This window comes from Megascapheus bottae, chromosome 2, assembly GCF_031878675.1.
Source record: "Megascapheus bottae isolate mThoBot1 chromosome 2, mThoBot2.hap1, whole genome shotgun sequence".
NCBI classification, from domain to species: Eukaryota; Metazoa; Chordata; class Mammalia; order Rodentia; family Geomyidae; genus Megascapheus; species Megascapheus bottae.
Genome location: NC_143510.1, coordinates 60,718,058 through 60,790,146, shown reverse-complemented (window position 1 = coordinate 60,790,146; position 72,089 = coordinate 60,718,058). Strand labels below are relative to the sequence as shown.

The window sequence follows — 72,089 nt, the reverse complement described above, 5'->3', positions numbered from 1 at the left end:
GCTAGGAGGCATGAGAGAAGGAAGACATCTAAAGGATGACAAGCTGGTTTGCAGTCCATTTCTAGTGAAATGATGACCCATTCACCAAGAGAAGCAAGCAGCAAGCATGTTGGCATTTATATATGCAGATAGGGATGATGTGAAAATCAATCCTGGAGAAGAGAGGGCTGAGTAAAAATTCTACACCTGAGTGTGCTGAGTGTGGAATATATCCACCTGGATTAATGTTGGTGGCTTGAAGGAAGAAAATGAGAAGAGAGAGATTTGGACTGCAGTGTGTGTGTGTGTGTGTGTGTGTGTGTGTGTGTGTGTGTGTGTGTGTGTTGTGTTGTGTTTCGGGATATTTTAGTTTAAAGATCCTCAACACAGAAAAGATATACAAGAAGTGAGACAGGTCGAATGAGTTATGGGTAGGCAAAGAGGAGACCTGAGGACTGAGGCTGAGATCTCTTGGGAAGAAGAAGAGGATACAGAGAGGGGGACCAAAGAAGCATCCAGAGATATAGAGGGAAATGAGGAAAGAGTACAGGGATTAGATAAGGGAAGAGAGGAGTTTGAGGAAAATAGCTTTTTTTGAACACACACACACACACACACACACACACACAAGCAGACTCATATTTCAAATGAGAATACATACTTTACTATAGGGCTTTTCACTTATCACAAGCACTTTTCATATGCTTAGAAACACTTACAAAAATATTATTTTGCACGCTACCAAAATATTCTATGTACATAATCCTGGAAGGCACATGCTTGTAATGTCACCTGGTGCTTCCTTCTGTAAATTCCTCCAGTGAATTTAGCTTTAAGGCTTTTGATACATGTCATCAAGTTGCCTTTTAGAGAAGTTGTATCAATATTGTACACTCCATCATCAGTCCACTGAAATCAAGTATTTGGTGACCACACAACGAGGTATGTATGTCCATGTGTATGTATATATTATCTAGTTTCTCTCTACTGAGATGATTTGATTAATGTATGCTTCAGCATACAATTTCTGTATGCAGTCTAGGTGGTAAGCAAGTAATGCTGTTTGTGGAGAGCACAGGGGCCCACAATTTAACTGAAAGCTTAGCATCCCAGCTTGCATTCTGTTCCCTTCCATATGAGTCTCTCTTTTGTAGTCACCTTGGGTTCCATGAAGGACAGGACTGTGATGATGATGATGATGATGATGATGATGATGATGATGATGGGAGAATGGTAGCATTTTTATCATGGAAACTAGTTCTAAGGAAAGGAACATTAGAGCCTCTGCTGGACAGATCACCTGCCAGACAGATGTAACTCACAAGGTCACAAGGTTTCACCTGACCCATCTGAGGCAACCAGCAAATGGACCACTGGTGACTGCCCCTCAGGATCACCACAACACACCTGTGAGTGTGACTGCTAAATAATTCTGCACACCATTCCATCCCTGCTTGAAATTCCTCCTCTATTTAAACCTAAGGCAAACATCTGCAGGGGAAGGTGGACTGAAATGCACACCTTATTCTGTGTTATGTTAATTGAAACTCTTTCCTCTCACCTTTATCATTACTTGTCTCTTTATGTGTCCCATTGGGGTGAGTGTCAGGAAATAAGGGACTGAAGTTTGGGCTTGGTGGTCTAAACCTCTGTAACATCCTGATGCCTGTTGGGTGTATGAAAAATGTCACTCAAATCAGCCACTTGGGCAGGAGGCCTGGTGAAGAGAAAAGCCAGTTCTGAGCCTGTTTCTTGGGTGAGGGGTGGAGTAGATGTTTTGTCAGCAGCGCTGGAGATGGTGTGGTTCCCACAAGTCAACACCACCTCCCTCTCAGCCTGACTTCCTGTGAGCCCAGCCTGGGAAAGGGTGTGGTTACTGAAAGGCAGAAGTATCTCTCCCTAGCCTGCCACCAGAACCCAAATATGCTAAGTGGCAGAGTCTGGGTTGCCCTGTGAACCACAGCCTCTATTGTCTAACTCACTAAAAAAAAAAACAGGAGCCAGGGGACTCAGTCAGACAAACACACACACACACACACACACACACACACAGCCCCCTTTCTTGCCTGGGTGGAGCTATTCAGTTCCGACAGGGCTGGCCTCCCTGGGCATCTGTCCAGCTGAAGCGGAAGAAGCAGCACGTGTGTTGTGAAACTGCAACAAAGCAAAGCAGCTTTCTGTTGGGCTGCCACATTACAAAGGACAGTTGCACCATGCTATCAGGAAACCACAGATACTGAGGAGATAGGAATCTTAAGAATGTGTGGGACTAGAAGATAGACCCAAGAAAAGGACACTGTGGCAATCATGTGTGCAATATTTATTATTTCATAATTGTGCTGATTGGAACAATAAACCTTCATAATGCAACCCAAAGGAGGAAAGAAAGTACTGTAATATACTAGATACCCAGAATATTTTCTATAGTAGCCAAGAAAGAATTTCTAAGAAAGCACAATTACCATGGGCCCCATGCCTTGAATCCAAAGCAAACCATTCTATGAGAAGATAAAATTGAAATGGAAAAATTTCAATATCAAGAACACAGAAATAATAGTTTCTTTACTCTTTTTCCTTTTTGAGCCATGCTGGGCAAGCAGTTTACTAGTTGAGTAACTCCTTCAGTCCCTTTTGCTTTGGTTTATTTTACTTTTTTTCTTCTTTTTTGGTGCTGATCCTGGAGCTCAGGGCCTGAGATAGGATCTTGTTAGCTGTCTTGCTAAGGTGGTCTCTAACTATTGTCTACCTGTCTCAGTCTCTCACTTTAGCCATGCCTAACTTCTTGAAATGCTTTTTTTTCTTTTTGTAATTAAACAATAATCCATTTCCATTATAAATCACTCAATCTAGGGAGAAGTATGTAAGACCTAGTCTCCCATTCCCTCAAATATCATTTTTACTATTTGCTATGTACTGTTTAGAGCTTTTAGTATTCTATCACACATATTTATAGAAGTATAGTATATGATTTATGGTTATATTGAATGTTTTCCTTTTGTGTGTGTGTGCCAATCCTGGGACTTGAACTCAGATTTGGCACTATCCTTGGTCTTTCTCAGGGCTAGTGCTCTATCTTGAGCCACAGCACCACTTCTGGTTTTTTTCTGTGTGAAAGTGATACTGAGAAATCAAACCCAGGGCTTTGTGCATGCTAGGCAGGCATTTTACCACTAGGTCAAACTCCTGGCCCTGTTTTTCTTTTTCCTTTCCTTTCTTTCTGTTTTTTTTTTAAGACATAATCTTGTTATATAGCCAAGACTGACCTTGAACCTTTGATCCTCCTGCTTTAGCCTCTCAAGTATTAAGGCATATGCCAGCATGCCCAGTTATACCATGCTTGCTAAGCTGTTAGCACATAGGTTGTGCTCAATAATAAATACCTAATTATATAATTTAAAATGATACTATTCTCTACAAATGCTGCAACTTATTGAAAAGTTTATTTAAATGTAATTCTGTTTTCTTTTTCTCTTGGTAGATAGCAATGCTTTATCTGTGATTTATGAAGATAAGACAAAATCACAGAACAATAAAACTCAGACACTTTTAAAGCCCAAAATTACCAGATAGATTTATTCATTCAACTATTACTTTTTGCCTGTCAGTTATACATTAGGAACTGGCTGGGGTGCTGGGAGTAAAGGAAATTAGTCTTCACCCTCATAGTAAGGACATTTTGGTGTGTGTTGGGGGGTGAGAGGCAGACAATAAACAAGTATAATACACAGTGAGTTGGAGTTCATCAAAGGGCCTGATGGGGGACCTCACAAAGCTAGTTGGGTAGTTTGGAACTGCCACACTGAAAAAGTTGAGCCAGGTGCCAGTGGTTCGCACCTTAATCCTAGCTATTCAGAAGGCTGAGATCTGAGACTCATGGTTCAAAGCCTGCTCAGACAGGAAAGTCTGTGAGACGATCATACTCTCATCTCTAATTAAACACACACACACACACGCACACACACACACACACACAGCAACATTGGAATAACTGGAGGAGAGAGGGTAATACCACAAGAATAGCTGAGGAAGATCATCTCAGGAAGGACTAGAAGTTCAACAGCTCTGAGGAAAGAGGTCCCTTGCTCAAAAAAGGTAAAGAGGCTCCTGTGGCTGAGAGCAGCGGGACTAGAAGGGATGGTGGGTGACAATGTCTGGGCTTTGTGGGCTTTCATGCCCACAGGATGTCACAGGGAGAAAGGGGTTGGGAGAGAGCATCTCCTGACTTGATGTGTACTTTGACATAAGCACTCTGGTTCCTGTTGAGAACGGACCTTTGGTCCACTTCCTAAGTGCAGGAAGGAGTGGGGAGACCAGTGAGGAAGTTATAGCAACAATAGAAAGAAACAGGGATGAGATTTTTGGATAGGCTGTTGTAGTAAAGATGGTGGCTCTGTGGATTCTGGGTACATTTTCAAGGTAAGGACAGATGTGGGTTGCAGAGGTGAGGTTGACTTATCAGGATGAAACAGTTTGTGCAGTGTGCCTAACAAGATGACAAGGAGCAGGAGGTACATATCTGGTGGACTGCCTTTCCCCTCCCCTCTGTCTTCTCTATATTAGGTATATGATTATCCATGCTGTTATCCTGAGCAAACCCCAGGGGAATCCTGTACTTTCCAGAGTTCCTGGCCATGACAAACCAGGCATTGTATCAATACCTTATACGGAAAAATGTGAATGTTGTATTCTATTCCTAAGGTAAGTTTGTCTTTAACAAACTGCCTCACTGAAAAGTTGAGCTGGGTGCCAGGGTGATGCCTGTAATTAATTGTTCATTATGTACAATCAAGTCAAACAGCTGGAATTGTTTGGTGAACTTCTCAAATACACTAAGAATCTCTAAGGAATGTTTTAAGGTGATTCCAAGCATTTGCCTGGGGTGCTACCTCTACAGAAAGGAAACACGGATTTGTAGTTGGGTACATGCACTCTGTTCTCTGAGTCTTCTGGTGAGAAGGTTTGCACCAGACCAGATACTTTTCCCACCAGTTTGGGCTGTGCTATAGTGCAGGCCTTTTTTTTCCCTATTCCCCCCACAAATGGAAATAGGAATGTTTTCTTTCTTTCTACTAGATAACATTGCCATTCTTTGCCTATTATTTTTATTTTTTTGTGCAGGCACTGGGATTTGAACTCAGAGCTTAGGCACGGTCTCTTAGCATTTCCCCTCAAGGCTAGAACTCTGCCACTTGTGCCCCACTTGACTTGCCACTTTCTGATGATTAATTGGAAATAAAAGTCTCATGGACTTTCCTGCCTGGGATGGCTTTGAAGTCATGATCCTCAGATGTCAGCCCCTGAGTAGCTACGATTACAGGTGCGAACTACCAGTATCTGGTTTATCTTTGGCCTTTTAACTCTATGAAAGCTTTCCTTATATTCCTGAGCCTATTCACGACGTCTTGTGCCACTGTTCAAAACGATTATTCCTTCCACTTGGTTCTTCGGACATTTATTTTAGTGGGGAGTGTGGTACACACTGGGAAGGGTGGGGTTTGGAGTCAGAATAGAGCCTTGGAATCAAATAATGGAAATTTTAATGCAGGCCCTGCCATTATCTCTTTGTGGCTGTAGGCAACTTCCTTTATCTGTGAGTCTATAAAATGGAGTTTAAAGTAGGGACTGGCAGGATGATTAAATGAAGAGCATATGAGCAACACCTCGCCCAGTGCACAGACATTTGATAAACGTTATTTCCCATCTGCCTTCACCTCTGAATTTGTCGTGATCAATAGCCTACCTGGTATGCTTCTGCCTTTTGAATTGTTACATATTTCAGCTCTCTGAACAACAAATTCTTATACATCAGGAACCACCTCTTCTATTTCTTGACATCCCCTAAAACATCTATCATGGTCCTTAGAACATGAGAGATGATGAATATATGTTTGCTGATAGATGGATGGATTTCTTGACAAGGTTAAAGCTGAAGGACGTAGTGTTCTCCGGAGTCAAGCACATAGCAATAAGCCTCAGAGAGGAAAATGAGCCTCAGCATTTACAGGAGAAGGTTGTGGCTTTGGGCCTCTAGGAGACTTGCTGCTGATGGATGAGACAACAGGACCATTTGACTGCGTGGGCTGCAGTCCCTGCTTACCAGCTTGGAAATAGTTACCCAGTCAAATAGAGAGAGCCTGATAACCCCTCCACTACCAAACTCATTTAGTAAAGCATTTCAACAAGCCATCGCTGTGGTGCATAGATTGACTGATTGCACAGCTGTTACTGTGCACATACAAGGGAAATTAGGAATAAAATTGATGACTGGGGATCAATAATAGTACGATAGGGAAGCAAACAATTTAATTTTCCTTCCGAAGTAAAGAGGTAAGTGTAGAGATCTCATATGGTTACAATAGATGGATTTATGTCTAAGGAACAAACTGTCTAATTTCTTGGATTATGTGAACATTTTAATTTTCAGCTTTGATTTACTCTTTGAAAAAGCAACGCATGTGTGTGATAACTCAGTTCAAAATACCTTTTTAAAAAAAGTTTAGCCAATATCATCTTGGGTGTGCTTCTAGAATTAATCCTTTTTCTCTCCCTCTCTTTTTCCCCTATCCTACCCTCCTCTCCCTCACCTTCTTTATTTCCCTTTCTCTTCCTTTCCCTCTCCCTTTTCTCCTTCCTCTTTTCCTCCCTGTTTCTCTATATATGTACATCCCTAAGTGGGAAGTAGCATTAAAGGACCGGAAGTGTGGTGTAGTGGTAGAGTACTTGCCTAGCATGCACGAAGCCCTGGGTACGATTCCTGGGTACTACATACAGAAAAAGCTAGAAGTGGCTCTGTGGTTCAAGTGGCAGAGCACTAACCTTGAGAAAGCCCAAGGAGAGTGTTCAGGCCCTGAGTTCAAGCCCTAGGACTAGAAAAAAATGGTAAGAACTTTCTGTTCATGTCCTGTGCCCTTTTGGTTCATCTATGTACTTTGGGTGGCTAGGCTGGCCCATGCACTCTAAACTTGATTTGACTGATTCTATCTACTTTAGTCAGCAATTGACTAGATCTATTTTAGCTGTTTAAAAAAAATGATTTGCCCTAGCCTGATACATCTCTGCTATAATTTAACACAGGACACACAATTTGATATATCTGGTGAATAGAGCATTTCAATTCATTTAATATATTGGTACAGTAATTTAAAACCATTTATTCAGAATCTCTTTGAATATCTATATAGATTGGAGCAGCACTTTGGGAAATATGTATCACGTGAACTTAAATAAGAGTTGATTGATAAGTAATATATAGTATGTGAAAATATGTTAGAATACTTATACAAATTAATGATAGTTTTTACTTTTGGGAAATGCTATACTTTTTTGTTGTTGTTGTTTGTTGTGGGGCTTGAACTCTGGCCCTGGGGGCTGTCCCTAAGCTCTTTAGCTCATGGCGAGTGCTCCACTATTTGGATCCACAGCACCACTTCCATTTTTTTTCTGGTGGTTAATTGGAGATAAGAGTCTCATGAACTTTTGTGCCAGGGCTGGCTTTGAACCGCAGTCCTCAGATCTGAGCCTCCTGAGTAGCTAGGATGACAAGCATGAGCCACTGGCTCCTGGCTATATAATTTTTAAATTGCCTCTTTAAGTTCATAAGCCAGATGGTATAATGCTTGCCATGATTTTCTTGTTGACATTTCTACTACCACTTTTACCCCTATTTAGTTAGCTTGATATGCACCAATATTTCCTATGCATTACCTCTTTTAGTCTTATAGTGACATTATCAGATAGGTACTATTGTCACTTATGTATTACAGATGAGGAAAATGAGGTGCAGAAAAGCTGTTAACACCTTGCTCATGTTCTTTCACAAAGTTCATGACCCAGTAGACCAAGGACCAGTGTGACACTGAGTAGAATACCTTCTACTGGAGATGACAAAATCCATCGCCTTGCCTTGCCTTGCCTTTGCCTTGCCTTGCCTTTGCCTTGCCTTGCCTTGCCTTGCCTTCCTTCCTTGTTTTCCAGTCTTGGGGCTTGAACTCAGGGCCTAGGCTCTGTCCTAGAGCTCCTATTGCTCTAGGATGGCACTCTACCACTTGAACCATAGCACCACTTTAAGCCTTTTCTGTATATGTGGTACTGTTGAATTGAACCCAGGGCTTCATGCATGCTTGGCAAGTACTCTATCTCCACATTCTCAGCCCTCCATCTCATTTTTGTCCAGAACTGAAACATTCTCACAGTTCATCTTCCTATTTTCCAAACTTAGCTCCAAACAACTTTTTGTCCAATTAATAATTGAAATCTGCTTTCAAAAACCACGTTTTGTCAGCAATCTGCTTTTTTTAAATTTTTTTTATTGTAATTAGTAAAAGGGTTACATGATATTTGCCAGATAGAAGGTGCATTAATTCACATACATTGATACCCTTTCACATGTCTTGGTACCCATTTCCCTCCCCCCACAGCCCCCACCCGTCTTGGTTTTCCCCCCTTCCCTATCAAATCTCACTTTGTTATCTGATATATTGAATTTATTTGTATTTGGATATTTGAAATTTGATAGCAATCTGCTTTTTAAAAGATGGACTTTCAAGTCAGTTCAAAAAGGGCAGTCACCTAAATGGGCTACCTTATTAAAATGAGTGACCAGCTTGCTAAGGTACCTACTTTGAAAGGAATAATCTACTGTTTTGCTTTCAGATAGTCTGCTCTTATATTTGTTGTCACCTTTCACATCCTTAATTTATTTAAAGAAAAGGCATTTGAGGAACTTCTTGTTAGAGTTATATAGTTAGAAATACCCAAGTTCCTATATTTCTTCACATTTCCTCTCCAGAGCTTTATAATCCAGATAGCCCAGGCAAATCTGAAAGTTATGCAAAATGTGCCTTGCCCATTGCTTTATTTATTTTTTTCCTTTTTTTTTGCCCATCATGGGGCTTGAACTCTGGGCCTGGGCACTGTCCCTGAGCTCTTTAGCTCAATTCAAGGCTACTGTACTACCCTTGAGCCACAGCCCCGCTTTCTTTTCTCTAGAGGTTAATTGGAGATAAGTTTCTCAGGTTCTTTTGTGCCAGGGCTAGCTTTGAATCTTGATCCTCAGATCTCAGCCTCTTGAGTAGCTAGGGTTACAGGCATAAGCCACTGCACCTGGCACCACATTGCTTTTTTTCAGTGAGTGCTTCCTTTTAAATATGTGCTTCCATCTACTCTAGCCTCTCTTCATTCAAGAATATCAAGAGTTTCCTGAGCCTGGAGCTGGGTGGCCATATGGAAAGGCTTCCAGGCCTACCCTGTCCAAGCACTCCTCTCATGAGTTCCAAAATTATCCCTTTCTTGGCCATCTGACCAAAATCCTGCTTGTTTGTTTGTTTTTAAAACATAGGAAAACCAAAAGTACATTACTGTAGGAAAAGAGACAGTGAAGATAACCAAGCCATGCTAAGGCACAGGTAATTGATGTTTCAATATTGAGGTCTTGATGGCAGTACTGATGTTTAGAAAGAGAAGCTTATTAGGTTGGAAGGGGTTTATTCTTAATGGACTGGGTACCATTTTTATCCTTCCTCAACTATAGTAGATCCTTCATAGACTCTTTCTTGCCCTACCTCAACTAATGATAATCTCCCATCTGTAGCTGGACATTATTTTTCAACGTCACAAAAATGGCCCACTTATTTGGAAGTATTCTGGAAGAGTTTCTTTAGTTTGGTTGGCAAAATAGGTCATTAATTATAGGTGTTGATGTGGGGCAGTTTGGATTTAAGTGTACCCTGGGTATATGGATAAAAAGATCATTGGATATTTTTATTTTGAAGAGGATAGTTTGCCATGGCAGTGGGATTTTTGCTTGGTGGATTTTGTTGGTCTTTAACAGGAAAAACATGAAAAGTGTCCTTCATTTTATTGTCTCTAACAATGCTTTTGACTTAAAGAGTGTCTAAGGTTCCTTGACACCAACTTTTCTTCTAGCTCCAAAGTGAAATAGTATTTGGGGCATGCCATCTAGTGGCCATAACTTTTAGATTATTGCTCACAGAAAGTAAATCAAACTCAAGTAAATAAATCTATCTCCTTAAAGTCACACAGGAGGCCACTTAGGTCATCCTTTAGCTTTTATATTAAGAGAGTAAATCACCTTTTCTGTGGATTTGAGACAGAAAAGACAGGACAATAGTTCAAAGCTTGTTGGGCTCAGAAGCCTACAGGCTAGCTAGTGAACTTTGAATGCCTGTGACCTAACTAGCAGAGGTATGACCCTACTCCTGACAAGCCCAGCAACAAATGCTTGGAAGAGGACAAGGCTCCTTCTGAGTCTTAGCCCTGACTTAACATTTGTCCTCTTTCTGACCCCTTTCTTCCCTTCCCACCCTTCTTGGCTGATCTCTCTTCTGTCTACAAACTCCTGCTGTGTTTACTACTCTGGCAGATAATATGTTTTGTTATTATTGTATTGCTTTTTAATATTTATATTTACTTTTGGTTCCTAAGAGGATTCATGCTTTAATGCAAAACACAGAAACCAGAGAGAACACACACACACACACACACACACACACACACACACACGCCCCTTTTACAGGATCAAAAGCTAGGCAATGGTACTAATGATTAACAGTTTTGGTTTTCTCAAGGCTAGAGCTCTACCACTTGAGCCTCAGCACCACTTCTGGCTTTTTTCTAAGTATGTGGTACCAAGGAATCGAACCCAGGACTTTGTGCATGCTAGGCAAGCACTCTACCACTAGACCAAACTCCCAGCCCTGATTAACAGTTTTGGAAAAACACTTTTAGACCTTTTTCCTATTTTTATGACTTGAGTAATAGTTTAATATGATCTAAATGACTTTTTGTGTAGTAATAGATCATGGACATAGTCTCATGTCAATAAATGTTCTATGTCCTGATTTTAATCGGCTGTATCATAGGGTATAGTAGTAGTTTGGTTACTATTAAATCTAGGAAAGGGAGAATGGTAGGGAATCTTTTAAATACATATATATGAATATTTAACAAATATCATGTGCTGTGCTCTTGTACAAGGTAATGGTGACACTTACATGCAAGTTCACACTTATAAAGTCCTTATGCTATAAATATTGGTGATGACATTTTATGGGGAGAAAATTGAGGGTCTGGATGGTTCAATAGTTTTTCTAAGATCACTCAAGTTTATTGTATGAAAGGCCAAATAAAAACTTTGATTTCTTGATCTATAGCCACTAAGCTAGTCCTGAGCTCCTATTAAACACCAGATAGAAACATGGCTTTCCTGGCTCACCTTGTCCTCCAGATAGAAGCAGAGAGAACCCCGAAAGGAGGCTGGCATAAAAGCTTTTGGTGCCAAGGAGTGGTCTGTGAAACAGTGAAACAGAGCATGAGAAAGTCCCTCCTAAGTATGGAGTGACTGCTGGGTTTACATCATGACTCCAAGAATAATTCTTAAGATCTAATGTCATTTTATTTTATTTTATTTTTTTATTGTCAGGATAGTGTATAGAGGGGTTACAGTTATACTCATCAGGTAGTAGGTACATTTTTTCTTGCACATTGATTCCCTGTCATTTTATTTTATGTATGGAGAAAATTAAGGTTAGAGAAGCAGTGGGTCCCAGGTCACCCTGCTAGAAGGTGACAGTCAAGATTAAAGTCAGTTTGTCCATTTACAGAACCTCTTTCCCTGCACTGCAGACTTCCGCTTCATGGTCATTAATGTCCAGTCAAGGGTTTTAGAGTGATTTAGTCACGGGTTCCACCCCTTGTCTGGAGGGTGTGGTTGAAGGAGGGTTATGGAGAAGATGAATGCAAAGGGCTTGGTGAAGACTACTAGTGTGAATCAAAGCCAGGACCGAGGGAGTCTGCAAAGATGCCAGGGCCATGAAAGTAAAGATCCATGATCTTTGATGAAGAAGAGTTTAGAAAACAGTGCTGAACTGTGCAAGGGTTGGAAATTTTGTAAGCAAAGAAAAACATAAGGCAAAGGGAAAAAAAATGACAAAGGAAAAAGTAAAGACAAACCTTAGGAATGCTTTGTTTTATTCCAGTGCTCTAGTTTACAACTAAATATATATTGTCCCAAATGACTTACTCTCAACATTCGTGATAATCTATACCAATGAAATAGTCTTTCTGTCCATTATTTGACCAGTGTACACTGAAGAATGGAAGATACTCTTTCTGGCATTGTGTTGGTTCAGATTGCTCCCATTTTAATTTCTGCCATTTCTGAAATAAAATAGGAATATTTAGTTGTGTCTTGAAAAATAATGAATAAATACCAAGAAGTTAATATATGCTACTACCGTCCTGTTCTTAAGTCATCACACTTTGATGGTGACATTGTAGTCCTCACAGTAGAAATTGATGATAGGTACTTTCTCTTTTGGGGCCTCTATCCATCCTTCAGGAAGCTCCAGAGACTGCTAGCAAAGTGATTAGCTCTCTCTTCTCATTATATTTTAGGTTTTTCATTAGTTTGTCTTGTTATGAACTTGAATATGTCTCAGTATCTCTGTCAACAGTTTACCACTTTCTTTTATTCTCCTCTCTTCCCCAGAGCAGAAAATCAGGACCACATTAGCTTTCTATCCCCTTGTGAGTGCTCCTTTGTTCTTCCTCCCCTCCTTGAATTGTGGGAACAATCTTTGTTGCTTTAACAAACTATTTCTTATCTCCCCCCCTTAATGTCTGCATGGAGCAATTAAGCCAATTTAATGTTATCAACCTTGGGGTGAGGCTTCTTGGTCTGTGCTTCACTCATGAAGAAGTTGCTATAAATACCTTGTTTTAACTGTCATTTCTGAAGACAAGGGATATCAAATCAATAACTGTAGTTTCCTTTGTATAGAACATCAGGTGAAAATGATACCAAGTTGTTTCCATCAATAAACATTTGTCGATCAATTCAATTAGATTTTAAACGAATCTGACGTTCGTGTTCTCTTAAGGATGAGTTTCCTTATTGTAATACTAAAATTTGGATCAGTGAAACATATAACTTCCCTAGTGAGTATCTTAAATAAGTTTTTCTATGTTGCCAAGTAATGTTCAGTCACTGGCTAATGCAGTGAGATCTGATCTTACAGCGACAGGAAATGGAAAACAGTAGTTTGCCTTGAAGAGAGCATTCACACCTGAAAGGAGTTCTAAGAGCTGTGTGTGGTTGCTTTTTGAGTATTGCATTGCCTTTCCCATTTTCTTCCTTTCGTTTGAGTCCCTTAACCTGAAAAACTGGGGGAAAGGATGGCAATGTAAGGATTTTTATGGCCTCCAAATAACCCCCTTAAAAATATCTTCTCACTTCAGTTTTTCTTTCTTAGTGGGAGACAATGTATTTAAGTGTCTGCTAACTCCTTACTATGGAGTGGCTGTGAGTGTGTGAGAAGCACCAAGAATCTAGAGGAGTTCTGGTAAGCCTCCTGCAGAAGAGAAAGAACTGAAAGCTTGGCTGTGAAGCTCATGCCTTGTGGATAAATGCCTTTAAGCCCCAGTGAGAGACTGACTACCTCCCAAAGGACTAGATGGCCTTCCATCCAAGGGTCTGTGGGGGCTTTCAGGCGGCACTAAGTGTGCCATCTGTCACCTGCTGGCTGCCCTGGAGCTGGAAGCAGGAGCCTCGTATTTGTGTCGGTCTCTGGGTAAACTTCTATTTTTCTATGTACTTTCCCTCTCTCTACCAAAAGTCATCCCACTCACATTTGGATCTCCCCCTAAATGCCCAGCTAGAACAAGTCATTGTGTTTAGCTGTATTCCCACAGGTGTCCAATGACCAAGGTCAGGCTGGCTGAAGCCTTATTTAGTACTTGTGGATTTATAGACATAAAGGAACTAGAATGAGTTGAATTTCAGTTTAAAACAGTGTACAGTTTGCTCTGTGGTCACCTTCCCTTTTGGGAGAAGGGACAGGAAGGTGGCTTTGGTCTCTAGCTTCACAGTAGCCCAGTCTCCGTTAGCATTCCCTACCTTTTCTTCTACCTCTCTCGTTGAATGGACTATTTCAATACCCCAAGCCAAGTGAGTACTCTAGTCAGAACTATAATGCATTCATTACTTAGTCTCATGCAAAAAAATTATCTTACTGCTGTGTTAGGAACATTGTATTTTTGCAGATGGTACAACATAGTTCCATTATTATTATTCTTCCACTATTTTGTAGCTCTAGTGTGGAACTCATGGCTTTATAATGTGTCAATGGTGTTTTATCATTGCACAGGAATTGGCCAATTCTAAGGAGTTGGCCTCATCTTGGTGAAAATACTGGCTTGGGATCAAAGCATTATAAAAAAGAATTATGGAGATACTGACTCTTCAGTAGTCTTCAGAATTTCGATAGAGGCTACCTTTGTTTTTACTCCTGCAATAGGGGGGCCAATCTTCCTTCTCTTTGCTGTGTCTTGATTGCAAAGTGGCTGGACACATGGCTTCTGAGTATGTTGTTATGCTCAGAGTATTTGAATTTTTTTCCCCAGCAAGCAACATGATGTGGGTAGGTATAACTAGTAAGGAGGCTATAGGCCTAACAGTGACTTAAATCAGGGAGATGGCTTCCTTTCTGCTCTGCAAGGCTTCTTCACAGCTTTGACATGCTAGGGTATTCTGGGAGTCCCCAGAGGGAAGCATACATATTTCATCCATTCTAAGCAGGGCTTTCCTCTCATATTTTATCATCTCTGAAGCCAGAATGTTTTTCTTTTCTTTTTTTTGCCAGTCCTGAGCTTGAGCTCAGGGCCTGAGCACTGTCCTTGGGCTTTCTCAAGGCTAGAGCTCTACCACTTGAGCCTCAGCACCACTTCCAGCTTTTCTTTCTATGTATGTGGTACCGAGGAATCGAACCTGGGTCTTCGTGCATGCTAGGCAAGCACTCTACCAGTGGACCAAACTCCCGGCCGCCAGAATGTTTTTCATAGTCAGTGGTCACTTAGGGTGGCTGTAGTTTAGGCAGTGGTAGTGCTTTGGTGGTTGATGTTTGGTCATGTGGATATTTACTTGATCAAAGCTGTTTCTGTTGTTATTACATGACTCGAGTTTATTACATTTTTAGACAACATATGATGATACTTAATTGCTCTCTAAAATGTCCTTGTAATGGTTATGCCCTGGTTTGGCATTGAATTCCCAAAAGGAATAGAAATGGAGCAGTGGGTTGTGTGCATGATGGTAGAGCAGCAAAAGTTCATCATTGCAAGTTTAGCTACCTACATGTCTTAGTCTGTTCAGGCTACTGTAACAAAATACCATCAGTGGAGCAACAAGAAGGATGTTTCCAGTCTGGTAGATAGAAAGTCCAAAATGAGGGTCATGGAAGATTTGGTGATTGGAAAGGGAACAAGTTTCCTGTTCATAAACGCCTTCTTGCTGTGTCCTCATCTAACTGAAAGATGTGAGTGGTATCAGCTCTTATTTTAAGGCTTCGAATTGTATTAATCTTCCAAAGGCCCCATTACAAGCACCCCGAACCTTAAGAGAAGGTGAAGCCAGGCAGCGGTGGCTCAGGCCTGTAACCCTAGCTACTCAGGAGGCTGAGATCTGAGGATGGCCATTCAAAGCCAGCTCAGTCATGGAAGTCTGTGAGAGCCAATTAGTAAAGCCCTAGCCTTGCACCGAAGAGCTCAGGGATGATGCCCAGACCCAGAGTTCAAGCTCCATGACCAAACAGAGAGAGAGAGAGAGAGAGAGAGAGAGAGAGAGAGAGAGAGAGAGAGAGAGAGAGAGAGAGAGAGAGAGAGAGAGAGAGAGAGAGAGAGAGAGAGAGAGAGAGAGAGAGAGAGAGAGAGAGAGAGAGAGAGAAAGAGAGAAAGGGGGAGAGAAAGGAGGGGAGAGGGAGAAAGAGAGAATGTGAAAACTCAGGCCATAGCACATTTGTGTATTTTCTTTAAGCAATAGTCAGCTTATATACTCTTCTAGCTAGGGCAGATTACACAACATTTCTGGTAACAGTTCAGAAAAACATTTTTTCGGGAAATTTACAGGCCAGGTGAGTGTCACAATGCTCTGATAAACGGGACATTCTCAAATCATGTTGTTCTCGAACCACATTTTTCTCAAACCTCATTGTTATCTGCTGCGGGTGAACAATACAGGCTAGAGTTCATGATTAACCTCAAGAGTTCTTTCTTAGTTTATAGAGAAATACTAGCTTTGGCTCCCAGCACTTGATAGAACTTAAGAAGCTACGTTATGAAAAAATTGTCTACCATATGCCAAGAAGATAATGCAACTAAAGCAAAGAAAATGGCCAAATCCTCAGGATTACTATATTAAGGCCTACAGTTGATGGCTTTATAGATCTGACGAAATAGGTCAGCAGAAAGCTTTTGCAATTTTACTTGTTCACAGATGCTTGTTTCCATAGCAACATCCCTAAGAACCCGCATTCTGTAGTATATAATAAAGACAATATCTAGTACTCTACAGTTGGCCAACCACTCTATTTTACCTGTAGAAGCTAAATAGGTGTTTGTAACCATCTCATAAAGTAAGCACTGTTTCCTTTCCTATGTTGCAAGGAAGGAATCTGAGACATGTGGAGATTAAATGATTTTTTTCTAAGCTCATATAGATAGTTATAATAGAGCCAAGATGCCAATCTAGGCAGGTGGCTCCAGAGTGTGGGTCTTCATGATTGTAGCACATAGTTTGGGAAACAATGTTCCAGTCACAGATTGGAGAGGGAGTACTGTTCATGGACTTATGAATAAGAAAACTTCCTCTTCTTCTTCCTCTTCTTCCTCCTCCTCCTCCTCCTCCTCCTCCTCCTCCTCCTCCTCCTCCTCCTCCTCCTCCTCCTCCTCCCCTGCTCCTCTTCCATCCCTAGGTCTTGAACTCAGGGCCTGGGCACTGTCCCTGAGCTTTTATAGTCAAGGCTAGCGCTCTACCATTTGAGCCACAGCTCCACTTCTGGCTTTATGGTGGTAAATGGATATAAGAGTCTTCCAGGCTTATAGACATGTGCCACTTCATTGCTTGACATCCATTACTTCTTGAAACACAGCTGAGATCTCTAGTTGAATAACGATTTCCAAGTTCTTTGTTTATGTTGTGATTGCATTATAACCTTTTAGAGGCCAAAATGATTTGCATTCACTCTAGACTATGAAGATTAAGAAATGAAGTCACTTTCAGGAGAAGACTTACAATTACAATTTTAACCTTAATAAAATACCAGACACAAGCTCCGTATTTACCAATCTAGGCCGTATCTGAATGCTCTGGAAAGTTCCTTTATCTTGTTAATGGATAAGCAAAAAGTAAAGTATTGCTTTCTTTCACACAACTGGGGGACTACATACAGAAATTAGACTACCTTGTCCTGTCTTTTCCACTTTGAGACTATTTGTGAGATAAATTTCAGTGAGCCAGATGGACTTGCTGAGAGGTAACAATCTTCTAGCAAAACCCCCAGGGAAGAAGAAGGTAACAGAAGAATTTAAGCAGAAAAATGAACCTGAAAACAAAAGATGATGTCATTGCTTGAAGCCACCCAGCTTAGATCCCATTGACTCAAGTTTCCCAGGCAGGTGACCCAGGAAGATGATTCTGCCTACTCCATTTCCCTAAGTGTTTTTGAGGTCTAGCAACAGGGTTTCTCCACATGCTAATTGCTTTCTGAGATTTGTTGGGCCTTCCTGAGACATGCTGGGTTTTGTAAAATCTGCAAGTGAATACAACTAGCACTTTATGGTAAAAGAACAAAATTATCCTCTTCAGAAGACAAAATGCCATTCAGTTTCCATTTATCTGATCTGTGCCAATTGGGTAAGAAAGGAAGATGACTCAGTCTAGTCCACTGGGACCCAGAAGAGTCTTGATTACACCTTGGATCCTAGCTGTCTTATGGAATAAATGATGAGACATTCAAAGGTTCCAGAAAGACTGTAAATAAGTACATATTGTGTGGAAATTTAGCTTGAATGTTGGCTTTTATGAGAGAAAACGCACAGGTGCGATACTGGTGGAAAACAGGATCTTTTCTGTCTTTCATCCAAGATAAATAAAAGATAAGGATTCTACTTCACTTTGAATTTTAGTCACAAAGAAATTCAATAATGATGGCTATCTTTGGGTAGCTGGCTAAATGGAAGCTTTTGAAATAAAAACAAAGACAATTCCCTGGGTGAAGAGAAAGATAACACATGGAAAGTTCTAGTGCATTAAAGGAAGTTATCCTTGTGTACACTAGCCCTTCCATACATGTATATGACCTAGTGAATTGGTAATAGCATTTTGACAGGGTATATATATATATGTTTATAAATCAAGCTTCTGGGCTTAAGTATCAGCCACTCTCTTTGTTCTGGAAAGCTGCAAACTAGAACTTACTTGATAAGAAAGTGCTACGAAGAGTCCAGCTGTTAGCTATTATGTTTCTTTTGAACATACTGTGCAGGCCATGTATAGGTGTAGGATATCTGAGGAGATTAAAAACCATGGTTACATCAGCACACACCTGTCTCAGGGGAACTTCACTGGCTTTTCTCCCACAGTGCACGTTGCATCCTACAGCTTTTCTTGTTTCATCTGGAAGTCTTCCTTTGGAGTCTGTATTGCCTCAAGTCTCTTTTGACGGTTTGGATGATTGAAGCCAGGAAAGCAGAAGAGATGTTAGAGGCAAGACAATTAATAATCAACTCAAATTCTGGTCAACATATTTGATGCCTGAAATAATCTCTCATACAAATACTTTGCTGGAGGTAGAATAATATCTAGATAATTATTGTTTTAAAGTCATGTTAATTGTCTTTAATAAAATAAAATTTGAAGTTTCCTATCCATATGAAAATCAAATGAGCTTAGGAAAAACCATAATTGAATACTAATGAAGTAGGAAAAGTATTCATTATATGATGTTTCTTAGTTCCCATTTTATTTCTTTTTTTTTCCCCCAGTCCTGGGCTTGAGCTCAGGGCCTGAGCACTGTTCTTGGGTTTTCTCAAGGCTAGAACTCTCCCATTTGAGCCACAGCACCACTTCTGGCTTTTTAATATGTATGTGGTACCAAGGAATCAAACCCAGGTCTTCGTGCATGCTAGGCAAGCACACTTACCACTAGGTCAAACTCCCTGCCCCCCATTTTATTTCTTTTTTTTCTATTTCTTGGCCCCCATTTTATTTCTTTAAAAAAATCACTGCCATAAGCCAAGATAGCCATGTGAAAAAATTTTTAAACTGGATCTGTAAACTTCCAAGAGGCAATGAGGACAGATAACTGGAAGGGTGATCTCTCATCAGACAAGGTTTCTTGAGGTATTAGGCAACCGTTTTTCTCTCCTTCTCTAAAGAAAGGCCAAGAGGTACAAATTCCTACTTAGGTCACAGGAAAAGGACAGATTTGTTCAACTCTATGACTCACCACCTCATCCTTTTGCTGGAGAGTGGCTTCAGTCTCTCCTTCACACACAGAAAAGTAAGTGTGAAGATAGAGCCTGGCTGGAAAGGAGGCAAAGCCTAGCATGGAGCTGTTGCTTTGGGTATTAGAAGAGTGGGTACCTAGAATTCCAGTAGGTGCAGACAAGCTGCTATTTGGGAGACTACTTACTGATATGAAACCAGATACTGTAGAATATCCAAGACTGTGTCTTTAGATAGGCAATGAGGAGACCCATGTGACTTTCAGGGCATACTGTATTGCCCCTGTCTCATTCTAGGTGAGGGAAGTTGATCATTTTAAGGTTGATTACTTCCTAGGAGAATGGTGGTTGTGGCTGAATGAGATTTTAGAGCAATCCCAGCAACCTCACTTAAAAGGGGCAGGAGGTACCAGATTCTTTTTCAGGTTTATTAGTTAAAAATAATCAGAAGAAAAGGGTATCATTTAGAATCAGTATGAGACTAATGGATCCATAATATCAAAATATGTGAGCTTCATTGTCAGGAACAGTAAAAATGGGAAGTAGAAAGAAAGGATCATTCTTAGTCAAATAAGCCTGCTTCCATTTTATACTATTTTCCAGTTCACATTTACCCATTGGCTAGCCACATAATTGCAAAGTTTAGCTTTCCAGTCATAGACTAGACGCTTTATGGTGCATACAATAGTTACTGTGCTGCATGGAAATTAGGCATAAATGTTAGTAGTGTGTGTGTGTGTGTGTGTGTGTGTGTGTGTGTGTGTGTGCGTTCTGTATGTGCGTGTGTGTGTGCGTTCACATGAGAATGTGTGTGCCAGTACCCGGGACTTGAACTCAGGACCTGGATGCTGTCCCCGAGTATTTTTGTTCAAGGATAACGCTCACCCACTGGAGCCACAGCTCCACTTCTGGCTTTTTGGGGGGTAGCTGGAGATAAAAGTATTTGCCAGAGAAGAAACATGTTGCCATCTTTAGTTAGCAATTCTAGAAAATTTTGTTTCTCTATGTGTGCTTTGTAAAGAGATGACAATGTAAGCCAATGAATCTTCAGCAAGGGAAAAGGAAGGCAGTTCTTAGCATAGTCATCAACAGTGGAGGTGTGAAAATGAAAGGAATTGTGTGCCCTTAAATTTTGTTCTAATCATTCAGCTGAAGCACACACTGTGGTTCTGGTATGTGAGGCTTCTGGTGGTTTATGCCTCAGTAGGGATACTTTACTCAGCCATAACCTTGTATGGTAAGGAGTTCTTCAGGCTCACCAAAATTAAAAAGAAAAACAGAGCCCTTGTCGTCAAGAGAAGCTGGAGTCCCTCCAAATCCTTCCCAACAGTGTCCCACAGATTCGAAAGCCAGAGACACTCCATTGTCAACAAAGGCATCCTATGGCTAAAGATTTGGAGGGCAAATTGGACTTGGCTCATGGATCATCACAGATTCTTACTGAGATGTATCAGCAACTGTGCTTCTGAGACAGAGAGCATTGATTTAACTGTCACTTAATTTCTAGTTGTGCAATAAGAAATAAAGTTATGTGAGGGGAAAAAAATCAGTTACTGCTTTATAGTGCGAGGCAAAGAAAGTGCTCCTCAGAATGATTACTTCTTGGCAAAAGGTGGGCTTAAGCTTTACCTATGAAACTCTAATTACATGTTGCCGAGAGAAAGGTAGAGAACCCTGGAACCTGAGGCCTGGAGACTGGAATTTCAGTCACCTCTTAAGGAACTGCAGAGACTATTATATATGTTATGTAAAACAAGATAGTTTTTTTTTAACACTCTGTTGATGAACAAGTCATTTCTAACAGACCTTGACTCTGATTTCTGAATCAACAACCAGTAAGAGGGTAGGCAGGGATGGTGTGTGATTTATTTTTCCTGGAACTCATCTGGAGCAAATCTTAGTAAAATCTTTCCAAGGAAGTTCTGGTCTGTCCTGAATTCAATAACCTGGAGCAGAACAAAGAGAAAGTGAAAGGCCCTAGATCAGGTGTTTCCCAGGATGAAATTTAAAAACAGCTCCTTTATCCTCCTGTTCTTTCCTCCAGTCATGAACTGAACCTTTTTTCATCCTAGATGGAAAAGCATCATTAGACTATCTAGGGGGCTCACTTTGCTAGGGGTCTCTGCCTTGCTTCCTCCTTTCTTTTCATTTCCTGTGTTCTTTGTATACCAGTCTTCCTCCCCCTGCGCTGCAGCAGATAATGATCATCCTGGACGTGAGGCCTGTGTCTTATCTATCTTTATGTCTCCTTTGTTCAACCCATGTTTCATGGTGCTTTCCTCCTACAGAGTTTTTCTTATTGTGGTTATTAAATAAAAATAAACACAGTTACTGGCAGATAGAAATTCTCCAACTCTTGCAACGGCTACTGTGAAAAATGAGTTTGTTAGATTTATAAGGCGACTGACTCCTAATTTTAGCTGAACGGGTAACACAGAAGAGCATGTATAGCCGAGTGCCAGTGGTTCCCACCTGAGTGATTCACACTCAGGAGGCTGAAATCTGTGCATTGAGGCTTGAAGTGAGCCCAGGCAGGACAGTCCACGAGACACTGATCTCCAATTAACCATCAAAAAGCCACAAGTGGTCCTGTGGCTCAAGTGGTATAGTGTCAGCCTTTAGCAGAAGAAAGCTCAGAGACAGCACCCACACCCTGAGTTCAAGCCCCTCTCCCAAAGCATATATATATATATATATATTTTTCTTTCTTTATTGTTGGGAGAATGTATAGAGGGGTTGCAGTTACAATAGTCAGGTAGTCGGTGTATTACTTCTCACACATTGATAACCCTTTTCATGTTTTTGTCCCCATTTCCCTACCCTCACCCTCTCCCAATCATCTTGTTTTCTCCCCTTCCCTTTCCTATTTCAAATACACAAATAAACATATATACAATATACCAGGTAACAAAGTCAGATACAGTAACAATAGGAGATTAACCATAAGGGCAAAAAAGAGAGAAGGGAAATAACATAATACATTAAGAACAACAATCACATAAGATAAACCTCTGGTTTCCATATCCTAGAATTCATTTCATTTAGTCTCATCCTATATGACCTTATGTACCTAGGTTTTGAGCTATGGTAATCCTCTGCTAGGAGAGTCCTAGATATGTACTAATTATTGCAAATGAGGGAAACCACTGAGCCTGTGTTCCTTTGGGTCTGGCTTACTTCACTTAATATAATTTTTTTTCAAGCCTTTCCATTTCCTTACAAATGGGGCCGTGTCATTCTTTCTGATGGCAGCATAGAATTCCATTGTGTATAAGTACCACATCTTGATCCAATCATCTACTGAGGGGCATCTGGGTGAGTTCCATATCTTCCCTATGGTAAATAATGCTGCAATGAACATCGTTGTACAAAGCATTTATATTTTAAGCACAAATAACAGTTCTTTAAAGGATTTTTTGGTCTTTATAGGAAGTCATAGCTTTGTGTGATATATATAAATTAAGATAATTTTAGGAAGGACCAGTGCAAAGAGTTATTTTGGGTTAAGAACAGCCTGAATGACAGTTACCAATACCTAACATTTTTCTATGTATCCTTATAGCTGCTTGCTATGGAGTTGAAGGAAAATTGTCCCGATAAATGACATCATTATATAATATCTAATGACAGATTTCCTTTCTTGCCATCATCTTTCTTCTTTTAATCTCAATTGGTGCAACATCGCACATATCTCTGTGCCTTGCTTTTTTTCTCTGCCAGTCTTGCCATATTAGCTCATATAGTTGGCTCTTTCTCTTTAAGGGTTGTGTGTGTGTGTGTGTGTGTGTGTGTGTGTGTATAAATGAATAGGGTATTGCTTGTTGGTTCCTTACACTCAGACTGTGCAAGCCATAAGGCCAGCTCCCTGTCAGTCTAGCCAAGAGAGAACAGTGGGAATGCTCTCTTTTGCCTGCTGTTCCTCTCAGTAGGACTTAAGCCGTGATCTTAGTGGCTTCAATTGATCACCACCAGCAGCAGCTGGTTTATTGAAGACTTCAGCTATTTTTTTGTCCCCCCCCTTTTTTGTCTTTTTTCAAGACAGTTTCATTATGTACCTTCAGAGGCACTTGCACCTATTGGACAGTGACCCTTTCTCAATGGTGGGACCAACTCCACAGGCCTCTCCTATAAACCTCTGAGTTCTAGGGATTTAGGCATTTTTGCTTTGTGCTCTTTGTCTCCAAGGTGTGAGCTGCTTCCTGGAGTTACTATCTCTCTTTCTCCTTTCAGCTTCTTAAAGTCCTCTGATCATTAATTGGCAAAGAGCTTATAATAAATTCTCTTTGTTAAAATGTCTAGATAGTTTCTGTTTTTCTTGATAAATACTTCATACTCAAAGGGGGCCCAGCCCGTCTGGCACACTGGGTCAGAGGACTGTTGTGTGATGGAATAGCCTGAAGCTGCCCTTTGGATTTGCTCTGGAGCTTGCTCATTCTCTGGGTTTCAGATGAGCCCTGGTATATTAAACTAGTCCCCTCTGGATAGATAGGTTCTTTCCTACTTTTTGTTATTAGAAACAATGCATTAAATAATCTTAAATGCATATCCTTTTAAAACATGCATGGGTCTATCTGTAAGGTAAATGTATAGAAAAGGAATTGCTGAGTCAAAGGGATTGTGATTTGCCCTTTGCTGAGTTCCTAATGTAGTCTCTCACAAGCAATAGACAGAAATATATGTGATGATTGGAACTAAGTGGTGATGTTTCTGTGTACATTCCATGTGTCCATGAGCATGTGTGAAACATCTTTGGGACTCCCCAAACACTTTGTAGGATATTAGGTATATTTCCTGTAGTAGCAGAGAAGACAAAAATCGAGTAAAACAGGGTCCCCACAACCTGTTTACAAAGCTGTCCCATTTTCATTTCTACATTTTTGCCTCATAAACTGGGGGTAGGTTCTTGTTTAAAGTGAATTCTCTTTTGAATCCTTATAGTACAGCTCTAGCACCTCTCAGATATGACTGAGTTATTTTTTTTTTAGCCACCTGTCATTTATTCCCTGCTCAGCAAATCTCTACTGCAGTTACCACCATCCTTGTTGACTAGATGGACCACATTCTACATGCTTGCTTTTGCTGATACAACCTCAGCATTATGTGCTTAAAAAGAAGAAGAAGAAGAAGAAGAAGAAGAAGAAGAAGAAGAAGAAGAAGAAGAAGAAGAAGAAAAAGAAGAAGAGGAAGAAGAAGAGGAAGAAGAAGAAGTTGTGTCTTTCCTACTCTATAAGACCTGGGCTGTCTTCCTGCAGAGGATTTTTTTTTTGTTGGTTGTGGGGTTTGAGCTCTGGGCCTGGGCATTGTCCCTGAGCTCTTCAGCTCAAGGCTACCACCCTACCCCTTGAGCCACAGCTCCACTTTCCATTTTCTAATGGTTTATTGGAGATAAGAGTCTCATGGTCTTAGGGCATGGGCTGGCTTTGAACCCCGATCTTCAGATCTTAGCCTCCTGCGTAGCTGGGATTCCAGGCATGAGCCATCTCACCTGGCTTCCTGCAGAGGATTTTTGTTTTATGTTCCACAGTGTGTTTTTCTTTGTGTCATTTTAAATTCACACAACAGAGATGCTGTCATCACCAATTAACATTAATCAAGGCCCCCCTGGATGCCTGGTTGCCTAGGGACTAATTTAATATTCTCTTTGTTTCAGTTATCAGGTGGCTCCTGAAAATGAATTTTTAAGTATTTCAGTGATGAAGAACAGAGACATCAAGTGGGAATCAGAAAGATGAGCCTTTGCAGGAAAGTGTTTAAAGGACAGTATCAAGGGTTGGTGTTAATATTTGAACATTTGAGAGAGGTATGATTTTTTTTTCAGTCAACAATGATAAGAGTGAAAAGTGTATTTGTTCCTCCTGGAAGAAGCCTGGCAGCATTCCATCCTGACATCTGCCCTGTGATCCTAATCTCTACCCTCCTGAAGGATTCTTGCTTCAAACTCCTGTAGCCCTTTTCACTTACACTTCTTATTTGGAAATTGAACACATGATGCATTATATTATTATTGAATAAATATATCTGCATAGCTTTCTCAAGTTTATCAAAGGGTGGGTGGTCTGGATTCTCTCTCTCTCTCTCTCTCTCTCTGTAGAAATATGTACTGACAATGATGGCAGTAGTCTATTAAAACCAGATGGAATTTTATTTTTAGAAAAAGGGGGAGAGGAGAAACAAAGTTCAAGGTTTGAAATATCTGTGCTCCAATAAATGTTTCCTAATCAACATGTGTTGTGTGCATTTTATTTTTAGAGGTGTTCCAGAAGTTGATAGAGTGCTTTTTTTTTTCTCGAATTTCAATACAATGTTAACTTGCCTGTTGTGTTTATTTTTTGTTATGTTTATTTATTTTATATCCCTTTGGTATCACAGTAATGCAATGTGGCTGTGGGGTTGCTGATTTTCAGCCCTATAGACTCGAACATTTTTCCTTTCAGTAAAAACATTCTGATCTGCAGCGCATGTTGGGATGAAGAAAGCGTTTGTTCATGTTTTATGGCGCCAACGTACTGGGCCCTGAACCCCCCCAGCCCGCAGAGCCATTGTTGCGCCGAGACGCGGTCTGGGACTGGAGGTTTAACCCCAGGACGAAGCTCCCGCGGGGCCACGCCCACCCCCGTTCCGGGAGCCTCATTGGCCAGCCGTCGACCCGCCATCTCTATTAGCCCCGCGGATTTGGCACGGGAGCGGGTGGTTCCCTGTAGGCCCCTTATGATTGGTTGAATCATAAGGCCAGCCGGCAGCTCTGAGAGGTCCTATTGGTCGTTCGGCTCAAGACTGGGCGGGGACAAGCAGAATGACAGAGCTCAAGGCGTGAGGCGCGGAGTGCGCCGGCGCGTAGTCGGGGACGCCAGGCCCAGGCTTTTGCTTGGGAACCGACTGTTGTCACCCCGCCCCCTTTGGGGCTTTTCATCCGGTTAACTGTCGGAGCGGCGAGGGTCTTTTACTCTGGGCAACATGCCGGTTCGCTTCAAGGTGAGGCTGGGGTCTGTGAGTCTGTGAGGGGGCGCCTTGGCAAGCATCGGGGCTGCGGGTGCGGGGCGCGGGAGGCTGGCTGGTCCGTGCGCACCGCACCCGGGCCCGCAGAGGCCGTCCTCCCCCACCCCCTCACCTCCTCTCCACCTCCACCCCCCCAGTCTGTCTCCCGCTGCTAGCATCGGTGCCTGGGGTGAGGGAGTCGTCCGGGGGCCTCACTTCCAAGGCCCCTAGACTTCGAGAGGCAGCTGCCGGTGAGATTGATGGGGAGGGGGGCACAGAAACACTGAATTTTGCATCATATTTCAAAAGACGTGTTTAACAAATATTCAAGAAGGAAATCTCTATATAAAGTGCACGCCCTTAAAAGGCTTTGGGAAATGGGCCTTAGTGTGATATACGTTTTTTTCCCCCTTCAGAGTCGTGGTTATGTTGTTAGAAGTTCCAGGTAGCTGGTAGTTTCTAGCACCAAAGAGGTGAACGCAGTGTCTTAGAGATTCCCAAGTATTATGATTGCTGTTGTTGTTGTCCTTCTTTTCTGGCACCCTGGTCTAAAACTCAGAGTCTGAGTGTTGTTTCTTAGCTTTTTCAAACAAGGCTGGTGGTGTTCTACCACTTGAGCCACAGCTCCACTTCTGGCTTTTTGCTAAATAATTGGAAATAAGAGTCTCCTGGACTTGGAAGTGGTGCTGTGGCTCAGCGTGGTAGAGCACTAGCATTGTTTGAGCTGAAGAGCTTAGGGACAGTGCCCAGGCCCAGAGTTCAAGCCCCATGCCTGGGGGAAAAAAACAAGAGCCTCGTGGACTTTTCCCATTCTCTCTGGCTTTCTTTGAACAGGGATCTTCAGATCTCAGCTTCCTGAAGAGTGAGGATTACAAGCACTAGCCACCACCAGTGCCTGGTCCACCTCTGACTTTTAAGGGTTTCTTATCCAGAATAGGAAGGAGAGGTGTCTTTGGTTGACTTTATTAAAATAATAAAGGGGCTGGCATAATGCATAATACTGTGTATGATGAATCTGTAATGAGAAGGACCCAAGTTCTCATGTGAGCTCATGCTTTGGAATCTAAGGAAGGATTCCAACTATCAGCAGAAGGGTAGACTCTCTGAGCTCCAGTTTTGTGCTTGCATCTGTCTCAAGTGGTTGTCAGGATTAAGGGATAAAACACCTGAACTGCTTAGCAGAGGTCTGGGTAAACATTAGCTATGATTAAGGCACTCATCTGCATTTAATTACCAGTCTTAGGATCTCGCAACTCTCTTTGGAGATTCAGAAGTTATTTTTACTGGTGCCGGCTTTAAAACAAACCTTCATTAATCGCACTGTGTTTAGACTATACTTTGTGTTACAGGGGCTGAGTGAATACCAGAGAAACTTCCTGTGGAAAAAGTCATATTTATCAGAGTCTTATAATCCTTCTGTGGCACGAAGGTACCCATTGGCCGGACTTAGATCAGATCAAATAGGTAAGTTAAGCAAATGAATAGCCATTATAATTTGAGTAAGACTTAGGCTATATTTACAAAGTGATTTATTTAAAATCCAGTTGGCTATTCATTCAGTATGTTTATTGAGTGTATACTGTGGTTCCAGAATATTCCCAGTTGCTAGGGTTGTATTCCTGAACCAGATAAAGACCCTTAAGTATAGGAAGTGATAACTTGACAAGGAGATTTTAAAATAGAAAATAGGTAAGTGTGATAGAGGACATTCAGGAGAGGGGAACATGAGGGAACACCCATATTGATTATTTATTTTTGAGTGAATATACTTTTGTAATATGAGGGCTATTGTTATGATATTTCCATACACACACAGTATATTTTGAACAAATTTACCCCTGTCCCTTCACTGTCCCATATGGGAACCCACTTTAGACTGAATGGTCAGGAGAGGCTTTTCTGAACTGATGACACTTGATCTGGGATCTGAAAGTTAAAAGGAGACAAGCTTGGGGAAAAGGACACTCAGAGTCTTGAGGAATGGAAGCTTAAAAGTAGTTTGCTCCAAGTCCACAATCAGTAATCATGATTTGAAATCAGGTCCGTTTTGTTGAGAGCCCATAAGTCAGAGGTCATGCTGTTCTGCCTCCTCTGCATAGCCCAGGAATTTAGAGCCCTGGTGCATAAGAAAGACGGACTACTGTAGCTGCTTGTTTAATTGGCTTAGTTTCCCCTCTCTAGAATATTGTCAATTCATAAAAGTCTTAGCTAAACTCATTTTTGAATGAATGAATAAATCTGAGTTTGAAACTACAATAGCTCTGTGACCTTGGGTGAACAGAACTTGTTTTCCTATGGGAGACCTAGGAAGCCCACAGAACAGAATCTCTGGAGGAATGAGCTGAGATGGGGCCTAGAGCACCAGATCAACCTGTGATTCCCTGTAAGTGATGTGTATGAGAGTGACTGATACGGATGTTAGATGTTTGAAGCCAGGAAAAGACAAACCTCAGAAGTTAGTAAATTAAGGCAAGGTTTCCAGGATTAAGTTTTGGAACCAGGGAGGAGTAGGCTGGAGTTAGTGGCTCTTTTGGATTCCTTTGCAGCATCCAGATGTTTAGCCTAGGGCAATTTGGGTGTCCCTGCTTCTCAGACAGGGTGCTGGAAACACTCCTCTGCAGTTATTTGATTAAGAATGCTAAATCTTGGGCCAAGAGCGTGGCCTTGTGGTACAGTGCTTGCCTAACATGCATAAAGCCCTGGGTTTGATTCCTCAATACCACATATACAGAAAGAGCTGGAAGTGGTTCTGTGGCTTAAGTGGTAGAGCATTAGCTTTGAGAAAGCCCAAGGACAATGAGTGCCCAGGCCCTGAGTTCAAGCCCCAGGACTGGAAAAAAAGAAGTGCTAAATCCTTAAGTGTGGATAGCCCACAAAAAAACCCTAGAGAGCAACACTGAACTGTGATTAATCACATAGTTCATAGATGGACCCATAGCATTGAGAGGACGGTGGTTAAAGGGAGGCCATGAGAGCCATGCTGGTTTGAAGGATACATTTAGAGGAAGGAAAGATGTAAGGAAGCACTGTCAAGGGCAGGGAAAAGGGTAGAGTGAGAACTCCAGGAGGCTCGGAAACAAGGTGGAAACTTAACATAGCACAGCAGCAGTTTTACCCCAGAGTGTCTGTATATTCTCTTAACATAGTGTATTCTTATCCTAGGGATTTGTTGAGCCAGAGGGCAGAGCACTTGAGAATTTTTTTCCTTCTTTTCACTCGCTTACCAACCCTGTGTTAAAACAGAAACTTGTGGCAGCAATCTTCAAATTTTTTGTTTTCATATTGCCTAAAAGAATTCAGAGTGTTGAGGATGAGGTAGCTGAAGAGTAGAGTGCTTGCCTGACACAGGCAGGGCGAGGCTGAGTTCAGCCCCTAGCACGGAGAGTGGGAAAGTTGTCAGAAAATTCTGATATCCCCTTCCCCAATCATTTGAAAATAGACGTTTAATTTTCCTATTCGTTTCAACAGTTATATTTTCTGGGATATGAGATTTTGTTTAACTTTTACACATTTTTTATAAAAACTTTGAGTTACCAACTTTGTTTATTTAGTTGACTCAAAATGTTTATTCAGTTGACTAAAAATGTTCATCATGTAATAGTCAATCTATTATCTCTTGGCAAACAAACCAACCAACTTAAGTTTATTTTTTGTGAGACAAACCTTTGACTCACAGTTAATGTGCATATGCTCATTTTATGTTCTAACCCTTGAATTTGAATATAAGATGAACAGAAAGGCTATGAAGCCGTACGAAGTAAGATGGCATTCCTTGTTACTTCGGGGCTGTCTTTGTTTTCCTATCAAATTGTCTCCCTCGGGAATTGGGCTTTCTTGAATGGTCTCTGAGATTTTGTGACATGGTGGGTGGTGTATCTCTGGGGTGGCTGAGAGGCATGTCTGTTGTTTTGCATGGTGGGCGTAGGCAGTTATGAAAGGGTTGTGGACTTGCAGATGGCAGAAGCAGCTCTCAGGCTCAGCATCAAGCTAGGGCACTTATGGAGTTTATTTCTGGGTACCATAGTCATTTGTATACCAATAAGAAGCCACTGGTCTAGAGTAAGGATAGGAATCTTGAGATCCATCATCAGAGCATACGTGAGAGAGAGGCTAGGGTTTTACCTTATGCCTCATTTCTGTCCACTTTTCCTGCCCTTCTGTTCTGGTCTTAATCTTCCTTCCTTACCCTGTCACAGCCTATTTAAAGAATGGCTCCAAACTAGGGCATGAGCTCAGTGCCAGTCATTTGCGGAGCTCCTCTTACCTCAGTGGAAGGTTAAGTGTTTGGGTATTTGCTTGCCCAACAGAAATATAGAGAAATTGTATCTTAGCTCTTGTTAAAAGGGTTCATTCATTTTCATTCTCAGGAAATCAAGGCAAAAGTAAAACCAAGATCTAGCATAATGACATCTCCTTCTTTCTTATCTTGGTCTGCTGTGCATAAGGGAAACATTGTGACAAGTTCCAAATTTTGACAGACCAGGGCCATTGTTCTGTTAAGTAGCACAGGAAAGTAATTAGAAACGAGGCAACATGTCCTCCTGGTTTGCCCTCCAGTTGCTATTCCAGTGACTTATGTGAAGAGAATAACTAGAACATTGTGACCCCAATTTTAAATTTTTTGTTATGGCCAAACTTTTAGCACTTCTTAAAAGCAAGATTACCGAATTTTGGAAAATGCTTAGTTTTCTGTTACTTAGTTTTAAAATTCTATAATCGGGAGGAAGTTGTGTGTACATAACCAAACTTTATTTCTCCCATTTATAGGGATTATTAAAAGTTACCTTAGTAGCTTTAACAGCTGTTGTTTTTATATATTATGTGTTTTGTAGGGATCACGAAAGAGCCAAGTTTTATTTCAAAAAGAAGAGTCCCCTACCATGATCCACAGATTTCTAAGTCTCTTGAGTGGAATGGAGCAGTCTCAGAGAACCATGCAGTTACATCACCAGAACCTGAAGCCCTGGGATCACCAAACTCCAAAGAGGCAGAACAAAAGGAAATTGTGAACCAAGAAAGAGTTCCCTCATTAGAGGCCACCAGGGTTCCCAAGAGAACCAGATCACATTCTGCAGACTCTAGAGCTGGGGGTGCTCCAGATGTGGTGGAAAAGAATGAAGATATAATAACAAACCACATCCCCCCAAATAAGACTGTGGAACTGGACAATTCTGCTAAGCTTCGTTCAGAAAATGTAGAAAATGGGGTAGGTGTATTCTCTGGTTCTTTTCAAAAGCATATAATTCTTTATCAGTTTCATCCTCATTTCAATAACAATTTTCATTTATTTTTTCCCCTCGGTGCTTTTCTTGTCATCATCTGTGGGATAGTTGATAGGAGACTGTTGACTTCAGTTATTGTGAGTGATGCTGTTCTTAATGTTTTGTTCTGGTTGTACTAACACATGCCTTTATCCGGTGGGCAGGCTGCCTCTGGATTTCATTCAGCACATGAATCCCAAGGGAGAGATCGAGTTCAGACAGAAGGGGAGCAGGCTGCTGCTTCTGGCAGAGGTGCTGAGCTGACTTCTTCCCATTTGTTCCCATTTCAGTTTCTTGTTATATACCAGGGAGAAAACAAAACAGCAGCTCATTTGATAAAAATGCAAAAGAAAGGAGGGTGCTGGCTGACTCTTAAAGGGTGTGCACTTCTGTTCTCTTGTGTCACTGCTGGCTTGTGGCAGATCCCCACGAGCACATAAGCAGGGGCCACTGAGGCAGTGTGCCTCCCACATTTACACCTTCAGTCCAGTGCTCACCTTCCCACTGTCACTTCTCCCACAGACGGGAACTCAGGAGAGGCATTTGAGAGTGCCAGAGGAGCTTCTGTGGCTTGTTGAGAAAGCCAGGGGACCCGGGGCGCTCAAGGAAGGTGATGTGTGTGGAGGGCAGGGGTGGGAGAGCCACAGATACAAGGTGTAGACATGGAGGCGGGTGCTGTGAGGTTTTAATAATACATTTAATTATGAATAATGGGTAGCAAGAAGCTGAGAGATATTATCTTATTTTGGGATGCATGATAGTCACTTGACAACATTACTGAGTTTTAAAAAAGATAATTCAGAAGTTGAAGTAAATTTGCTGTACAACAGCACCTAAATTTAACATTTATTAGGAAGGTAGAGTCATGTTATATGTTTTCTTGATTTGTTTTTGTTTTTGTTTAGCCCAATTTGAAACAAAAGTTTGAGTAGAAATCTCTAATGGCTTTGAGTATTTTTTTTTTATCCTCCCTCTAACAGGTAGACAGACTTCTCCGTAAGAAAGCTGGGTTGACTGTTGCTCCTTCTCATAATGCCTTGAGAAATTCTGAGTATCAAAGAGAGTTTGTTTGGAAAACCTCTAAAGTGACGACTCCAGTGTTTGCGGCCAATCAGGTAGTTTGATGGATGGTAATACATTTCTAAGTATCCACATCTGACGTAGTAATGTAGATTTGCCTAGAACTAAGGGCTGAAAGAAATCTAGTGCTTCAGTAGGCCTGGTGGTAGGTTCTAGAAAACTAAGAATGAGTCTGTTGCTACAATCATCCCCTTACCTATGATTTATAGTAGTAATATTATACTGTCCTAGGCTACTGATGATCACTGTGGCCAGATCCATGACATACACTAGATATGGGACAGGGTAATGAAAACTTGGGGAACTGGTAAGTTGTTGCATGCCCAAAAGATCTTTTATTAAAAAAATCATTAAATGGTTTTATTCTAAAATGTTGTGTTTCCTTGACTAACATTTTTGCATGTCTTCTGTCCTCTAGACAGCTCCTAGGCTCTGAATGCTCCTTTATTGTTAACTATGGTTCTGGGCCTAAGTATGAAAGGCCTTAATTTTCAATCTCCCAGGAGCCTGTGGCAACTCAGTCTTGTTTTTCTTCTTCTTTTGTATTTTTACAAATAGACACACATACCTTGTCACTCAAGTTCACATTTATTTTCTCAGGCACTTAATCCACTTGTATATTTTAATAACTCTACAAACCAGGAGGAAAATCAGATTCAGCAAGACAGAAATGTCAATCACCTTATATAAGGATAGTAACACCATCAATCCTTCTAAATTGTGGCAGTTTTGTTTGCTATTGAAACCTATACAGCATTTTAGTAACCTGAAGTAACAAAGTAATATGTACTCGTTTCTTTTTTTTTCTATTTTTATTAGCAAATATTAGTGCAAGTGAGTTTCCTTATGATAATCCCATAGGATATGTTCTCTTTTAATCTAGTAAATAGTATCATACTTTTTTTTGTTGTCATAGGACTTGGATTCAGGGCCTAGGTGCTGTCCCTGAGCTCCTTTTGTTCAAGACTAATGCTCTACCACTTTGAGCCACAGTGCCACTTCCAGTTTCAGGTGGTTAATTGGAAATAAAGGGTTTCATAGACTTTCCTGTTCAGGCTGGCTTTCAACTGTTACCCTCAGATCTTAGACTCTTGAATAGGTAGGATTACAGGCATAAGCCACTGGCAACCAGCTTCAGAACTTCTTTTGCTGCCTCATGGATCTGTTCTTGATCATAAGTGTACCTGAAAAATTAGTATTTATTATTTGCGATTATTCCATGTTTTGTACAGTGTTTGTGCCTGTCAGCGAGAGCTGATTCAAATCAAAGCCCTATTGACAGATTTACATGTCAGCAAAAACATTGTACAGAATTTTATTTTTATTAAATCAGAAGTACAATATAAAATCACTAGTGATATCTTTGCTAGTAATTTTATTGCCTTCATTAGTGTGGGTTTCAAAGCTTTTCTTTTGGAAGCAAATGCTCTTTGTAAGTTCAAATCCTTGAAGTTCAATATCCTTTTCAGAGTATGCTTAAAGAGCTCTGTGACAAGCAGTGACACTTCCTGTTGGTGGGAAACCTGTAACGGAGTAGCTCAGCTCTATTTCATCAGACACCTGCCCTCTAAAAGGAAGAGAAACAGTAGGAGTGAGAACAGAAAGGAGTGAGAACAGTATATTGTACTAAAAGAGATATATTGTTTGGATTGGATCAGCACAAAGGGGTTCTATTCACTGTTATAGAGCGTCAACATCGTACACTTTCCTTGAGCTCCTTCTCCTACTTGCTTTTCTTGTAGCCTATGGCAATATACCACAAAATAGAGCCATTTTGTGAAATACTAAATAGAAATAGTGTGAAATGAGGAAGCTAAAAATAAGAAAAGAAGAAGAAAAATTACAGATTGAACATGTCAGTTATTCCAAGTATCGAAGATTTCCTGTTTTTGCATGAAGATAGTTCATGTCAAAGCAGAAAACTGGAGCTAACATAGGAGCTTAGTAATGTTAACGTCTACATTCTATTATTGAAATATATCTACTTTAACCTATTCCAGTACTGAATTGAGAGAAGAAGAACTAGGGAAACCTGAGGAATAAATATAGGATACAAATATGGTTTATTATTTTGACTTGAATACTATTTTGATTATAGTTGTTGTACCTTTAAAATGTAAAAAGTATAGAAATTTGATTTTTGGAAATTAGACATGTGAAATGAAATTATAATCATATATAATTCTGCCTTTTGTATCGTATAGTTTATTATATATGTTTTTTAATAGTAGTTGACCTAACTTTTATATCATCTGACCTAAATCCCCCAACTTTTGTTTGAAGGTTTTCTACAATAAAAGCAAATTTATGCCACAACTCAAAGGTACCCCAGTTGTCCATGAAAGTGAATACAAAAGAAATTTCAAGGGTTTATCTCCAGTGAAAGAATCAAAATTAAATGATTTAGAAGAAAACAGAAATCTTGAAACAGGATCCCCTGAAAAGAAGGTACAAAATCCCCATGATTTCAGACTAAACACATTTTTCTCACTGCCTGCTATGATTTTGTTGCTAGTTCATGAATTCATTAGTTTATTTGTTCATTGCGTGTAGACATTCCTTGAATATTTGTTAGGAGTGGAGTACTGGGTGGGTGCTCAGACCACAGGGTAACAAACACACCGAGGCTAGTGGGGAATGATTACAAATGATTATGAGTAAAATCATCCCTTAGTGTGGTGGGTACTTAAAATATGTACATAAGTCTTCTATGTCTGATATCAGATGATTGGTCTTACAGTAATGTAAGCTCTGGGTGTAAAAGAAATGATAGAAATTTAATCAAAGTTAAACACACATACATGTACTATATATGCTTTTAAACAAAGCTTTAATAAGAAAAATATAGCTTATATAATTCACATCATTTACCTCAGTGTATACAACTAATATCTGTGTAAAATTATGACCTTTTAAAAATTATTGTAAATTATAGAAGGTGAAGTATAAATACTAGTTTTGAGTTTCCTGTGATGTTCATACATGATACTGTATGGTTTCTAAAAGTACAGATTATTTGACTAAAAGTAAGATTACATACATAAAATTTTTTGAACTGTGACATTCTTGGCAGACAAAGTATTTGTTCAGTAAATAGCAACGTAATCAGAACTATACATGAAATGTAATTTTTTCATATATTTTTATTGTGATTAATAGAAGGGTTACATTATATTCACCAGATAGAAGGTGCTTTACTTCAGAAACATTGATACCCTCTCTCATGTCTTGGTCCCCATTTTCCCTCTCCACCCTTGCCCCTCATCTTGTTTTTCCCCATTTCCTATCCTATATGAAATGTAATTTTATAAATAACAAGGGCACATCTACAAATACTGTTCAATATGTGGTAATATTTTTGTTTAGATTATATTTTTAAAGTTTTTCTTCCCTAGTAAAGGACTTAAACTCTTTATTGTTGTTCGAAAATGAAGCTATATCCTATACTTACCAGATACACTGGTTTCAAAGCGTAGTTGTTGATTTGCTGTGATTTCTGTTATCTTTAAAGTTTGCCTCTAAAACACAGAAGTGTCATGTCATATCCAAGCCTGCCTTTGTAAGATCTTAGTTTCTCCCTTTAATGTATATTATATTTTAAGCATAAAAGCTTAAATGATTTCCATTTTAGAATAATAAAATGGACGATCCTGTAACATTAGAAGCAGAGATGGCATCAAAAGACTCCGACAAGCCTAAAAAGACTGCCACTCCCTGGAGGCATCAAAGGCTTGGGTATGTGTTCACCTGAAACACAGCATAGTGCTAGGTAGTCAGTGTACTGAAATCTTTACTTCTGTTTTATCTCTGTTAGGAAGGTGAATTCTGAATACAGAGCAAAATTTCTCAGCCCGGCTCAGTATTTATATAAAGCTGGAACTTGGACACGTATGAAGGAAAACATGCCAAATCAGGTAAATCTGAGTTTTCACATTTCTTTCAGCCTTTACAGTGAGTTTCATTCACAACTTAGAAATAATGTCATACAGTAATAGCCCCAAGAGTATCAGGAACTAATCTGTATTTTGATATTCTTTTTTTCAACATTCTTGCTGTTTTTATCCAATGGGCTCTTTAGAGATTAATATTTATTACTAGAACATTAAAGAGCGTTTTTTATTTTTACCATTGAACATCTGATTATTTGAATAAACTAAATTTATAGAACTCTGTAGCATTGTAGATTTGATTCCTGTGACATCCAAGCCTTCAGTCTCACCTGGAGATTAATTTTCAAAATAAAACGATGTGTTCTCAAAGGCAGCAGAGGCAGAGCAAGAGACAAAGCTGCAGCTGTCCCAGATTTTATCTGGGCCCACCTTGATCTGTTTACCCTGGTGAATTCAAGTTCAAAATTTGAGCATCAGAGGCTCATGACAGAAAAAGAATTGCGTCAACTGAAACTCTTGAGTTGTTTATGAGCATCTTAGATCTTGGCAAGAGCTCTGTGCCTGGGGAGTTCTATGGGATCAGGACAAAGTCCTGGGATGCAGACAGAACAGATTTTGTTCATTGAGGGCCTGGATGGCCAACAAATAAGCGTGGACACTGATAGGCATTTTGCTAGGTCCAAGTCATGAGAAGGTCTTTATTTTTTGAAAGATTCTCTCAGTCTCTGAGACTTCTTTAAATGAAAATGAGTTGGCAGTTAGGTCTCACATCTAAGCATTTAATGGATAGAGAGGGCTAGTATGATTGAAAGGTGAGCCTTCTATTGTGCCCTGTTAATGAGGTGCCTAAATATAAGATACTCTATCATTTCCCATTACACACTGGAGGAAGAGGCATAGTCAATATCCTAGCATGTATTTTTTTAATGTATGGAAAAATTTTTTAATTTTATTATCAGGATAATGTGTAGAGGGGTTACAGTTACATTTGCCAGGTAGTAGGTGCATTACTTCCCACACATTGATACCCCTTCTTATGTTTTTGTCCCCATTACCCTCCTCCTACCTCCTACCAATTATCTTGTTTTCCCCTTCCCTTCCCTACTTCAAATCATCAAATAAAGGTATATACAATATACCAGGTAATGAAGTTAGATACAGTAACAATATGAGATTAACCAAAAGGGAAACAAAAGAGAAGAAAACAGTACATTATGAACAACAATCACACAAGATAAACCTGTTGTTCCTAGCATGTATTTTTAACCTCACTGACTTTATCATGAGAATCATTTCACATATCTAATTTCCAAAAGTCAAATTCACTCTTTGTATCATGTTAGCTTTCTTTTCTTAAATTTTCATTGTAAAGGTGATGTACAAAAGGTTCATAGATTAAATAAGATAAATGATACATTTCTTTTAGAACATTGTTACCCTTTTCCTTATGTTAATTTTCTTAATAATAATAACTTGAATATTGTACTCAATCTGTTTAAAGACAAGTCGTTTATTGTATCTTCAGTTGCAAGCACTTAGCATTTGTGTGATTGGCTTTGTCACATGGTTGTGTAGTTTTTGTCTCTGTAATAGGACCTCTTGCAGTGCAGCCTTATAAAGTACTTAAAAGTTGTTTTAACTAATAGTCTGCTGACTTTTATTGCAATAATTGAATCCCTATCCTCAGAATAATTACCAAGTCTGTTAAATTTCCCTTCTGCTTTAATATATTAGCTCTTTATCATTTAAGCCATTTTATTCTAATGGGTCTTCGCCCATTGGAACAGGATAGACAAGACTTTATGTCAAGTTCTACATTTGAGAACCAACCCCTGTAATTAGTAAGGACTAGGTATCAGGTGACTTCTGAGTTGGATCGTTCTGCACATACATTGTAAATGACTCATTTGCATTTTTAAAATGATTTCCCCACTGTTTTTAGTTGTACAAAGGGATTTTATTTTGACATGTCCATATATGTATAACCATGTATTTTGATCAGACTTGCCTCCATCACTCTCCCTTCTTAGTTGAATTCTTAGCTTGGGAAAAGTAATGCAATAATGAAAGGAAAAATAACTCATAGCTGATATACAGTGTGAGGGCGTTACTTAGCCCAGAAGTATCTAAGCTGGTTTGTTCCTATCCAAAAGGATAGGAATAAGTGACTCTGGCCTTTGGTTATGGGAGTTGATTTTGAATCTACACTATTGATTTTTCTAAGTATGACACCTTGGAAGATGTCAGCCTCCTTAACTTTCATCTTGTTTAAGACATATAGAAGCTTAAAAGTTTGCATTTGTAAAAACATAGCATCAGCACTGAATTATTTATAGATTTCTGAGAACTATTTAACTTATTGTTAGCAAATAGAACTACTGAATAAAGTCATACAGAATTTCTGTCAAGTATTTCATCATCTTTTCTTAATTTAAGTGGTTCTAAATGGAATCCCTATGCATATATAGGGGATCCATTTGTCCATTCTCTTACTGGTCAAACACAGTGGTGCTCTCAAGAGAATATAGCCTCCTCTGCTCTTTTCCATTCTTCCTTATCTATAGGATAATACTAGTTAGACACCTTTTTGAATCTTTCTTTTGTTTATTGTGCCATAGACTAAATATTGCATAATAATCTAGGTACAAATTGACTCTTCCTCTTAGACTGTAAGCTCCTTGAGTGCAAAGTAGTTTCCTGCTCATCTCTAGTTGCCAGCGGTCTAACTCAGGCCTTTGTTTAGTCCAGACTCAGGATGATAATGGAATCAATGCTAAAATGCATAAGTGCGTTTTTTCCCTCATCTTAAAGAGTTCTCACAGGTTAATGCCGCAGCTAATAATGAAAACATAAAGGAGGATGTGAGGGGGAGGCATGTGGGCTTTCTTTAGTGGTGGAATGGCACATTTGTGGAACATTTATGGACATTCACTAGAAATAATAGTGTGGAGAATGGAAAGCATATTATAGCAAGGTTCCTGTGCATGCACAGTGCTTTGGGTAGAGGTTCAGCAAGTTTAACACATGTGTTTCACTTCTACCTGTTAAAGCAAAAACCACAAATGATTTTCTGTAAAGTACAGGAGTCTATAGAAATGACCCTAGCCAAATTTTTTACAACTAAAAAAAGAAAACTTAGTATTTCAAATTATTCTATAGGATTTTGCTTTTCAGGTTTGGCGTGTTAAACAGTAATATTGATGAGATTTCTTGGTTTCTTATACAATATGTAGGTGCTGCCTTTTCTTTTCCCTAGAGCTGTAACATTTTCAATCCATGTATTACCTTGTTGCTGAGGATGTATTTTTTTAAAGTAAAACAAAAAGCAATTCAAGCAGCACTATCCTGATCTCTTAAATGTTCAGTTTATCGTTGTGAAGAAATTAGAGGGGGCTGGGGGAGGGAAATGGGTACAAAAACATGAGACGCGGTATCAATGTGTGAGAAGTAATGCACCTTCTATCTGGCGAATATAACTGAAACCACACTATACATTACAATAAAATAAACAAAATTTCTTTATAAACAAAGAAATAAATTATACATTTTATAAAGATTTTAGTCAGAATAAAAGGGTAAAGCAACAAATAAGAATTGTATTTAGAGGGGCCGGGAGTTTGGCCTAGTGGTAGCATGCTTGCCTAGCATGCACGAAGACCGGGGTTTGATTCCTCGGTACCACGTACACAGAAAAAAGCCGGAAATGGTGCTGAGGCTCAAGTGGTGGAGCTCTAGCCTTAAGAAAGTCCAAGGACAATGCTCAAGCCCTGAGCTCAAGCCCAGGACTGGCAAAGAAAAAAAAAAAAGAATTTATTTAGAGAAACCAACAGGTGGCAGTATGATACATAAAATATGGGCTTCAGATGAATATAAAGGCTCTCTTTTATATGAAACCGTATGATTTGCATATTGGGGAATTCATATTACCCTATAGTTCAATAGTTTAGTAGAACATTTAAAACATATATTCAATATGTTGAATATATGATAATTATTCTCTTTTAAATTATATATTTAGAACATTTTTGGAAATGTTAGGTTTTGCTGATTCCAAGGGAGTGTGACATATCTGGGAGTATCTCACAGTTCTCTTGATAGGGCTTCTATAGTAAAAGCAGCCTCTGGGTAAAGGTTGAGGCTTCTGGCATGCAAATACTAGTCCTAGAGGTGGGGAAATAGGAACAGCAGTTGTGTTACCTGTCCTGCCAGCACTCCAGACATGCAGGAATGTGGTTGACTCTCAAGATGTTTGAAGGTATCTTGGTTATTGAATTGTATGTTTAAAAAATACAAAAAGTATTGATGGACAAATTTGATATATACTTAGGAAGTAAAATAATAGGGTACAGCATCACATTGATTCCCATTAACATTCAGTTATGGCATTAACCTGTCATTAAGTGTGTTTCTGTATTCCTCCCTCAGGGTTCTCTAAATGCCATGTGGTATGCAGAGGTTGGTTGCTTTTGAGTTTTTAAAAACTGTAATAATGCGTATAATACTTGTGTAATTTCAGTTGGACTAAAAACTAGGTGTCTGCTACAATTTTCCCCTTGCCTGCTGATTCCAAATGAAATATAACTGCATTATGCTTTAGCTTATTGTTTTAATTCCTGCTTGTCTGTGCATAGATTGATGGCTGTATGTGGCTACTTTTGCCTTCCTTTTTCCTTGGTTTCTGGCTGTGTTTGTGCAATGTCTTTGATAAGCTACATGATGACATCTACAAAGGAACCATAATAATAAGAGGTAATGTCTGACTTCTGCATAGGTGAAAGAACTGCGAGAAAAGGCTGAGTTTTATAGGAAACGGGTTCAGGGAACACATTTTTCTCGGGATCATCTGAATCAGATTCTGTCTGATAATAACTACTGTTGGGATGTCTCTTCAACTACAAGTTCAGAAGGAACCATTAGTAATAACATCAGAGCATTAGACCTTGCCAGGTAAGATATTTTCTTGAAATGGTGAAAAAAGTGTGCTATAGCTTATGTGGGAATCTTAGAGTGGTACCAGAATTTGTCTTCTAGTCAAATGGAAATATGCCAGCCATTTATTTCATTATTTTGGTTTTATTTTCTGTGACAAAGCTACGTGCACTTATATATTTATGTATAAATAACATATAATTAATCTGGAAGACTGGCTTTCTTTGAAACAATCAAAGAGTAAGAATGGTTTTAAAGTAAGGCCAGGTATGATGGTTCATGTCTATATCCAATTACACATAATGTGTAACTGTGTGATGGTGGTGATGGTGTTCTTGTAGGAGCCTGTTGATATAAAGGATGACTGTGAGGCTAGCCTGAACAAAAATGCGAGGCCCTATTTAAAGAATAAAGCTTTATTTAAAAAAAGTAGTTATGGATATGGTCTAAGAACCTGACCCTATATCAAACTCCTAAATTGCCAAAAAAGTTTAAAAAAGATTATATGACATATAAAAAGACATCACAAGTTTACAAAAAAGAAATCACAAGTTTACACAAAAGACAACTAAAAGTTGGAAAATAAGCTGGGTGAGGTCGCTCACACCTGTAATCCTAGCTACTCAGGAGGCTGAGATCTGAGGATCATTGTTCAAAGCCAGCCTAGGCACTAAAGAACATGAGACTCTTATCTCCCTCCAATTAACCCCTAGAAAATGGGAAGTGGGGCTGTAGCTCAAGGGTAGGTTGGTAGCTTTGAGCTGAAGAGCTCAGGGACAGTGCCCAGGCCCAGAGTTCAAGCCCCATGAGCCACAAAGAAAAATTTAAAAATTTGGAGACTAAAAGCTATTATTACTACATATTCATTATTATTCATTAATGGATTTGGGGGTTCATATGTCAGTAGTGCTAAAGTAAACAACTTGAATAATATTTGCTCCTAAATCCACTTGAGCTTTTAAATAAGCACCAATTGAACAAGTTATGTCATGTGAGGTTCCAGGGGCTAAGTGTGACTTTTGTACCCAGAGATGCAGTTAGAAACATTTGAAGGTAGGAGGGAGGGATTTGAACAGAAACTCAGAAGCCAACTCATTCATTCTACTACAAAATGAACTTTGAATTAGATTTCTTTCCTCATTCCATCAATATCTGTAGGTAGCATGTAGTTGTGAATAGTTGAAGGAAATTATGAACTCATTAAAACTAGTATATAAAATTCTTAATTGCTTACATTAAAAATGAAATTTACTTTGCCATGCAGAGATCCAACATGCCATAAAACATTACAGAAACATTCCCCTACAAAGCCAGAAGAAAAAAGAGGTATCTCGGAAGAACTGCCCCAGCACAATGCCACAGAGAATCTGGACATGTCCCATGTTCCCACCCTACCTGTTAGCAGACAGCTGGCTTGGGATGCAGAGAACACCAGTGAAGACGGACAGAAACAGCTCAGCAGAGAAGAGGAAGAGGAGCAGGGAAGGGACAAGCAGACTTGCATGGGAGAACTAGAGAAGTTGGATGCACATGAGAAATCTCAGGCAGACAAGATAAAAGAAGGGTCAGAGTTTTAAATTTCCCAGTTCATGGTGCATTATGTTATGTGACTAACATATATTTTGTTTTGTCACTAAGAACAGTGGTTTACACTTTTAGTTTGATGACTAACAGCAGATTTCATTTTATTGTCATTAAGTCAGTCCTGCTTTATAGTAGATGTCTGTAATTTGACTCAAATATTGGAACTGCCAGTGCTAATTCATCATTTAAACTGGGCAACTTGGGGAAGGAGGTTGATTATTTTAATTTGTGCTCTGTAGTTGCGATTTGCTAGATTTGCAAATGTGTCTGGAAGAATGACTCTGTATAAGGAAAACGCTGATGGTTAGTGTAAGACGGTTTATTTTGATAAAAAAACAAAAAGGACATTATATTTTTAAAAGTGGTTTGAAGGAATTGCTAATTCTTGCTGTTTTATGTGTACGTTGTTGGGGCATGGTTCGTCATAGTTAGTAATGTGTGTGTAGTCTGTTGCCTTTATTCGTTCATGGATGTTGCTGGCTGATGTGGGACTTGGCCTCTGATTTAATGAAAGGACTTAGCCGTGTTATTGCTGACAAAATGGCCACCTTTTATAATTTTTTTCAAACAAATTTATTCTTTTTTCATATTTTTAATTGTAATTAATAGAAGGGTTACATTATCTTTATTAGATAGAAGGTGCATTACTTTATAAACATTGATACCCTTTCTCATGTCTTGGTCCCCATTTCCCTCCCCCCACCTCCACCCCTCATCTTGTTTTCCCCCCTTCCCTATCCTATTTCAAATAACCAAATAAGCATAGATATACATCAGCCTTTTATAAATTTTTATATGGAAATGATGGCAAAGAAGTTTTGATATTTTCTTAAGTAAATGCTTCCTAACAGATTGTTTCTGCTTGCAGGTCGGATATTTCTTATGCATCGTCATCAGGCAAAGGAGGCAGGCTTCCCACTCCAAAGCTGAGAGAGCTAGGCGGGATCCAAAGGACTCACCATGATCTTACCACTCCAGCTGTTGGTAATAGGCAAACCGTGTGCAGTTCCTTCATAACCTGCTTTTTCTACATGATCATTTAGTTTCATTGAAATCTACTTCTCTTCCATTTCCTAGGCGGGGCTGTTTTAGTATCTCCCTCTAAAGGCAAACCTCCAGAGCAGAGGAAAAGAATGTTCTCTCAAGATGGCTTAGAAACATCAAAAAATGTTTTTACTAAGGTAAATACTAAGGTCATGTGACTAAAACACAGACTAGTGTATGATGAGGTCAGAGATATAATGGTGTGCTATATCACATAGCGTTTTGTAGGCCAAAGCAGAAACTCAATGTTATTCTCAATAAGATGGGAAGGCTTGGAAGGACAGAAGGGTGGTATGGTTTGGCAAAGTTATTTTCTAGTCTTTTTAGCCACTGTGTTGAGTAGCTACATAAAATCAGTTGGGTCAGTTCTTATATCAGGCAAGAAATGATGGCAGTTTGGATCATATTGGTAGCTTAAGAAAAGGTCATTTGATTTGCTGATGGATAAGATACGGAGTCAGAGAAAGAAAAGTCAAGGATGGGTCAGGATTTGGGGGGCAGAGCAGTAAGAATTGGAGTTGCCATTTTACTGAAATTGGGAAGACTGAGGAAAACATCCATCAGGAAACACCAGGCTTCAAGATCTCTCTAGAATGTATTAAATTTGAATAGCTTATAAGTTATGTAAATAGACGTATTGAATAGGAAATTGACACTGTGTACTTGGAGTGTAGAGAAGTTGGGCTGCAGAGGTTTGAGGCACTTTATCATATAAATGGCACAGATATTTGAAGTTGTAGAGAGAAGGAGATCATCAAGGTAGTGGATATGGACAGAGAAGAGTAGGTATACACACATCTGAGCTCCAAGCTTTTGGTATTAGGACACTGAAGAGTAACTGAAAAAAGAAAAGGAGTTGGCCACAAGATGGACAAACAATAGCCTGGTGTCCTGGAGATGGTAAGGACAAGGAAATTTCAGTGCTCCTGATATTCAAGGAAGAATTGATTATCGGACTTAGCAATTTTGGAAGACCATGTTAACCTTGTAAAATCCTAACTGTAAAATTGATTCAAGGAATATGAGAGGAGAAGAATTGGAGACAGTCTGTCATCGTGTTTCCCAGAGCTTTCTCTGAAAAGGCAAGCAGAGTAATGAAGTAGTAGTTTCAAGAAGTGAGACCAGGATGGAAGAGATTATAAATATACCAGTTGGTGTGCTGAGGAGAGTTGCCATTTAACTGCAATAATGAAAGTTTAATTTGATTTAACAGAGTAGTTTGAAAAGCTGATGAGCTAATTGTGATAGAAGTTGTTAGAAAGGTGGGATTGAGTAGGAGGAAGGGCTTTTGAGGATCCAGTCGAGAGAGGAAGGGTTGGTATCAGGGCTGCTGACAGTCTCTTCATTGTTACAACAAGAAGAACAGTCTCTTCTGATTGTGTAACTTAGTGATGGATGAAAAATAGTTGATAATACCAAAATTGCTGATAATGAGGCTGAGAAAAAATACTGCAAGTTTAAGGAGAGGCATAAAACAGTCTTGTCAGAGCGTGGAAGGAATGTGAGTCAAGGGAATGTGAAATCATACAGAACAGTATTAAGGGGATATTTAGGTTAGCAGCCACAGATCTGATGATAAACAGGGTGCTTTGTATGTGTTTCTTCTGGCATATTTGGTTGCAAATGCACAGGACAAAAGGAATGTTAGATTAAATTGAATTTTGTGGTGTCTTGTCAAGAGAAGAAGGCAAAGGGGTGAAAAGAAGTTAGGATGTTGACGTATCTGCAGAGAAGGGATTGTAATGATTGGCTGTAGCAATTGAGTTGGAGAGGGACAGTAGTACCTGAGAATATAAAGTACAGTGTAAACGGTGACAGCAGTCAGTGAATGGAAAGTGCTTATAGATGTAAGAATTTGTTAGAAGTGGGATACCTGTGGAGATGAGTGGTAAAGTTAGGTATAGAGCTAGGAGCGAGTCTCAGTGGTGGAATACTTGACTAGTACATTAGAGGCTCTAGGTTTGATTCCCAGTGGTTAGCTAAATAATTGAAGTTAGCCGGTATTGATCAAGGATTAGGGTTACAGAGAGTTTGTAATTGCCAGTATTATTTACATTCTTTATTTATCTATAAGTATTTAATTTTCTTAATAGGTATTAATTAGTATTAGTTATTCATCACTGAGTATTATGGTATAGTTTCATCTCAGCCCCATATAGTGAATATATTTCTATATTCTATATAAATATTACTTATTTTTAATGTAACACAATATGCAATCTGTGCTATCATTTTTAACCAGATATTATTATTATTATTACTGAAACCTTAGACTATTGAAATTTCATATTATTATTGGAACCTCAGATTTCTATTCTTCATAATTTTTCTATTTTTGGAAACATACTAGAAAGAAATTCATCCACACTTTTGTTCATACTATTGGCTCTTTCTGTGTCCATCTTCCCTAAGTATTGTATGGTTTTGCTGTTTTGCTAGAGCCCCTGAAAAAAACTGTGTTTCCAAGAAGTCTCTGGAGAGTGGTAGTTTTCATATATCCTTGTCAGCTTTGGCTATTATTACTTTAAAAAAAATTTTTATCATTTGTTCATTGAAAGATTTACTTTTATAGTATTTGAATATTCATGGTATGGCATATTTTTGCTCTTTTGGTATATGTATGAATTGCTTATTGTTAATTAGGTTTACTTTTTCTTGCTACTTATAAAATACTTAATGTAACATGACAATAATTCATTATGCTACATAACTTGTGTATTTCCCCCACATTTATCATCGCAATATGCATTTTTGCTTTCTCATATAGCCCAAGCTATTTATATTAATTTTTATTCTTATTAAGCCCTCCATCCTCTGGTGGTTAGATAACCTTTCCTCATATTTTCTTCTATTACATTGGTGGTGGTTTTACATTTGGATCTTTGGTTTCTTCCACAGACATACGTATCTTTTCTTTTTTTCTTTCTTTCTTTGTCATTTAGAAAGGAAGTCACGCTAAATCTCGACTAACTTCTCCCACTGCTGGTATCAAAACAGTTGACCCCCTGCCTTTGCGGGAAGATTCAGAATTGGCTGAGGCAACTCTTCCCGTTTCAAACATTCCAGAATATTCAGCAAACATTCCTGGACAGTCGCCTTCTCTACTACAGGCTCCCTCCTCTTGGCACCCTTCTCGTCGCATTCAGGGGTCTCTGAGACATCCAGAATTTCAGCATAATGGTAATAATTTTGATTTTAAGTTTTTGTTTTTAAAGATAAAAGTTTTATCCTGATTGGTAAAACACTACAAGTATGAGTAAATGGTTATATGGGTTTATTTTAAAGTTAATATGTTGGGTTTTAAAATAGAAAAAAAAACCTTGACTTTGGGACACTGGGTTGTGGCTGCTACGGGTAAGTTCACTCTTACAAAGTGTGAAATGTCACTCACATAAAGGGAACCCTCTAGAAGGCAGTATCATCTCTTCTCTAGACATGCTAATTGAAAAAGTCTCTGGACATTGTCTTCTGTTGGCTCGGGTATAAAATTTAAGACAGAAATGCTTTTATAAGGCACCCACTGCGGTTTTCTGACTTCTGTTGTTATTGCTGAGAAGGGTGGTCCTGTTTCTAGTCTGCATCTCTTGTATGTAGTGATGATTTTTGGCAGCCTTTAGGGTCTTTTAATACTCACTGTACTGATTATTTGTGGTGATGTGTCTTGAATTAGGTCCATTTTACTGGTATTCTGAAGACCTTTCAATCTGGAATATTAGAGAGAGAGAGAGAGAGAGAGAGAGAGAGAGAGAGAGAGAGAGAGAGAGTGAGTGTTGGGGGGGGGAGAGGGAGTTATTTGAACTCAAGGGCTTCATGTTTTCACTTGGCTTTTTTGCTCAAGGCTGGCAATTGTACCCTGTGAACCAGCTTTTTGCTGGTTAATTGGAGATGAGTCTCACAGGCTCCTCTGCTCAACTGGCTTTGAACCAGGATCCTCAGATCTGAGCCTTCTGACTAGTTACGTTTATAAGATATCAGTGCCCAGTAGAAATTATCTTAAATAGTAATTTTGTCTCCATTTTCTATTCTTTTCTGGCAGTCCTGTGTCTCACTTTTTGAATTTGAAAGCCTTGCCAATTTTATCTTCAACCTCTTCGTTTTAAAAAGTTGCAGGTACTTTCAGTGTGAAGAGTTTTATATATATAAATAATATACACACATATTGAATATTACATGAATATATGTACATACCTATACATATATATTTGTATACACATATGTACATATATGGATAGGAAACACCCTCCACCCCCACTTGGGATATGATATTTTTTTGTTGTCAGGCAAACCTGGTCCTTGAGCCACAGTGGCTGTGATGAGCTTTGAGAGACAAACTTCTGTTCCTCTTTGCAAGGAGAAGGCATTTACCCTGCTAGGTAAATTTCAAGATGAATCTGGTGGTCTGCTTTCTAAAAAGGTTTTTAATCAGTTTTCTGGTTCATTTAAACTTAACAACTTGAACTGAGATTCAATCCAAATCCCAAGCCATTAGGAGCACAAATTGGTTGCCTCTTCTTCCTCATCTGAAGAATTCGGCTTGCTTAGGTGCAGTTACAAGTTCCTTCTTCCGTTTGTCTCTTGCTTTCCAAGATTTTGTTGGTTTTTCCTTTGTTCTGTGGATTTGTCATTTTTACAGATGTGTTTATTCAAATCTGTCACTTGTCAAAGAATTGTACATTTCTTTACAGTGAGAGCAATATTGTTGAAATGAATCCTAGGTTATTTGAAGAGTATGTATTTGCTAAGTCCATTAAATACCATTGAATGGCTAGTTGGTATTTTTCATCAACTTATAAAATAAATTTCTGACTGATTACCTTCAGGAAATTTATTGTGCTTATCTTAGTGTTTTGTGCTGCTATTCCAGAAGACTTTGAGAGTAGGTAATTGATAATGGACAGACATTTCTTGGTCCTTGGTTCTGGGGGCTGGAAAATGCAAGATGGGAGGGTTAGTGGGGACACTCTTGTTGTCATCTCTTGGCAAAAGGGCAAGGAGAAGGAGTAACCCCGCTATTTGGCAGTAGCATTAGTCCACCCTTGAATGCAGAGCCCTCATGGTCTCCTAATGCCATCTCATTGGCAATTCAGTCTCACCATGAGTTTTGGAGGGTCAGACATTCAAGCCATACAAGTAATACATGGTGTTTGGTGACTCTGAAAGATATCTTCTTCTTCCTTTTTGTTTTTAAGTAGGAAAAGCCAGGATGAACAATTTCCAGTTATCTCCACATGAAGCCTTTCATGATCAAGGTATTTCAATAGTCACATACGTTAAAGATGAGATTCTATTATTGATTATTTATATTAGATTTATGATCTTACATTTGATTAACACCTTATAAAGAAGACTTCCATGGGTGTTTCTTCATTATATCCTCAAGACTTTGTGAAGGGGTAAAATTATCCCCATTTTACAAATGAGTAATGTGGGACCCATGTGAAGAACCGTTTCTAGGGTGAACATGACAGGAGACTGCCTGTCGTCTCGCCTCCTCTTTGTCTTGTGTCAGCAGAGCCGGTGTTCCACTTCTACTTGTCTTCCCCGGGCTCAGGAATTTGCCTTCACAGTACATCCTTGTTTTTTGTTTTTAATGCCTCTGCAGCTCTGTCCTCAAAAATCATCATAAAACTAGGGAAATGCAGTTTTTCCTTCTGTGTAGTTTTGCTCCTGACAAATTTGCTTCTAAAAGCAGCAGGAGGAATTTTGAATTCTTGATGTCACAATCAAAATTACTGTATTAATTTATCCTAAAAAGTACTGAGCTTATCTTGAATTAGGGAAATATGGGAAATAAATTTGGTTTTAATACTTCCTGTGTTAGAAGTTTACATATGTGTTTTTGTCCTTTACTCATTGTGGGACTTTTTCCTCAGTGATTAGTGAACTAGAAGTAAAATAGTTATGTTTTAAAATACAAAATGTCAGACAGCTTTTAATCCAGTTCTTTTAAACAGAAGAACAATGTTTACAAATAATCTTATAATAGATTGTATATCCAGAATGAGGCGATTAATAACAAAGGTAGCATGTTAAAGTCAGACATGATTTCCATATTTAGTAAGATTATTCCATGAATATATTAAAAGTTAAACCATTTTTTAACCTTTCATTATTTTTTAAGTAGTTGTACAAAGGGGTTTCAATTTCTCAAGTGAGGTTATAAGTACAATGCATCTTTTTACATTTAATTTATATTTTTATTACCTTCAGGTAGTTGTACAAAAGAATTTTCATTTAGCAAAGCATTTTACGAGTATAATGCATATTGATCCAGTGTTACCCCCTTCCATTATTCTTTCCCATCTTTCCTTATCCCATCCATACCCTCAAGTTACCTAGTTCAGCTTGTACATAATATACTTTAACTAGAACGACTACATTTGTTCACTCTTTCTCCTTTTCCTCTTTCCCACTCCTGGTATTCATTTTGTTCAATGGTTTCTTAGTCATTCAGAGGAGTTACACCTTCAGACTCTACACGCCTCCTGTTTTTTTTTGTTGTTGTTTTGTTTTGGTTTGGTTCTTTTCCAGTCCTGGATCTTGGGCCTGGGTGCTGTTCCTGTGCTTTCTTGCTCACAGGTCTACCATTTGAGTCACAGCTCCCCTTCTGGCTTTTTGGTGGTTAACTGGAAATAAAGAGTCCTATCTGGGCTGGCTTTGAACAGCTATGCTCAGGTCTCAGCCTCCTGAGTCACTAGGATTACAGATGTGAGCCACCAGCACGCTGCTTGAGTCCAGCATTTTAAAAACATTTAGAAACTGTTTCACCCTGAATAGCTGTGCTTTTGAAACTAGGACAAGTCATTATCATGATGAATTGTTTCCAAGAAATGCTGAAATCATAGGCTGCATTTAGTAAATGACATAGGATTTCAGGAAGGAAAAAAATCTCAATGTTGAAATGTTTGATATCTATATACGGTAAACTTGGGAAATGGCCATGAGTTATCATATCACAAAGATGTTAAAATTTTCCATTTAATAGATTGCTCTTTTTTCTGATGTAACATTGATATTGCAATGTTTATTAGATGCAATGTTTATTAAGTAGATGTTTTTGCACTGAATATAATTTGGGGGTTCTTTTCATTACAGATGAAGATAGATTGTCTGAGATTTCTGCTCGCTCCATGGCTTCTAGTCTCCGGGCTTTTCAAACATTGGCACGAGCACAAAAGAGGAATGAGAGTTTCTGGGGCAAAACATAAACCTAGTTGACTTCTTTTTCTCTAAGAAAACTCTTGGATAATTTTTCTTTCTTGTTCACTATGTTAAGAGTTTTTGTGTCAGTTTTCTTCTGACATTTCCAACATCCATTTTAAAAATTTCTTTTCAGTAGTCATTTTATCTGAAAGTCTTAACACAGGCTTATACAAATTTGACTTCAAACGAATTCTTTTTATATTTATCCCCAAATCCAAAGGTATAGATTAAATAGTTCTTCACATATTCTGTCTTTGGATTAGTCTCAAAGGTAACTGGTAGAATTATGCATTTTACCTATTCAGAGATGACTCTAAAGAGAGGAAGTGAAGTAAAAATTGAAATTCATGTGTGGAGTATTGGCCCTATGTTTCACAATTAAAGATACCATAAAATGATTTGTTTTTATTTTGAGCTTTTGCTTTACTTTTTGTTCTCCCCTTCTGTGTATGGTTGCAGTGTTAACGATAATTGTACTTTGAAGATACCAGCTGTATATATTTTTCTTATTTATGTAACAGTTTACTGAGAAAATATGTATATTTTTGATCTTTGTGTGTATTCTATTTGTATAGTAAGTTTGGCTTATATTTAAATAATGTCTGGATTTTGAATGTAGAATTAAAACTTTGTAGACATTTTGAAATAAAAATGATCAAGTATGTTTATGTTTGGCTACTACAGAAAGTTATTGTATAGAATAAATAATTGTTTTTTAGAGGCATTCTATTTACCACTAGTTAATTAAAAGCCATACTACTTAAAATGCAATGAAAGTTAGTCTATAATATATGGCACAAATGTAGGACACACACAAAATTTTCAAAGCAGACTAATTTTCTAGAATTTAATGCAAACTTTTATTTTGTATAGAGGGATTACAGTTATATTCGCCAGATAGTAGGTGCATTACTTCTCACACATTGATAACCCTTCTTATATTTTTGTCCCCATTTTCCTCCTTCTACCCCTTTCCAATAATCTTGTCTCCCCCTTCCCTTTCCTATTTCAAATAAACAAATAAATGTATATATAATATACCAGGTAACAAAGTCAGATGCAGTAATAATATGTGATTAACCAAAGGGCAACAAAAGAGAAGAAAGATAGCATAGTACATTAAGAACAACAATCACACACGAACTTTTTGATTATAATTTCTTCTCCCCCAGTTGTTGCTTTGAGCCTCTGTGTTCAAGGATAGGGCTCTTACTACCCAAGCCTTAGCACCACTTCCAGCTTTTTCTGAGTATTTTATTCGAAATAAAAGTCTCACAGACTTTCCTGCCCCGGCTGCCTTTAAACTGCAATCCTCAGATCTCGGTCTCCTAAGTAGCTAGGATGACAGGCTTGAGCTACTGGCACCCTGCTTTAATTCTATTTCTTATAGGCACTATTATATTGAATTACTATTCATCTTCACAATAAATGTAAGTTTCTTAAAAATGCAGGTTTTATAAAATGTATCATAGAAAATATTTATGTCACATGGAAAATACATTTTATGCTTTTATCTTAAATGATCCCCCAAAACTTCTCCCTTGAAAGTTTGCTCCTCAGATGTTGTCACTGTTGGGAAGTGTGGAAACTTTTAAGAGGTAGGGCCCTGTCGACGAAGTAGGTCATTGTGATGTGACTTTTTAAAGGTATATTTGTGCCTGATTCCTGGCTTTGTGTGTCTTCTCTGCTTCCTGCCTGCCATGAAGTAAGCAACTTTACCCTCCCGCCTATGAGCATTCTGCCATAACACTGTGCCTTGCTGTGAACCCAAAACAGTGTAGCAGCTGACTATGGACTGAAACATCTGTCACTAGGAGCCAAAATAAACCCTTAAGTTGATTTTTTTCTTCTGAACTTTATTCCAGGGATGGAAAGCCGAATAATGTATTTAAAACGAGATATAAAGATTATTATTAATACCTGTTGATTAGGGAACAAGAACATTTATTCTAAACTACTTATTTCATCAAAAGTGCTTTTTGAAATCACTAGTCCAAAATATTAGATTATAAAGAACTGCAGATGTACAAGTATTTGCCTCTATTTCACTGACCTTTACAAATTGATCATTAAAAATCTTAGGGGCACTACACATGGAAATAATTTTGTAATTAGGGAGTAACTGGATTTTGGAGCACAGCTTCTATGCAAATGTGTTTAAAAGTTATATACATTACAAAATTAGTTGAAAGTTTACCACCCTTAGTAAGCTAGGGATGTGCATTACTCATTTTTTTCCTTCTCACAAATCGGTAACCAACTAAACTTTTGACAGTTCAGTAAGTAGCTGACCACTTGATGTCTGATGTTTGGTACATCCATTCCAATGAATCAAGCCGCATGAACTTGATTGACTAGATGTGGACTGGATTTAGGGTATGGCTTTCATGTGGCCAAGGTCATGCCATACTCTGATGACTGTATCTTAAAAACTTAATAACCCAAGGACTTGGAGTTGTTGAACATTACTGTTCCATTATGTGTTAGAAGAACAACGAGAAGGACATGAATTTGAGTTGCTAGGGAAGAAGTAGTCTTAGTTACATGAAAATTGTTTCATTGGATTTGCTAGCATCTTAGTACTGGAATTGGTAGATAATTTTTTAAACCCTTTTTTAAAGGCATACTTTTATAGAAGATGGAAATGGTTATGAAATTATAACCCAGTGGGTTTGGGTAGATATGCTCAAGCAGTATCATAATCACAATGTATATTTTTTTATCATCTTAAACATCTCATTTCCCTTTGTAATCAATCTGTCCTTTCACTCTTGATCCCCAAAGCAGCCACTTATCTTCCTGTGGAGAATTTTAATTTGGAAAATTTTTACAGAAGTGAAATAAACGTGTCCATATTTCAATTATCACAATATATTTAAGTCATTCTTGTTTTGGTGTGCCTATGAATTCACTCACCCACTGGGTTAATAATTCAGATAAAGAATGTGATGCTTGATACATAATAGGAAATGTTACCATGCAATTTAAACCAGTATTTGATTTATTGGTTGGGAAATAGATTAGATGATCCACTGTTTCAGTGAATCAAATCTAGGTCTTACCCAAAATCTATCCATGCTACCTCCTGTGTAACTCATGTTAAAACCAAACCCACTCAATTCAATTATCTCTGGTTGAATCATTTTGGAATTGATTTCTTTCCTTCTAGGCAAATAAGTACCTATTCTTTCTATTCAGGAAAATAGAATGTAGACACTGAATCATTACGCACATGGACTCAACCACTTTCAATGAAAGTGAATTAACACGTAAAGCAAGTTTGTCCTTTTGTAGAGGTTCTAGATCATACATTATGTACCTTTGTTATAGTTGGATGTGCATATAAAAGACAGCCAAAAAATACTTGTCTTGCCTTTGGATTTAAATAATAACAAGCTAAAGTGACAGGTGATCCTAGAATAATTTACATTTGTTTCAGAGTATGTTTGGTATTTTCACCCATGCTGGCTAGGTCCCCCAGTTAATGTACTAGGCCCCCCAGTCCTCCTTAAACCCTTTATTATCTCCCCTGGTGATTACGATGCACGAAAGGTACTCCAGCTAAAGCAGCAGATTCTGCTGTTGGACAGCTATCCCCACTCTGCCTAATCATAGTTTGCCCCTTTAGCTTATCACCTGAACTAGAAGCAGGACAGTAGCTTCTCTATGTGATTGGCAGGGCTGACCTTGACCACTAAAGGTATCATTTTTTCTTGAGATGACAGACTCACTCCTTTGCTCTTAGACTCAGAATAAAGTTTGATTTCCACTCGAGTGCTCTTTGGAAATGGGCTGCTCCCCTGTCCTACTAGTCCTGGCCACAAGGCAGATGCACATTAAGACTGAAAGAGTAGTCATCCTCAAAGAGGTGTCTAGTTCTCTTCCACCAACAGCTCATCCACTGGTCACGTCCATGACTTCATTATACCCCAGCCCCTTATCAGAGCATTTCTTGGGAAATTCAGGGAGAAATTTGGACTTAGGGGATATCGCCTTTGAAAATTGGAACCTGAGGCCAATGGGTAGAGTGATGTTTGGAGTGTTTGTATGATTTAGATAATTCTCTGTTCAATTTCCTTTCTTTATACCCTGTACTCAATAGTATGTGAAAAAACCAGCTCCCAGACCCATCATTAAGTATTCAGGAAGTTTGTGAGCAGGCTGTTGCATCATCAGTAGTTTGAAACTAACTCTGGTGAGGGTGTTTACTCCATGGAATTCAGCAAGCCCTGTAAATAAGATGACTTCTCTGTAACTTCACAACACTGCTGGACTCCCAGTCTCTCAGGCTCTCCTGCTCTTTTTAAACCATTTACCAGATGGGAAACAATATTTCAGAAAGGAGGTAACAGGTACCTCAAGGGAGGTAGCCATACAATTTATTATACTGTTTGCATTTTCTTTGACTTGGGAAATGGATTTTGTTTCTTTTCTTGGCTGAATTCCATCTAGAACACAAAAACAAACCACAAATAGCAGATGATGGATTCAAGAAAGATGCTACCTATAGCAGACCTATGGAACTGTCAGTAGCCTTATCAGAGCAATTCCTGGGAATGAGATAGCACCCAGGGATTTATTTGAATGCATAATCTTACAGTTAATTCTGATATTCAGATTATTTGGGAACCTTTGGCTTTAGGGTTATAATAACCTTTGGTTTGATATCAATTCCGCTTGAGTTGTGTTCCTTATCTTGTAGTCCTGCAGTTGAGGAATATAACTCACCGATTTAGTTTTTTTTTTTTTTCGTTGTGGTACCGAGGTGTGAATTGTATTTGATAGCTTACGTTCCTCAATGATGTTCTATTACATGAGCCATGCTTCCAGCCTGGCATTTTTTTTTTTTGGTGTGCCAGTCCAGGGATTGAACTCAGAGCCTGGATACTGTTCCTAAGGTTTTTGTTGTTGTTGTTGTTTGTTTGTTTTTTCTCTCCTCAAGGTTGGTGATCTACCACATAAACCATAGCTCCACTTCTGGTTTGTGTGTGTGTGTTTAATTGGAGATAAAGAGTCTCATAGACTTTCCTGCCTGAGCTGGTTTGAACCAGGATCCTCAGAGCTCAGCTTCCTGAGTAGCTAGGATTATAGGCATGAGCCACTCGTGCCTGACCGCCTTGTTTTTTTGCTGGTTAGTTTGGAGATAGAGTCTCAAATACTTTCTTTCCTAGACTAGCTTTGACCCTGGAGCCTGTGATATCATCCTCCCTAGTAGCTAAGATTACAGGTGCCTTGCTATTAATTTCATTTAAATGGCATCTAATGTGCAAAAATGTTTCATATATGCTATTCAAATGTTCCATCCAAAAGAATTATTTTATTACATCAGGAAATTTTTAAATAAAAGAATTTATTAACATTGATTTTTACATCATATTTCAAATTTCATGTTTAACAAATAAGTATTCAAGAAGGGAATCTATATATAATCACCTACACATAGATTTTAGAACATAATTAAAATTAAGCTGAGGGTTTGTATGTAAAACATTATGTCTATAGTGCATCAGGAAATTTTTAAGAAATAATAGGAGCACATTCAAAAGACTAGGGTTAAAGCTAGCAAGCAGGAGACAACATACCCCGAAATTCTCACGGAACAATCTTTTCTGACCTACATTCCGCGTGTAGGGGCAGTTTTGGGTAACAGTGCTGAAATGATTTGTGTTTCCTTTATGTGGTAAAGAAAAGATTCTGACTAGAGTGTTGTGACTCAGCGATTGTAGAAAGTGGAATCAATTACTTGATACATGCAAACCATGTTAGCCTAAGCATGAATCAAAGATGTTATCAGGAGACTCAGGAAATGCAGAGATAAAGAAGCCATGAGAATTACTGATGAAAGGAAAGATAGGTAAGGTTGGTCCCTGAATGAATACTTGCTCCCATATCAAGATTTCCTATGTTTGCTGTAAGGTATTTCTTTTTGAAAATGAGCTAAGTAAAATTCAGTTTGTAATTTCAAGAAGAAAATAAAAGTAACCTACCTGCCACATGCTATGGGAAAATGTCAATGCTTTGCTCTCATGAGTTCAGTCAGAGTCAGAGTCTGGACAGCTCTCTCAGGAACATTTGCCCACAGTGACCTTAGTGTTCAATGTTCCCGTTAAAGGAAGTTTTCAGGTCAAAACAGTTAAGGTGTAAAGAAACTGAAACAAAATTAAAAATAGGTTGTGTGAGATTATTAACTTGGTGCTCCATGAAAAAGTCATAGTCTGATCAAGTTTATAACTTGTAATCGTGCAAAGGTAAAATATTTATACTCACAGCACCTTAATATTTACAGAACATATACCTACCATTAATACCCTAGCCTGTTGTCATTCTCAATCGCTGATTGGTCGCTTCCAAGACTTTAACGTATATGGATCAATGCTCTAAAAATGCCAGTATGTCAATCAGAATAAAAATGTGAGCACCAAGAAAAACATTGTTCACATTTAGTTATATAATTTGAAGAAATTTAAAAAATAGAATAGTAGAGACTAATATAGCAACATAGGCAATTCTTTAGTAAAGGTTAGTTAGTAAAGAGTAAAGCAGAAAATATGAGTATTTTTGATTGGAGTAGTTTCTAGAAAGACTGATGATTGTTATTCAGATTTAGTGGTTATTTTCATTCATTAAAGCACTCAAGTTGCATGAAAAAAATTACATAGGCACTTTTTGTAGGTAAAAACACTAACACTAATCTAAATGTCTCTTTTGGCAGTAACTCATTTACACAAGTCACAGTTGCAACTTACTAGAGCGTTTTTAATTTGTACCATTTACTTTGTTGTTACTATAGAGGTGACATACAGAGAAATTACTATTACAATTATGTAAGTTAGGTGGCGAGTACGTTTCCTTCATACAGTGTCTTCTGTTCCCACATTCTTTCCCAGTCCCTCCCTCCCATCCCTACTCATGACTTGTATAGTTCACTTTCATCAAAGTCCAGGGGACTCCACTGCCGAACTTAAAAACCATTTCAGTGACTTAAACATTTTAAAATTTATTTATAGTTATTTATGTATTTAGTATAAAATGGATCTGCATTTCCTTTGTTGGAAAATCTGTGTTAGTACAGCAATCCGGTCATGGTTGGGAGTTCCCAACCACGGGAACTGCTGCCATTAGGGGCACTGTGAACCAGGCCCATATTCAGGGGCTGTCACCATACATGCCATCAGCATGGGGTTTACTGCTGCACCTTTCCTCCTTTTCCCTTGCGTTCTGTACCCTCCCACCAATCCTTCTGAAGGTATGCACTAGAGCACAGCATACACAAGGTAAAGAAGACAGAATCACCAAAAACTAAAAACCGAAGAACGAAGAAAGAAGGAAAAGAGAGAAAGAAGCAAGAAAAAAAGTCTCTTGTTTCCATATCTTGGAGTTGGCTTCAGTATGTATATTATTTTATGTAAATATGAAGGAGCACTTAGGCAGTACAACTTTGCAGTTTTCTCCTGAGAGTATCCTCCTTTGGAAATGGAAAGACTTGGAAAAAATCATATTAAGGGAAGTAAGCCAGACCCAAAGGAACATAGGCTCAATGGTTTCCCTTTTTTGTAATAATTAGTACACATCTAGGACTCTCCTAGCAGAGAATTACAATAGCTCAAAACCTAGGTACATAAGGTCATATAGGATGAGACCAAATGAAAGGAACTCTAGGATATGGAAACAAGAGCTTTATCTTGTGTGATTGTTGTTCTTAATGTACTATGCTATTTCTCTTCTCTTTTTTTGCCCTTTGGTCAATCTCATATTGTTACTGTATCTGACTTTGTTACCTGATATACTGTATATACATTTATTTGTTTATTTGAAATAGGAAAAGGAAGGGGTGTAAGCAAGATGATTTGCGGCGAGCTCCTCGACCAGCGAGGAAGAACGACCACCACACGAGGATTCTTCTCAAATCATACTTTATCGGAGAGCCTTTCGATTGAAGGGGGAGCAGGAAGCGAAAAAGGCTTGGGCAGGGAAATGCAGCTGCTTACATACAATCAAGGAACCCGGGGTTTTTTGCCATTGGTCGCTCCATTGCCAGGGCCGTTTTAAGGCTCGGGATTGGTCAGGCCTCTGACGTCATACGCGCAGACTCAGAGGAAAGAGCAAACGCTCTGCATACACATACCAGATAAGGAGAACTAAGAGGTTGTTTAGTGGCGGCCGCTCTGGCTCCCCACAATGATTGGGAGGGAGTGGGGGAGGGAAATTGGTATAACACCATGAGGAGGGGTATCAATGTGTGAGAAGTAATGCACCTACTATCTGACTAATGTAACTATAACCCCTCTATACATTACCTTGACAATAAAAAAAGAATATCCTCCTTTGGTCTCACTGTGTGCTTTAGAATCTTGTATAATTTATTGTATATTTTAGATATGATTTCCTCATATTAAAGAGAACATGTGCCATCTGTCTCTCTGAGGTTGGCTTCCCTCACTTAACATGATTTGTTCTTGTTCCATCCATTTCCCTGGAAATGACATTATTTTATTCTTTCAAATGGCTGTATAAAATATAAGAAGAAATATGTCCACTGACATTTCCTGAATTTTCAGTGACAGATAATTTCTATTTCCTCTTTTTCTTGGAAGGGCAGCATGCCAGCAAGTCATATTTTTGTCCTGCATTAGGTTTTCTCTGCTAAACTCTCCTACTTGCTAATAACAAAAACTCCATCTTAAGCCACAGCAGTATATGACATATGTTTTATGGTGCATATGTACATATGTGTACGCATGCTTGTTCATGAATAACATCAACACACGCATCTTGTCATTTACCACAGTTTGTTTATACAAACTAAAGTAAAATAAAAATAAATTTTGTAAACTTTTTTCTCTCCAATAGACCAGTCTGCTTTAAAGAGTGCCTCTTATTTTTGCTTTTCTGGTTTTCTGGCATGCAGTATTCTTTGTTTGCTTTTTGTTTTGCTTTGTTTTGTTTTTTCTAGATCTAAAGGTACCAGTTCCTTTAAGACTGTGGAAATCATGAGGGCCTACGCACTGTCCTTAAGCTTCCTTTTTGCTTAAGGCTAGTGCTCTATCACTTGAGCCACAGCACCACTTCTGGCCTTTTCTGAGTAGGTGGTGCTGAGGAATTGAATCCAGGCCTTCACACATGCTAGGCAAGCACTCTACTATTAAGCCGCATACCCAGTTCAGAAACGTTATCTTTTGCATCAAAGGAATGGCTTTGAGGGAGGGACAGGTCTGTGTCCGAGTATGTTATTCCATTGTCTTTTGCATCCTCCTTTTCCAAATCAGGACAGCTCCACCCTCCCCCACTCCCGCAACCCCCGACATTGTCTTTAAGTTGACTTGGTTCACTAAGTGCTTGAGGAGCTTCTTTACATGCACACAATGGAAAAGGTGCTGGGTTTCGAAAATGTAACTTTTCCAAAATGCTTGTGAAACTAGACCATTCAAGTATATCACTTCCAATAAAGACCTTACCAAATTTGCTTCCTCATCCTCTGAGAATCTGAGAATCTGCCATAGAGCTCCCAGTTGAGTGCTCAATTTCCCTAAGTTGGGGTTTCAGAAATGCACCAGTCTTGCGTGCCTTATAGTGTTTCAGAAGATACCAGATAAAAATCCCTGCCTTGATGTGGCAATGAAATGATTTTTTTTCTGGGAACTAGCTCCATTTTTACATCACTAAGTTTAGTATTGAGGCTTTTCTAAGGTACAGACATTACTGTTATTTTGGACAAAGAGTGCAGGGATGTTGAAGCATCAAAGTGATGTATTTTTATTTTTATTTTTTAAGAAGAGATTTATTCTATCAGTAATACTGTTGGGGTAGAAGAGGAATCTAGAGCTAATGGAACTTGACTTTGATTTGTACAGAAGTGAAAGTTTTCTTCTTCATTTTTAATTTCATTTTACTGTCAAAGTGATGTACAGAGGGGTTACTGTTGTATATGTAAGGTAATGAATACATTTCTTGTTGAACAATGTTACCCTCTCCCTCATTGTCTCCCACTTTTCTTCCCTCTCCACTCCCCCTTCTGTTGTAAATTTCATTTCCAACATACTGTCTTATGACTATCTTAGTTGCATTGGTTTGTGCTTTGTCCTTTGTCTCACCATTTTGTTGTTCCCCTTTCCTTCCCCAATACAGAGAAACTTATATACAAGACTCAGGGTACCAAAATCAAATACAGTGACAATAGGCGATAAATGAAAGAAAAACAAATGAAAGAAAAAAGAAATAACTTCACATAGTACATTAACAGCAATAGCAACAACAAAGAAAAACCTCTTGTCTCCATATCTTGAAGTTCATTTCACTTAGCATCATCTTATATGGTCATATAGCTATTGTGATCCTCTTCTAGGACTATCCTAGACATATACTAATTAATACAAATGATGGGAACCATGGAGTCTATGTTTCTTTGCTCTGGCTTACTTCACTTACATGATTTTTTCCAAGTCTTCCCATCTCCTTACCAATGGGGTGATACCTTTCTTTCTGCTGGAAGCACAGATTTCCATTGTGTACATTTACCACATTGTTTTGATCCATTCATTACTGAGGGGCATCTGAACTGATTACATATTTTAGCTATGGCAAATAATGCTTCAGTGAACATGCTGTGTTGGTTGGTAGCTTTAGTACGAAAGCAGTATATAGGTTCCTTAAAAGACTAAACATAGAGTTCTCCTATGACTCAGAAATGGCGCTTCTGGGCATTTACCCAAATCATCAAAGTGATTTTAAAACAGCGAAGTTCACACTGGCCGTTTTGTACCTGTATTGAAAAACTAGTTTTGAAGGATTGGCTGAGTTAAAAAATGCCTAACTTTATTTAGATCTTCTCCTAAGCATGGTGACATCCCAGTTTGTGACCTGTTTCCTGCTGGGAGGAGCAGGTAGATCCCATGATGAATAGGCACATTTGGAAGACTGGCCATGCTCACATTTGGCTCCTGCAGATGCTTCACACATGAGAGTCTCACTAACGTCAATTTCAAATATAAACTGAAAAGAGGGAGGTAGAAACATTAGTTTGTGTTTCTCCTTCAAAACTACAATGTGCTGGGTGCTGGTGGCTCATGGCTGTAGTTTGAGCTACTCTGGAGGCAAGATTGCAGTGTGAAGCTAGCCAGGATAACAAAATCTGTGAGACTTTTATCTCCAATTCACTAGCAAAACATACTGCGGGTAGAAATGTGACTCAAGTGGTAAAATGCCAAACTTGAGCAAAATAACTGATATCAAAAAGTCCTACTATTGGCACTGCTATCCCCAGTCCTCCAGCTATAATGCACATGATTTTTCTGCCTGGTAGATTCTCTCTCATGGAAAATGTAACAGTTTAGGAGCTGGAACTGGAGGCACACACTTATTCCCTTGGCTGAAGATTGTTGATTTGCTCGCATCACCTGCACATAGACCAGATATCCTCTCCTAAGTGACAGATTGCACATATCAAGCACTTTCATGTCCTGCCTTCCCTCCACATATAAAATCTATCTTTGATCCATTCCTAGGCCCGAGGGTTCTTGGACAACCTTGTCCTGCAAGAAATCCCCCAATTGATCCTCATGGATTCATTGTTCAGTCAACTGTGCTCACGGCTGCCAAATGGCTTTTAAGATGAAAATCTTGTGCTTGATGGATGTCACTTGGGGTTCTAAATCTTTTGCTCACTGTTCTTATTTTTAGACACCATAAATTTAGAACCTGGAAAAGAAGAGGGACTCGCCCTGAACTTTGACTAAGGAACCCCCATGGTATCCTGGTACAATGTTACCATTGTGTTGGAAGTTTTCTTGCATCACCATTGGCAGGATGCATGTCCAACCCAACCAGGGCTTGCCACTCCCGAACAAGGCTGAATCTGGCATGAAGCTGAAATAAAAGAAAATCTGTCTGTAGGATAAAAGTGAATCTGTGATCTTCCCCAAAGTGTACGCAGTCTGAGATTGACTTTCCATTTGGCTATGGTACTATAACTAAACATGAGTCTGCTATTACGCTCCACTATTTGGGTACATCACCCCATTGAATCACCAAACTGCTCTGAAAGACTTAGTCATTTCCAACCTGTGCCCACAGCAGAAGCATGGCAGAGCCGCTTGTGCGTGCCAATGAAAGGTGAGGTAAGCCAGGAGGTGGAGGAGGCAGGAAACACCTTGGTTCTTGATACTACAAATCTCTGAGTCATTTTCTTTCTCAGCATGGGTCTGTTTTGTTAATCCTTAGAAGATCTATGATTTGCTTCTAGCATGCTTCTGCTCCCCAACAGTAAGAATGCTTTCCTGAGTTTTTTTTCCTCTCTACTGTGTTCTGTTTCTCCAGTCCTGCAACAGCAATTCCAGTTCCTTACCATTCAACAAAGATCTTCACCTCATCTCCCTGGTGCTGAGCTCTGAGGGACCAGTCTCAAAAAGAAGCGCCAAATATCATACAACTTTGGCTTCACTCTTTAGAGATGTGAAATTTCCTAATAATATGATTCTATTGTAAAAGTCTTTGCTCTTCCTCATTCAGTGGATATCATTTTTCAAGTGCTTCAAGTCATTTCCAAGGGATAAGAAAGTTACAAGTAGAGTGTGGGTAGGGTTGTGATCTGTGGGGGCTATGCCATTGCAACTTGGACCATAGTTCCACACTGGGAATCAGAAAAGAGCTCAGCAGAAAGGACTTCAAATGCCCAGACCAACTCAAGAGTTTTCCTGTGACATTTGTGACAGGAGAGAGGCCCACTCCAGACTCTTGGAGACTTCCTATGCTTATTATAGGGTGAAGCCCAAACTCCTAGACTATATCAATGCGCTAAGCTTGAATAAAGACCCACCACCAAACAGTGATCATATGAACCTCAGTCTATCTTTGTCTTAAGCTCCTTCCTTTTGAGGGTCATGGGAAGCATCACAAATGAGCTGGAGCAGAAGCTCTATAGACTTGATGAGAACTTGTTCCCTTGTAAGGCAGCCAGCTCTACCACATAGTCCCAGTGTTTTAAGAAGAAAGTTTGTCTTGAAACTGACAAAATTGGGAAGAAATGCTTTGTCTAGCTAGGGCCCATTTTGATTTTTCAGTCACAATTAGATGACTATTTTAGAACACAAGAAAAAAAATACTAATCCAAGTATTTTATTGAGATGTAACTTACACATAGCAAAAATTCACCCCATGTAACAGTAGAGTTTTATGGATTTTGACAAATGTGTGCAGTCTTATTACTATTATCAACAAAAGGGCTTAACTTCTGCATTAAATCTTTGATGCTAACAACTCTAAGTAGTCTACTGTTTTTCACACACTAGTCTCAATTTCTGCTAAAATGTGATGATTCTCTAAATTTCAAATTTTGGCTTGTTGTGTCTGTGCTAGAGGCCTAGAAATCCAGGGGGTGCTAAGTTATATTGTCTGGAGGATTTTCATTCCAAAACATAACCAAATATTAACCAAAATGTTATTACAGTGATCCTATTTCCTCTTATCACTGCTCATTCCAGTGGAGATTATGAACAGGTAATGATACTTCTTTAGGTTTATTTGGAATCCTGAAAGACGAACGTCTTTCTCAATAAAAATGGAAATTTAAGACTATTTAACAACTTTCTTAGCCCAAAGGAATAATTCATGGGAAGTTCAGGTAAAATTACCAAGTTGTAGAGTATAGATTTGGATAAATGTTTCTTAGCAACATTCTGTGCCTCTTTACACTACATATTTGTCTAACCCCTACAACTAACATTAGGGGATAGACTCTTTATGAGCATTAAAATTGTGGCAGCCTCTTTGGAAAGATTTGTGATTAATAATATTCATTGCTGTTGAGAGAAAAAAAATTAAAAGTCTTTTAGATTATTTTGGTATAAGATTCCAGAATGGATGACTGTTTGGAGCAGGTCACTTTCTAAACAAAGAGAATTTCTCTCTCTTTCTCTCTCTCTCTCTCTCTCTCTCTCTCTCTCTCTCTCTCTCTCTCTCTCTCTCTCTCTCTCTCTCTCTTTACTCCCTCTACTCTTACTCCCCGGCTCCCACCTCTCAGAATCAACATTTGAACTCAGGGGGCTTTGTTTGTTAGGCTTGCTTGTTTAGCTCATACTCTACCTTGAGCCACACTTTTGGTGTGGCACTTTGCTGGCTAATTAGTTATAGTCCCAAGTATCTCGGATTAGACAGGAGATGCTGGCACCCATCTTGAACAAAGACGAATTTGTAATAGGATATTTACTTGTATGTATTTCTCACCATAATCAGAGTCCTTATTATGGCTTGTTGTCAGCATTCATTGTCACCTTTTTACTATGTGTAATTTTAATACTTGTCAATTGTAACTTTATTGTTTATTATCACTTTAATGTTCCTTAATGGTGTTTATCTTTGCTTGTCTCCACTAATTCAACTACAAAATGAGGAACTTTCTTTCCTATTCTAAAGGTGATGAAAAGAAGGGTTACAGTTGCCTAAGTAAGGCAGCGGGTACATTTCTTTAAGAACAGTGTTTTCTTTTTCCATTTTTCTTTTTCTTTTTTTTATTGTTGGGGTAATGTATAGAGGGGTTACAGTTCCATTCGCCAGGTAGTACGTACATTACTTCTCACATATTGATACTCCTTCTCATGCTTTTGTTCTCATTTTCCTCCCCTACCCCCTCCCAATCATCTTGTTTTCCCCCTTCCTTTTCCTATTTCAAATAAACAAATGAATGTATATACAATATGCCAAGTAACAAAGTCAGATACTGTAACAATATGAGATTAACCCAAAGGCAAAAAAAAAGAGGAGAAATAACATAGTACATTAAGAACAATAATCACACAAGATGAAGCTCTTGTTTCCATAACCTAAAGATTCTTTCATTTAGTCTCGTCCTATATGACCTTATGTACCTAGGTTTTGAGCTATTTAATCCTTCAGAGGAGTTTTCTGAGGATTAGCACAGTGAGGATTAGCACAGGGCTGAGCACACAGTAGCCACTCAGCAAATGCTCTTTTGAAAGACTGGTTTGTCATGAGGCCATATAGTATGACACTAAATGAAAGGACCTCCAGGATATAGAAACAAAAGCCATATAATGAGTGATTGTTGTCCTTAATGTACTATGTTATCTCTCATCTCTTTTGCTGTCCCTTGGTTATCTCATATTGTTACAGTATCTCACTTTGTTATCTGATATATTGGATATATGCATATTTGGTTATTTGAAATTGGATAGGGAAGGGGGGAAAACGAGATGAGGGATGGGGGTGGGGGGAGGGAAATGGGGACCAAGACATGAGAAAGGGTATCAATGTATGTGAAGTAATGCACCTTCTGTCTGGTGAATATAATGTAACCCTTCTATTAATTACAATAAAAATATATGGAAAAAAAGAAAGACTGGTTTGTGGAGAGAAATGACTTGGTAAATGCCTGGAAAGATCATGATTTGGGGGCAGAAATCCCACTCAGAATGCTAAAACTTTTCCTTTTTTAAAAATGACAGATGGATCCCTTGCCACGTTGGCTGTGGTGTCAGTAACTCATACAATAAACCACCTAGCAAAAGCATGTGGCCAGTGTAGAAGTTGAGTAAGGTGGGTTATCTCAAAAGATCTAGACAGAGTATTTTTGTTGTACCATGGGTCAAAGAAATTAAGAAAACAAAGGAAATAACTGTGGCTCTTGAGGTAAAGTGATGCTAGTTTCCAGTTCTTCCCCCAATCCTTCTCAGTTTAAAGTCATTGTCGAGAACAGCAAACCGTCATATAGGTAGTGGGGAATCCCATCAGAGAATGACACTACAGCATCTTGTCTAGAGTCCTTTTCTGAACACCCTGGGGGAGTTAAGGACTGCTTAGTTCTTAAGTGTTCAGGCAATCCTTCAACGTGATCTGCTCCCTGACATCTTACACCAAAATAATCGAAAAGACCTTGAGTTTTTTTTTTTCCTCTCAGAAGTATCATAATTAATCGCAAGGTTTTCCAAAGAGGCTGCCACAATTTTAATGCTTATAGAAAGAGTCTGTTCCCTAATATTAGCGGTAGGGTTTAGCCAAAGCATAAAGAGGCACAGAAAGTTGCTAAGAGAGACTTACCCAAATCTATACAAACTTGAAATTTTGCTTGAACTTTCCATTAATTATTTCTTTGGGCTAAGAAGATTGTTAGAAATTCTCACAAAACTTTTTTTTTTTTTTTTTTTTTTTTGTGGGTCTTGGAGCTTGAACTCGGCCTGGGCGCTGTCCCTGAGCTCTTCAACTCAAGTCCTTACCCTTGAGCCAGGCCCCACTTCCGGTTTTCTAGAGGTTAATTGGAGATGAGTGTCTCAGGTCCTTTTGCGCCTGACTGGCTTTGAACCTTGATTCTCAGATCTCAGCCTCCTGAGTTCTATACCTAACTTTTCCTACCTAGTAACAACCAGTTGTAGGTTACCTGATCATTATAATCTCTGGGCCCTGGCACCATGTTGGGTAGTAGCAATACAGGCCAGCTAAGTTTCTGATGATGCTGGAGCAGGATGTAGAATCCAGAGAAAAATGGAGGGAATCCTCTGTAGTAGTACTTCCACTGGATACATATTCAAACTCAGAATAGTCTAGAGGTCAGTGTAAGGGCATCACAGCTGGCACAAGAGGAGAATGGGTCTAGTGAAGAAGGTGTGTGTGGTTTGTACCTAGAGTGCTTTCTTTCCACAAGGCCCTGCAGCTGATGAGGAGAGACAGATGACAATTGGTATACTTGCGTCCCTTTGGGGCAGACATGCCTGCTGGTAGCAGAAAGAACTGGGGAACTTTCTTGAGATGCACAAGCACCATCTTCCTGATACAGGAAGTGGATCTTCTAGGTTGACTTAAGCCCCAAGGAAAAGGCATGAAGTGGCTGTCTTGGTCACGAGTGCAGGCTTGATCTTTCATGTTTTCTTGTAGATATGGAACTTTCTCTGTTTCTTTCTTGTCATCCTCTCACACAATCTCTGTATCTAACCCAAGGGGGAATTTCCTAAAAACTACCATGTTCAGTATGAATCCTGAGTTTTAGGTAAGAACAGTAATGGTTTCATCTTCCATTCCATTCCTTTTTCTCCAGGCAAAACGTAAGAGTGGTGGCGGTGTGTGTGTTTATGAGAGAAAGAGAGAGACAGACAGATAGAAGAGGAAGAAAATGAGAAGATGAAGACAACAGAAGAAGGAGAACTAGGAGGGGGAGGTAGAGGAGGAGGAGGAGGAAGAAGAGGAAGAGGAGAGGAGTTAGTTTCTGAAATCAAAGGAAAAAGCAAGTAAGCATTATTCAATTGTCTACCGCCTCCTGCCCTGACAGGAGTTGGGTAGCTAGTTGGAGAGACAGAGAAGTATCAGAAGATTTTAATTCAGATTGTTACACATGCCTATACCCCTTGGTTACAAAGTGCTCTATTTTTATGGATTCTGAGAAAGTTTCCTTTAGCCATCAAGCATGTCTCTTGTTAGAATTGAATAGCAAATCCTGTCAATCACGGTCATTTAGCTTGACACTTCACTATGAGAAAGCTCTTTCTTAGTCCTGGATTTATCACTTTGTAGTAATGCGACTTGGAGAAAGTTACATCACCTTTCTGAGCCTCCTATTTCTTATCCATAGAATGGGAATGACATTGTTTGACAGGTTATTATAATGGTCAAATGAGACAAAATCTAGGAGACCAGCTTGAAAAACTATAGATGATATTAGTTGCATGATTTGTAACTAAATGAATATAAAACAGACTGAGTTGAAGGTGGGGATGGGAGTGAGGAAGGAAGAGACAAATGGCAAGTGAATTCTATTAAAAAGGCAAGAGGGTATTGAAAGCACTTGTGCTATTCCACAGTTTTGTTTCAAGGCAGTTCTGATGGAAGATAATGTTTAGAGATGCAGTTGATGACTCGATTGTTAATGGAAGAAAGGAAAGGATAGAAAGCACATGGCTCAGTCAGCATTATTTTTGTGCCTGTGGATGTACCATGTCGTTTTATTCCAATGGGAGCTGTATCAATATCATCTAGCTCAGTTTTAAGGAAGTGTGATTTCAGAAATTTCCACAGAGGCACATGCCCCTGGCCAGCTGAGAATACTCTGAGCATTTCTAAGTTGGTGATGAAAACCAACCAGATTCAGTGACCAAGATGATGCCACTGTGAGGAATTTGATCTCAGTCCTTAGGAACCTAAACAGAGACAGTGGGGCTGAGGGCTTGGGAATTGGGGGATGTGACCAGGGGTGGGCTGTGGCTGGGAAGTTTATGTAAGAAAGCAAAAGTTTATGAAAGAAAGTGTGTGTATGTGTGTGTGTGTTAATTGAAGATAAGGTCTCTCAGCTTCCTATCCAGGCTGGCTTCAAACTGTCAACTCAGACCTCAGCCTCCAGAATAGCTAGGATTACAGATATGAGCCACTGCTGCCAGGCTTCTGGTCACTTCTTGATGTTTTTGGATCGTGAGGAAAAATGCAGCACAAATCACTGTTCCACGTGCTTCTTGCTGTTGAGTGTGCGCATTGCTGCAGGAGCAGGCCAAAGGGCTAGAGAAATCACTTAATGTTACTCACTTGTGTCTTTATCATCGGAGTCTCTGATGAGAATTGAGAAAGTTTTGTTTTTACTCTGAGCACAATCTTGTCGAGAAGTTGTCAAAGCAAATACCTGAAATGAAAGATCCTTTGCCACCTAGATTCTTACTAGCTGTACGCTGACTTAGGGGTAGCTGCTCATTTTTATGGGAGGAGAAATCCATGAGCTCCCGACTCTATTGTGCCACTCGCTCCCCAACCCATGCTTTCCATCTTCTGACTTCATGGTATCCTTTCCACAGGCAAGCAGTATTGGACCCTGCTCTCTTGCTTCCCTTCCCCTCACTGAAGGTGGGGTGGGGAGGGGGCAGGCTGACAGCAGGAGAGCCACTTCTTTGTTTCTCTTGAGTGAAGAGAAGAAAGGTAGCCCAGAGTGCTCAATCTCCTGTAGATATAGTCAGTGGTGGCAGGGATTTGGTGAGTCCCATCTTCAGATTTGGCCTTCATTTCCCTTGAGGTAGACGTGTCTAATGCATGTATCGTTTTAGTCTTGAAAACATCTCTGATTTTTTTTCCCTATTCAAATAAATTTTTGAAACAAAGTTGTTTGGTCACAGCAACCGAATCTTACATGTTGGTGGCTGAAGTGTTTCCAGCTTGGGGCTTGGGCAGTCACCTGACTCATGGTCTTAATGGCCCTCCTTGCTGGTGTCAAGGGCTTTCCACAAGTTTGCAGGCTCTGCTTGACACACTGGTGTTTTAGCAACTCTCTGGCTGGCTCTTTAGCTGATTGAAATATACAACTTCCTCTCACGGTGGACTCCCTGTCCTGGCTTTCTGTTGCCTATTGTCAACTGCAGAGGCCTCCTGGCTGCTATTCAGAGGTGCTTCTGCGCATCCCTTTCCATCCTTGTTTGCCATCATGTACAATCTACTTCAGCCAACCTGTCACTTCTCTTTTCATCTTTCAGTCTCATCTCCAAGCTATTTTCTCCCTGATACTTCCTCATCTCCGACAGCCCTTCTTTCACTCTTTCTGCTGCTCAAAAATACAATATTTTTAACTCAAAGCCTACATCCTTTTTGGAGTCTTGACTGTATTTTCAATACTAGTTGCTCATAAGGCATCTTTTTATATTGGTTGCAATTCCATAGCAATATATTTTTTAATTTTTTTTTCTAGATTTGAACTCCTTTCCTGGGTGCTGTCCTTGAGCTGCTTTTGCTCAAGGCTAGCATTCTACCACTTGAACCACAATGACATTTCTGGCTTTTTTGGGTAATTTCTTGGAGATAAGAGTCTCACAGTTACAGTATTTTACCTTGTTATCTGATATATTGTATATATGTTTATTTGAAATAGGATAGGGAAGGGGGGAAAGCAGGATGAGGGGCTGGGTTGGGGGAGGGAAATGGGGACCAAAACATGAGAAAGGGTATCAGTGTTTGTGAAGTAATGCACCTTCTATCTGGTGAATATAATGTAACCCTTCTATTAATTACAATAAAAAATATATGAAAAAAAGGGTCTTACAGACTTTCCTGCCTGAGCTGGGTTCCAACCATGATCCTCAGGTCTCAGCCTCCTGAGTAGTTAGGATTACAGGCGTGAACCACCAGTGCCTGGCTTAGTAACGTGCTTTAATTTGTATTTGGGGGAAGATACTTCATTGAACTGATCGCTTACCTCTTTGAATAACTGTCAACCCCACGATACTCTGAAAACAGATTGCACGCCTCCCTTACCTGCATACTCCTGGTGCTGGGGCAATTGAAGTGAAAATGTTGCAGGGTGTAAAGCTTACTTTTTTAGGACAAGGCCAGGTCTTGGCCTTTGTATATACTTCAGAGCTGAAGACAGTACTGGACCCCTAGCAGATCCTCACAATATCACAGCAGCTACTCAGAGCAAAGGATTAAGTAACCAAGCGTGATGAGATGAGAGCCGAACAGTAGGTGGGCCAGTTCTCGAAAACAAGTGTGGCTCTGCCTTTATCTCTAACTTAAGAGGTCAGTCCTGAAGAGAGAGCAAAGGCCCACCTCCAGGTAAGTCCAGAATGGAGAAGAAACTCTTGGAGGTAAAGCCCAAATCTGAACAAATAAAGAAGCAGATGAAAAGAAATGTAACTGATCCTCGGGAATAAGGACTTTAAAGGGGTAGCTTAATCAACTTTCCCCCAGACAGCTCACACATGCAATCATCCAGTAGGCAACACATACCTGCTCTGGAAGCCCCGGCTATTCCCTGCAGTGTCTAGCCAGCCCAGAGGCAACTACTCTTCTGACATTTAACAGAAGAAGTCCAGTTTGCCTGTTGCTGATCTTTATATGAATGTAATTGCAAAGTTCGTGTCTTTCTGTTTTGCTTTTT

The 72,089-nt window shown here is 39.2% G+C and overlaps 1 protein-coding gene across 4 annotated transcripts; it reads left to right on the top strand.

Moving 5' to 3' along the window:
* The first annotated feature begins 25,917 nt into the window (after positions 1-25,917).
* On the top strand, positions 25,918-51,908 carry Saxo6 (stabilizer of axonemal microtubules 6). 4 transcript variants are annotated; one of them, XM_090328117.1, is made up of 15 exons: positions 25,918-26,250; positions 27,603-27,717; positions 31,086-31,463; positions 32,499-32,629; positions 34,878-35,042; positions 36,226-36,329; positions 36,409-36,508; positions 40,910-40,939; positions 41,256-41,431; positions 42,678-42,977; positions 43,866-43,981; positions 44,075-44,178; positions 46,984-47,221; positions 49,234-49,290; positions 51,137-51,908. In XM_090328117.1, exons 1-15 carry the CDS (start codon positions 26,233-26,235, stop codon positions 51,247-51,249), a joined length of 2,145 nt encoding a protein of 714 aa, XP_090184243.1. In that variant the 5' UTR covers positions 25,918-26,232; the 3' UTR covers positions 51,250-51,908. The 4 variants fall into 4 exon arrangements, with proteins under 4 accessions (XP_090184243.1, XP_090184238.1, XP_090184252.1 ...); XM_090328112.1 differs by having other exon boundaries at positions 25,919-26,250; positions 49,231-49,290; XM_090328126.1 differs by lacking the exon at positions 40,910-40,939 and having other exon boundaries at positions 25,920-26,250; positions 49,231-49,290.
* The last annotated feature ends 20,181 nt before the right edge of the window (positions 51,909-72,089 follow it).

Coding starts and splice junctions, on each gene's coding strand:
- Saxo6 (XM_090328112.1), top strand. Junction 31,464..32,498: donor AAATGTAGAAAATGGGGTAG/GTGTATTCTCTG, acceptor TCTAACAGGTAG/ACAGACTTCTCCGTAAGAAA. Junction 35,043..36,225: donor CAGGATCCCCTGAAAAGAAG/GTACAAAATCCC, acceptor TTTCCATTTTAG/AATAATAAAATGGACGATCC.